At 39.3% G+C, this 72,089-nt stretch overlaps 1 protein-coding gene and 1 long non-coding RNA gene across 2 annotated transcripts; one reads left to right on the plus strand and one right to left on the minus strand.

The window, feature by feature from the left end:
- Positions 1-26,605: 26,605 nt before the first annotated feature.
- LOC127085086 (uncharacterized) lies at positions 26,606-37,042 on the minus strand. The gene is made up of 2 exons (XR_007788922.1): positions 36,854-37,042; positions 26,606-26,719 (listed from the first exon to the last, which is right to left on the minus strand). It is a non-coding gene; the product is annotated as an uncharacterized LOC127085086 (long non-coding RNA).
- Positions 37,043-66,014: 28,972 nt separating this feature from the next.
- LOC127078746 (ATP-dependent RNA helicase DEAH11, chloroplastic-like) lies at positions 66,015-70,707 on the plus strand. Its single transcript, XM_051019179.1, has 2 exons — positions 66,015-66,348; positions 70,256-70,707. Exons 1-2 carry the CDS (start codon positions 66,045-66,047, stop codon positions 70,705-70,707), a joined length of 756 nt encoding a protein of 251 aa, XP_050875136.1. The 5' UTR covers positions 66,015-66,044.
- Positions 70,708-72,089: the final 1,382 nt, after the last annotated feature.

Consider the following 72,089-nt stretch of genomic DNA (forward strand, 5'->3'; position numbering starts at 1 on the left):
AGTGTCTAATGAATATCTGGTCTGTGTTAGTGCTGTTGAGTTTCAATCATTATACGACCTTCAACCCCCTCCCTCGTTTGATGTATCCAAGATGGAAGAACGGAAGTTGCAAACTAAGACATTGACTGGTTTTGGCACTATTCTTCTCAAAAGATTTTGTGGGAAATCCAACAGTAATTTGCTTGGTCATGTTTCACGTATTAGGAAAGCTTGTTTGGATGAAAGAATCTTTGTTGAAGTGAAAGTTGACGAGAATCTCATCCAGTTATATGCCGCTTCACACGATATGAATACAGCTACTATGTTGGTGAGTGATGTTTTAGAATACGAGAAAAAGAGGTTACGCACAGAATGTATGGAAAAATGTTTGTATCACGGGTCTGGTTCTGCATCACCTATGGCTTTGTTTGGGTCTGGTGCTGAGATAAAGCATCTGGAACTCGAGAAGCATTCCCTGAGTGTTGATGTGTATCACTCAAACATAAATGCAATTGATGACAAGGAGCTCCTGATGTTTTTTGAAAAGAATACCTCAGGTTCTATATGTGCTGTGTACAAGTTCCAAGGAATGGGGAAGGATCCTCCAGATAGAGAAAAGTGGGGCAAGATAACATTTTTGTCCCCTGATGCTGCCAAAAGAGCCGTTGAGCTGGATGGAGACGAGTTTTGCGGCTCGAACTTGAAAATACTTCCTTCACAATCAGCTATGGGAGGGGATAAAACATTTTTATTTCCTGAAGTTAAAGCAAGAATTTTCTGGCCTCGCAGACTTAGCAGAGGATTTGGCATAGTTATATGTGATAAAAATGATGTCAATATAGAGTGGTATACACCATTATCACCATGAGAATAACTTATGACACTTTGCATAACTTTCTATATAGTATTCTCATAGCGGGTCAATCCGGTATAAATATTACTCTTAATATTCATACCTATGTTTAAGACTTGATAACTTTTTATCCATGATCCATGAGATGTGATCACCGGTCTACAAACATAATAGTCTCAATGCTTTAGTGTTATCCCACTTCACAATAAAGCTCGACTACGGATACTTTAAGAATAGTGTCCTTATGTTTAATGTGCTCTCATGATTAAGTCACACTTAATACATTAAACGGACTATCTATTCCAGGGACTTTATTAATCAACCATAATAAAGAAAATGCCTTTTATTATTAATAAATAATTCGATACAAGTACCAAAAGTATTGGCCTCTGGGGCTTACACCAACATCATGTTGCCCCCTGACACCCTTCCAGAGACCGTTTCCGACTTATTCATATACTAGAGTAGAGTCACTATGTGATCAGATCCGACTTGCTTACGTCTTGTAACAATGTTCTCCGAGAACCGACCTACTAACGATTTATGCAATCCGACTTGTTCGCCTTTTTATACTCGACCTAGAAAAGCTCGGTCTTTGAGAATTCTAAGATGTATAATAATATAAACATAATTATTGAAGATCAAAATATAATCGAAATACAATGTATTAAAAAGTTATATCTCAAAAATGATTTTTATAAAATACTATTTGAAAAATAGTTTCAAAATTAAATAATTTAAAAATATTTAATATCTAATTTTTTTAAATAAAATAATTAAATATCTAAAATAATATTTTTAGAATAATTATTAAAAGTAATTTTTTTATTTACAATTTTTTAAAAAAGTAAATAGTATAAAAATCATTTTTTAAAAGCAAAACAAAACAAAACAATCTGACCTTTAATTTCTCTTTTTCAAACTCTAAAGATTCAAAATCCTCTCCGATTAAAGAATATAGTATAATTTTATAGATAGATCATCATGAGATGAACACCCATACACTTAACTTCAGCCGCTACTTGGAATAAAGTTTCAAACCCAAAAACACAACTCTCAAAACCTCACCATGCCAATTCACTCATCCAATCACTCCCTTACATCATACACCACCGTCGTCGTCCTCCTCCTCCTCCTCTTCCTCCAAACTTCAACTCCGATAATCAAAGCCCTCGCCGAAAACTCCCATGTCATCAATTTCCAATCACCAAACCTCTATTCAGAATCCCTAGCGTGGGACCCTTTAAAACAACACTTCCTCGTCGGATCCCTCCGTCACCGCACCATCTCATCAATCTCCGACGCTGGCATAATCGAAACCCTAATCTCCGATACCTCTCTCCCCGAAAACGTCACCGTTGTAGGTATAACAGTCGATTCACGCAACAAGCGCGTCCTAGCTGTAATCCACGCCGACAAACCTCTTCCTCCTTTCAACGCTCTCGCCGCCTACGACCTAAAATACGGCAACCGCCTCTTCCTCTCCCCTCTCCCCACCGATGAAGAAGCCCTCGCAAACAATGTCGCTGTTGATTACAACGGCAACGCTTACGTCACGAACTCCATCGACAACTACATCTGGAAAGTCAACGTGAAAGGAGAAGCTTCAATCTTCTCAAAATCGTCGAGGTTCACCGAACATCCGGTGGACCGCGACACACCGTATAGTTACATCGGGCTCAACGGTATTGGTTACGTCAGCAGCAGGGATTATCTCTTGGTGGTGCAATCCAATACAGGTAAGGTTTTCAAGGTTGATGCGGACGACGGTACAGCCAGGCACGTACTTCTCAACGAGGATCTCACGCGTCCTGATGGCGTCGTTTTTAGAAGTGACAGTGTCGTTTTGGTGGTTTCACCGCAAGCGAATAAGTTGTGGCTTCTGAAGAGTAATAATGGATGGGGGGAGGGTGTGGTTTATGACAAAATTGACCTTGAGAGTGAAGGGTACCCTACTTGAGTTGTTTCGAGAGGGAGGGATAAGATGTATGTGTTGTATGGGTAATTTTTGGAGGGTCTTTTGGGGAATTCAGAGAGGGAGGGTTTTAGAATTGAGGAGATTATGTCACCAAAGGAGAGTGAGGGAGAGAATGTTTGGCTTTATGTGATGATTGGATTTGGCATGGTGTATTTTGTGTATTGGAGGTTTCAGATGGGTCAGCTTGTGAAGCATATGAACAAAAAGATCAATTGATTATTTCTAAGTTTATAGTTTCTATTTCATGGTTATAACTTTTTTTGTTTTGTTTTGTTGTTATTGTTAGGTTCATAGAATCATAGGAGTGACAATTGTATCATTTTGATGTTTTATACCAAACTCTTATTAAGAGCTTAAGGTGGTTTATAAATTCTAATGCTCTTTATGAACGGGACAAAGGATGATTTGCAGCAGTATAGTGAGATATCTTAATGTAATTTAAGAAACATAGGGATAAAAAGAGTAAGAATTGAGAAGAATAAATGAGACCTGTTATAGTATGGTGTTCTATTCCCCTGTTTTGATATGTAATACTCATGTTTTTTTATTGTTTTTTGTGCTGTAGTGGGATGGAGTCTATGATAAATGAGAATTTATATATTCTGCAGTATGGGGTTTCATCTCAAGGCTCTAAGAAACTACATTGATGAGGTGATAAGCAAAGATCTGATTGTCTCAAAGTGCAATTTTGCCATTCTGATGGTGACCTTTTTACACTTCTCTCTGTGTACAAAGAATGGGAGGCTCTGCCTCAAGAGAGGAGGAATAAGTGGTGTTGGGAAAATAGCATCAATGCTAAATCTATGAGGAGATGCCAAGACACAGTTTTCGAGTTAGAATCTTTTCTAGAGCGTGAACATGGCTTTGTTGTTCCAAGTTACTGGCGTTGGGATCCTCATACACCTTCTGTTCATGATAAGAATATGAAAAAGGTTATACTGGCCTCACTTTCTGAAAATGTAGCCATGTTTTCTGGACGCAATCAACTTGGTTATGAAGTAGCGCAAACTGGACAACATGTTCAACTGCATCCATCTTCTTCCTTGCTCGTGTTTGCTCAGAAGCCTAGTTGGGTGGTTTTCGGTGACCTTCTCTCAGTGTCTAATGAATATCTGGTCTGTGTTAGTGCTATTGAGTTTCAATCATTATACGACCTTCAACCCCCTCCCTCGTTTGATATATCCAAGATGGAAGAACGGAAGTTGCAAACTAAGACATTGACTGGTTTTGGCACTATTCTTCTCAAAAGATTTTGTGGGAAATCCAACAGTAATTTGCTTGGTCATGTTTCACGTATTAGGAAAGCTTGTTTGGATGAAAGAATCTTTGTTGAAGTGAAAGTTGACGAGAATCTCATCCAGTTATATGCCGCTTCACACGATATGAATACAGCTACTATGTTGGTGAGTGATGTTTTAGAATACGAGAAAAAGAGGTTACGCACAGAATGTATGGAAAAATGTTTGTATCACGGGTCTGGTTCTGCATCACCTATGGCTTTGTTTGGGTCTGGTGCTGAGATAAAGCATCTGGAACTCGAGAAGCATTCCCTGAGTGTTGATGTGTATCACTCAAACATAAATGCAATTGATGACAAGGAGCTCCTGATGTTTTTTGAAAAGAATACCTCAGGTTCTATATGTGTTGTGTACAAGTTCCAAGGAATGGGGAAGGATCCTCCAGATAGAGAAAAGTGGGGCAAGATAACATTTTTGTCCCCTGATGCTGCCAAAAGAGCCGTTGAGCTGGATGGAGACGAGTTTTGCGGCTCGAACTTGAAAATACTTCCTTCACAATCAGCTATGGGAGGGGATAAAACATTTTTATTTCCTGAAGTTAAAGCAAGAATTTTCTGGCCTCGCAGACTTAGCAGAGGATTTGGCATAGTTATATGTGATAAAAATGATGTCAATATAGAGTGGTATACACCATTATCACCATGAGAATAACTTATGACACTTTGCATAACTTTCTATATAGTATTCTCATAGCGGGTCAATCCGGTATAAATATTACTCTTAATATTCATACCTATGTTTAAGACTTGATAACTTTTTATCCATGATCCATGAGATGTGATCACCGGTCTACAAACATAATAGTCTCAATGCTTTAATGTTATCCCACTTCACAATAAAGCTCGACTACGGATACTTTAAGAATAGTGTCCTTATGTTTAATGTGCTCTCATGATTAAGTCACACTTAATACATTAAACAGGACTATCTATTCCAGGGACTTTATTAATCAACCATAATAAAGAAAATGCCTTTTATTATTAATAAATAATTCGATACAAGTACCAAAAGTATTGGCCTCTAGGGCTTACACCAACATCATGTTGCCCCCTGACACCCTTCCAGAGACCGTTTCCGACTTATTCATATACTAGAGTAGAGTCACTATGTGATCAGATCCGACTTGCTTACGTCTTGTAACAATGTTCTCCGAGAACCGACTGTCGCATCCGCGAAAAACAACCGGCGGGCTAAAACAAAACAACACAGAGCCGCCACCGTGCGTTATTTATCCCAAAGAGGGAAAGGAAACGCTCAGAGTAAACTTGGAAAAGCATGGTCTCGCGACCAAAGAGAAAAGGTACGGGAGTCGGTTATGCGAAGGGAAGGTATTAGCACCCCTACGCATCCGTACTACTCTACGGGATCCACGCTCAAAAGATAGATTAAGGTTGCTAAAACAAACATCACACACACACACACTGAAAACAACACAGGTGGAAAGAGGGGGAAGAGGGCTCGCTAGGACATCGCATCCTATGCCTACGTATCTCGTCTGGAACGAGAATCAGAGCTACCGTAGTTCGGCTCACGCACGCCGAAACAAACACACGCACAGACGCTGAGACATCAAACAAACACACAAACAGGCAAACATGGAACCCGAATGCCAATCGCTGGACTTACATCAGCTTCCGAACCCGAACAAACCCACACTGGAAACCAGATGCCACTTGATGGACTTATACCGGACTCCAAGCACACAACAAGAGGATACGGACTGCCAATGGCTGGGCTTACATCCGTCTCCTAAAACACACAAGAACAAACAAGCAACAAGCTACTAAGGAGTCGGGAACTCGAGCCTAGCAACTGTCAAGCAAACACACACAAAAAGGAAAAGGGTTTGAAAACAAAAAGGGTGAAAAACAAAAAGGGTGCCCGGAGAGATCTCGTGCGACCTCCTGCCTACGTACCTCATCTGGTATGAGGATCAGGGCAACGTAGTTCCCCTAAACAGGGGAGAAACTTTCTCCTAACCAGAGACTGGGAAATGACAAACTAAAAGGGAGACTGACTCGAGCCTAATAGTTATCATGTATTCCACAATGGTCCTAGGTTGAGTTTTCTATCTACTTGCACAACAGCAAGCTATCCTAACCAGGCAAAGCAAGCATGCAAGCATAATCAGAACAAAGCAAACATTCACAATTAGCACACACTATATACAGACAAGGTGGGCTCAATCAAGGGTTAAGTTGCAAAAGCAACACAACTGTGTCAGGGTGATGTTAGCTCTTAACCTTAACATTGAGAGTTAGGGTGAAGCAGATGAAATAGGAAGTGAGGGGTGTGCCTCACAGCTCTTATCCCTGGCCAGGGAGAGCTTCAGACAATGAAGTGTGGGTTCAGAAAGTGGGAACCCTTCTACACTTATGACACTGACTCAACTGTACAACTGTACAAGGATCTTGGGTTAATGTCCACAATGCATCAACACCAGTTGTGTGAGCAGAGGGACGACTCAACAGAATAGCAGGAGATGGATTGCACATCTCTTGTATCTGCCAATTGCCTTAATCAAGGTCTTTTCCTGCTTGGGGACAAAAATAAACAATCACAGGCATTGCCTCTTAAGGAGGACTTCAGACAGGTGCCTGGCCAAGTAACAGGCCAGGTCTTCCAGACTACATGGAGAAAAGAAATTCTACCTCAATTGGTTTATACAACCAAGCAACAGCACAAGCAAGTTCAAAAGAACTCAAGCAACTAATGTACCTGAAATCAATCTAGCATGATCAGTACACAGCTCAAACAGTTAAACAGACAATTACAAGTTAACAGTTAACTGTACACAAGCAATGCATTAAGCAAAGCATAAGCCAATGCTCAACACAAATGAATTAGAAACCACCTACAAAACAAAATTAATGTTAATCAACATCATCCAAATGAGCAACTTAAACCAAATGCATTAATTCCTCCATTTCATTTGCCTTTTGTCCTGAAACACAACTCAAACATGAGAAGCAAACCCCTAGACAAAGCCTAGGGTCAAAGAGGAAGCAAAAGTTCAAAACAGAACATGAAATCTATCAAAAATCAAGTTCAATCAAATTAGAATCATGTCCAATTGGTCTCATGTTCATATCATCAACCATTATCATTTCATGAAGCAATTAGGGCAAAGCATGTCATCTAGAAGCTCATTGGACCAAACAGAATGAATCAATTCAAACTCAATCCAAAACAATTCAATAAATCTCCAGAAAATTCATGGCTAAACAGCATTCAATACACAATCATCACACCAAATTTCAGGCCAATTGGATAATGGGAAGCAAGTCAATTAAATTCATCAAGTTAAGGCATGCTCAAACAAGTCCAAACAAGGCACAATATCATGCATCAACTTCAAGCAAGCATAAAACAATGTAGGAACATGATAAATGCACCAAACCAAAACCATGGCAAACTTCAATGTGTCTATAATCACTCCACAAAATTTCAGGTCCATCCAATACATATCCAGAATTTCACAAGACATTTAAGAACATGACTCACAAAAAGTCCACATTTGGTCAAACAGAAAGGAAATTCTCAATCAAATAGGAAACACATCCAAAAATTCCACAAAATTCACATGTGAACCTAACATCCAAGAGAGTCAACATGCAAAAATTCAGCTCATTTCAAGTTCATTTGGCATGGTTATGAAAATCCCTAAGTTGGACATGAAATGGTGTGACACAAATTGTCACACCTAGATTCAAATGATCATATCTCACAATCCAGAAACTCAAAAATCACAAACCACATATCAAAATTCTCCTTAAGGTGTCTAGAATATGCATACAAAGTTTCAAGAATTTCCAATTAAGCATCATCATTTTACAAGCCAAACACCAAGCAATGTGCAAGCAAACATATGTTCATACAAACCCTAGCCAAAACAGAAATCCACACATGCACAATTTTTGCAAAAATATCCATTAAATTGAAGAGACTACAAGGATCATGGAACAAAAAATTTCATTCAATTTGGACAATTATTTCATGAGTTATGAATTTTGGAAGCAAGGGAAAAAATAAAAAAATGAAATAAAGCATGTGAAATATGTAGCATATGGTTGAAATAAATGGCAAAGCAAAAAAGAGGAAACGCTTGGGCGAAGGATCGAAGGGAGGTCCATTTTAAAAATGCGCGTGCTAACACTCCCAGCATGAACAGTAGCGAAAATATGGATCTAGCAACACTTTCTGGAAAATTTTCACACGTTCTTCATGTTCATCATATGTTCATAGGTCCAAGAACAAATGTTCACCAAATCACACAAACCTTATATCAATGGAAAGGTCTTTCAATGCACATTCACAATATCACATCCATTAATCCTAATTCATCCTAATTTAAGAGAATCGAATCAAAACATATTTGAGCACAAAACTTCAAATCATCATAACAGTTGTGAATCGCGCGTTTTAGGCCTTGTAACATGAAAACAGAACTTCTATGATGATGTGGAAGATGAATGGAACAAGGTTTGTGTGTTGATTATGCACGATCTTGATGAAATCTCAACTTGCCATTATTGCACCTCACTTTAACAGTCCATGATTTGCTCGAATGTGGATGAATCCTTGCTTGCAAAAGCTTCTACAATGCTTGAAGGTGATGAATCAATGAAGATCTTGGCTAGGTTTGTGAAGAAATTGCAAAAAAGTAAAGATGAAAAGTTGAGAGAATTGTGCAATTTTGGATCTAGATCTGACATGAATGAATATTAATCTGATTTTCTGTTATGATTAGCAATATATAGCACAGCTTAATCCATTTTGTTAATCAAGTTTAGCCAAATATGAGTGATTAGTGAAAATGCACTTTTATGCTAAAATGGCCAATTAGCCAATTCACCCTCACTTATGCCAAACCAATGTAAAAGTGGATTTTCTTTGTTGCAGCAAGTTTCAAATAACATTGGTGAGCTATTGCAAAAGGAATCATGTGAAAACAAGGCTTATTTCTCAAAATGCACTTTTTCCCTCCAAATTCAAAATTGGTTCACTTAAAAAATGGACTTTTATGTGATGAGTTTTTATGAAATGTAATGATGGATTATGATAGTACATGTCAAATGGAGTTTGCTCAAAGAAACCTCACTCAATTTGGCCTTGTGAATCAAAAGTTATGCCACTTTGAAATTCAACTTTTTTGGACAATGATCAATCCATAACTTGCCAACCACACATGAGAAATTCATGTTCTTGGACTTTTTGGAAAGGTGAGAGCAAGATCTACAACGTTCATGTTGGACAAAATTTCATTTGAAGCATTTTTGGACATGTAATTTTGAGGAGAAAAACTTTCCATTTTTGGCAAATTTCAATTACAAGTCACTTTCTATTTTTGGAAAGTTTCCATCTGACTTTATTTTCTTCATTCTTGATGTTTGAAATGTCAAATGAAACTTGTTTAGACATGAATGAAGTGTCTCTAACTCTCTCCCACCTCCAAATCCCTCAATTCAGGCACAGTTGACCACAGTTGACTTTTGTTGACTGATAGATGAATTGGCTGTGCATTGATCAACTTGAGCCTCAAACTTCTGATGAAATGGCTCAATGATGAAACCCTAGCTTCCATAAGCTCAATATAATGATATGATGATCCTCATATCCATTGAAAACCTCATCTCCTTCACAAGCCCTGATTGGCCCAATGCAACTGATTAGGGTTGACCAGAGGTCAAAACCCTAATCTCAAGGCATCTGATCAATCTCTTGGTGATGGCAAAACCATGATGATGATGATGTGCCATTTCAACCAAGAGGAAGCTCATCCCCTTGAGAAATCAAGAAACCCTAATTTGAATCACACACCCTCAGATGATTAATGATCCAGTCAATGAAACCCTCAGCTTGAATATCAACCTCCTATCTTCTGACCAAGACTTAGGAGGATAACTTGCACAATGTTGCCACATGATATGCAATATGCAATGACTAATGTCCTAAAGATGATATGCAATATGTTAAGCTAGTCCCAAGAGAGGAGGGCAAATTTTGAGGTGTTACAGCTGCCCCTATTCAATCCACTGTGAACCTGTCGATATGAATAGCCTCGGCTTTCAGATGATCAGGATGAAGAGTGATTGAATACCAAGAACAGACGAACAATTTGCACTCCGATGGGAAAATAATTAACAATGCCTGTCAGGATCGGCAAAGAACAATCTTGAAGAAAAATCCGTCTGGTGCGATGAAAGCTCGGCCTGAACCCCGGAACAAGAACGTCGACCTGGATACCAAAATAAATGGTAACGCAGGGATAACCATGGCCTGAACACCACATCCACTGGGGATTATCATCTCTTTTTTTTTTTGCTTTTCTTGAACCCCGAAACTTTTTATCAAAAATCTCTTTTTTCATTTTCTTGAACCCCGAAATTTTCTTTGCGCCAATGATCCCGGATCACTGCATTTGAACCCCGACATCTTGTTTGCCAAAATAATGAACCTCGTTCTCCATTTGAACCCCAGTCGCCTAACGATAGCTTGTGATCGCCATTGTGAACCCCATTCTCTAGAAAACACCTCGTGTCTCCTTTTCTCCATTTGAACCTCGCTCTCCAGAAAATGCCTCAACATTTCCCTTTCTCCGATTGAACCCCGCTCTCCGCTTTCTTGTGATAATTCCGCTGGCAACGTCGGAAATAACACCAAACACCACTCTGAGGGCGACATATCAGAGGGTACACCTTCACAAAAGGAAGGTAACATGTGCATCTCTTCCTCAGAAGACACCCGTAACGACTTCCATTGGCCTCAGCCCAAGTCTAAGGTGACACATGAACAAAAGATAATCCTGAGGACCTCATCCCGGATATAATCTTCAACTCCAATCTCCATTTGGACCCCGTTCTCCAGAAAATGCCTCAACATTTCCCTTTCTCCGTTTGAACCCCGTTCTCCGCTTTCCTGTGATAATTCCGCTGGCAACGTCGGAAATAACACCAAACACCACTCTGAGGGCGACATATCAGAGGGTACACCTTCACAAACGGAAGGTAACATGTGCATCTCTTCCTTAGAAGACACCCATAACGACCTCTGTTGGCCTCAGCCAAAGTCTAAGGTGACACATGAACAGAAGATAATCCTGAGGACCTCATCCCGGATACAATCTTCAACTTCAATCTCCATTTGGACCCCGCTCTCCAGAAAATGCCTCAACATTTCCCTTTCTCCAATTGAACCCCGATTGTCGCGCTGATCGCGTAACGTCCTTTGATTTTATTTCCATCTCCGTCCGACGGAAAAGTCTCCTCCAGTATCGCACTACTGGGGAACACTGCTGATCTGACGTCATGATGCTAAACTCCTCAGAGTAACACCTTCAACCAGACACTGACTAATGACAGGGAAGAAACTCGACGTTTACTGGACATCGAACAATGATGTTTACCTGACACCAAAGAAAGCTCGACCAGACATTAACTGATGACTGGGAGGAAACTCGACGTTTACTGGACATCGAACAATGATGTTTACTTGACACCAAAGAAAACTCGACCAGACATTAACTGATGACTGGGAGGAAACTCGACGTTTACTGGACATCGAACAATGATGTTTACTTGACACCAAAGAAAACTCGACCAGACATTAACTGATGACTGGGAGGAAACTCGACGTTTACTGGACATCGAACAATGATGTTTACTTGACACCAAAGAAAACTCGACCAGACGTTAACTGATGACTGGGAGGAACCTCGACGTTTACTGGACATCGAACAATGATGTTTACTTGACACCAAAGAAAGCTCGACCAGACATTAACTGATGACCGGGAGGAACCTCGACGTTTACTGGACATCGAACAATGATGACATCCACATATGTCAAAACCAGGCAGACACTTGTCGGGGACTAACTGGGAAACACTGTTGCTCCAAAATCACGAGGCTGAACTCCTCGGAGTGACACCTTCACCATCCAGTGAAACCAAATCTCAAGCGGTAACCACGGCCCGAGTCGCGCTGATCGCGATCTTCATTTCCATCTCTGTCCGACGGAAAAGTTTCCTCCAGTATCGCACTATTGGGGAACACTGCTGACCTGACGTCATGATGCTAAACTCCTCAGAGTAACATCTTCCAACTTATGTCTCGCACGACAGGAATCTCCTCCAGTATCGCGCTACTGGGGAATACCGATGACCCAACGTCACGATGCCAAACTCCTCAGAGTATCAACTTCACTGACCGGCAAAACCCATTCTTGGATGGTAACCACAGCTTGGGGTTAACTTATGCTTGCAATGCTGATGTTGATCTTCCAACCAGCGAAACCACCTCTCATACGGTAACCACAGCTTGAGTAACACCTTCACCCACTGGCGAAACATAAATCTCAAACGCCGACCTCGGCTTGAGACTAGTTGATGCTTGCAATGATGATGCATGATGATTTTTAGCGCAATGCTCCATAATTATGGAAATGCTACGCAGTTTATTATGCAATATGCTATGATCTCCTAAATGATGCATGCATAAAAAAGCATCCCCCTCAAGGGACTCTTCTGGGGAGCTCGAGACACTCTGCTGAGAAACTCGCCATTGCTCCATCTCCACCCTGCTGGGAAAATAGCACTGCTGCTGGGAAGTAGGCAACCCTTGCTGAATAATCCCCTCTGCACCCGATCCGTTTGGGGACTTCACCGGGGAAAGAACCACCACGCACTCTGTGGGGAAACAACGGTTTTTGACTTGCTGGGGATATAAATCCCGACTCCGCTTGAGAAACCACCAACCACAGATACCTCCGCTGGGAAATAACAACCCTCAGGCCTGGCGACTGGGGAAGCATCGATCTGAAACCTGCTGGGGATAACCATCCTGACCCTGCTAGGGAAGCCACAGACCTTGAATCTGCTGGGGAGTTAGTCCTCACGAATCTGCTTGGGGAGGAGGAAATTCTGATACTGAACACCCGTCGACTCGTCGAACCTTGGTATTCATATCCCACTCCCATATCAGCTTTCCAATTTTGAGAACTCCCAGACTCGTCTGGACCTTTTCTGCTCCATCCTCTTGCATTCCCAACCGCTCCGCACTCGACGGAGAGCGAACTCCTGGGATTTACACAGACTTTTCAATCTTCAGATTTTGAAGAGTCTTCTTGATTAAAATCAAGGATCGTCGTACGTCCTTCGTCGCCTTCTTCACCATGCTTCTATTCATTCGTCCCTGATTGGACTCCGTGGGGATTGTTCCGTCAAAAGCTTCCACATCACAACCTGCAAGTGAGTGAAAATATCTAACAGTACCTGCAAAAGAGATCGTTAGATAAAACCGTGCCCCAGGCGTGTCAAGATTTCAACACTTGGGTCACTCCACCTTCCAAATAAGATTTCAAGCTTTCAATCTTATGAGCATGCATTGGAAGGGACCTGTATGTCTTAAAATGCAAAGATTCTTTATCACAAACAATTGGATGTTTTTGTAATCAAAGCGGTAATGAAAAACAAAAAACAAAAATTATTTGACTGAATATGCATTTTATTGATTGAAAAGTGTGGCTCAAATTGAGCAATACAAAGGAAGCAATTCCTGAAAAGAGGTGATTGCGCACAAAAGGAAAAATCTATCCTAATGGCAATTTGAAACCGCGATCTCATCGAGTTCCAACTCGGTTACACCCCATATATCCTCAGACTCTCCGTGCTTTCTGCCTTCTGAACAAGACGCTTCTGACTGATCCCTACCGGGGATTATCCATGATGCCTTAACCAAAGCAAACGATCATGCTAGACGCAGTTGTTCGCTTCAATCCCTCTTTTTCCTGGACCGCCCTTTCGGGTTTTCAGTCCACCGGGATACCCTTTTTTGCCCAAGTCGCCTTTTCAGGTTTTCGACTTGCCGGGTATACATTTTTCATTTTATCCCTAATTTTTGCCCGAACCTTTTCTTTCTGTTTTTGGTTCGCCGGGATGCCCATTTTTGCCTGGACTATTTTATTCTTTTCGTCCAGCGGGTCTCTTTATACGAAGTATTTTTTAACTGCGTCTGCATTCACAGGGGATGGAAAATCTCATCATCCGTGGTCGTCAGCAACAAGGCTCCACCAGAGAAGACCTTCTTGACCACGAATGGACCTTCATAATTGGGTGTCCATTTGCCCCTACGATCGTTTTGAGGAGGAAGGATCCTTTTCAGCACCATATCACCTACGTGATACACCCGAGGTCGTACCTTTCTGTCAAAAGCACGCTTCATTCGTTGCTGGTATAACTGCCCATGACAGATGGCTGCCAGCCTCTTTTCTTCAATCAGACTCAAATCCTCGTACCGGGTCCTTACCCATTCCGCCTCTTGCAATTTCACGTCCATCAGGACTCTCAAGGAGGGAATCTGAACCTCAACCGGTAACACGGCTTCCATTCCATATACCAAAGAGAACGGCGTTGCCCCAGTAGATGTACGCACCGACGCTCGATACCCAGTATACAAACTTCGTACTCAGCCATCATCGTTGGTGCATTCAAATGTTATCTGGGCAACAAAAGGAATGCGGGATCCTTTCGGCATAACCCAAGTAGCACTAATTCCTTCACATTAACCCCATCAGACATCAGAATCCGTTCGGATTCGGGGTCAGGCCCCTCTTCCGGGATCGGTTACTCTCAATCTTTCAATTAGAGCACCTCGAGATGTCCTCATCAGGGAACTCAAACTTCATCGGTTGATAATCCTCAATGGGTTGCGGAGCGATGTAATCAGACAATACACCCCTTGATTGCTTTCTAAGAGTATCACAAATCAGTCATCCTTCTTTTGCACTCTCAAAACCCGTCCGGTCAACGCTGGCTTCTTCTTCAAAAACCTACTTGATTGGATCCATCTTGGAAATCCACAAAGTGGTATGAACCAGCATATACCGTCTCAGTCGGCGAGCAGCCTATGCCAAAGTACATCAAGTTTTCTCGAACAGTGAATGTATTGTTTCACAGTCGGTAAACTTTTTGCCAAGGTAAATTGCATGCTCTTTTCGACAAGACTTGTCATGCTGACCCACTACACCTCGTAGACCCCTCGAAGGCCGTCAAGTACAGATTAACAATTGCTCCTCCCACAGGAGGTATCAGAATCAGAGGTTCCTGCAACTTATTCTTTTATTTTTCAATGCCCCTCGGCAATCATTATTTCACCTGACCGTTTGATCTTTTTTTTTGAATGGGTTCATACGTGGCTGTTAAGTGAGATATGAACCATGACATGTAGTTCAATCTACCTAATAGACCACGAACCTCTTCTTCTGTTTCCGGTTCAGGCATTTCTTGTTTTTTTTTTTTTTTTTTTGCAGGATCAACCTTGATTCCTCTTTTACAATGAACCCCCAACAGCTTACCGGCCCGCACTCTGATAGTGCCCTTATCTGAATTCAACCTCAGTTTGAATTGTCTCAACTGGTCCACTCAGCTTGGCCAGATCTACCAGATGCCCTTCTTCTGTTTTGGGACTTTGCTATCATGTCATCAACATAGCATTCGATTTCATGATGAATCATATCATGAAACAAAGTCACCATGGCTCTCTGATAAGTAGCACCGGCGTTTTGCTTCTCTGGAGGACGATTTTCTCTTCATGGTAGCTTGTGCACAACGACATCGGTATCCGACCTTGACATATTCTGACACGACCAGGCGAAGGTATCCACATGCTCTTTCAACAGGGCTACCATTCTGCTCTCGACTCGCCTCTGAAGCGGCCCCAACTTTCATTTCCTTTCTGACCTCGGCAGTATACCGGTTAACAAGCTTAACTCGCCCTTCGCGCAGCTGAATCACCTTCTCCTCTTATTTCAACAACCTGGCTAATTCCAGCAGATCACAATCTTCTTCGCCTTCTTCTTCGGCATGATAGATCGGTTTGTCGAAGTTATATGAGGTGTAACCAAATTGTTGTCAATGAGACCAGGAGGACTATTGTTTCAAAGTCGGAACGAGACAAAACACAAGGAAAGAAAATGAAAACAAACATTGCCATTTTTATTTGTTTTTAAAACTGTAAAAATAAATGAAAAACAGGGAGCACCGCTTTTAATGTGAAAAACATCCGTTTATTTATGATGCAAAATGTTGCAAAATGAAACACATGAGGTGGCCCTTACAATGAACCATTACGTGTCGGGAAACACGTATGGCTTTCATGCAAATAAAACTGAAAACAAGAAATATTACTCTTCTGAATGAGTGACGGTGCTGATCTGTTAGGCCCTCCAGCTTCCTGGTACGCACGATTTTATCCACGACTCCAGCTCGCGGTCACTGTCAATCTCTTCACCCACTGTACAGGCATGACCTGGATCTAGCATTCCAGCACTGACAAATGTGAACGGTGGACGGCGTCCTCTGTTTTGTCTAGACGATTCTTGATCTGGCTGATAGCCAACCCCGAACATATCCGCCTTCACCACAATGCCTATGATCTTTCCCCAGCCTGGGATCCCTCCATTTCTCACCACTTCCACTGCCTGCTTGTAAGAAGAAATGGACGGCTTTTTCTCTTTCTTAACACCAATGGCATTCTCCGTCCGGACAGCCTCAACTGCCAGACCGGGTGCTTTACATCTTGCATCGTCCATTTCTACTTTCATCATTCTCTGGATCGTTTCCCCAATCACAACACACCCCTTTGTGGCGATGGTTGCACAACATCATCAACACGAGGGAAAGCCCCACCCGTCATCAGAGGTTTTGGAACCACAGACATTGGCATTTTCAACTGATCCTTCTCAGTCACCTCTATCCCTTTCTTGTCCTTCGACATCATTTTTACTTTTACAGGACCATGCCTTGTCACGGGGTTAGCACTATCATCTGTCGTCGGTGCAAAGTTGATTGCCTTAGAATCCACCAAGTCCTGGACCACATGCTTAAAAGCTTTGCGATCCTCAATATGATGTCCGGGTGCCCCAGCATGGAACTCGCACCTGACATTCTCATCATAACTGGCAACTCTCTGATCCGGTTTCCCTGGAACCAATATCCTTGGTTGCACCAACCCAAGATCATTCAACCTTTTAAACAGAGAGGCGTAAGTCACGGGCGGCTTATTGAAATGACGATCTGTCATCCTTCTTCTCACTTGGCCCCCAGCTCTTTGTGTCCTTTGTTGAGGTGGCAGTTGTTGCAGTTGCACAGATTGATTACTAGTAGGGATCGTTACCGTATCAGCATATGGGTGGTAACGATCCTTACCGCGTTCTCTTTTGGCTTGCACACCACTTGCTTCAACCTCCTTCTTGAGCTGACCATTGTCAGGGGGCTTCCTTACCACGGCGCCAGAGGGGTTGTTTACTTCGGATAACGGAACCTTTCCCTGAACTTTCTCCTTGATCATCCAGCCTTCAATCCTTTCCAATCTCTCCGCCATGGCTTTCTGTTCCAAGGCAAGCCCTTGCACAACACTGAACAACTCCCTCATCATCTCTTTTAGTTCAAGAATGTCGGCGTTGGGTGGATCCATCAGTTCGGATTTGCTGAGTCTGGGAGGGTATCTGGGCGGAAAAGCTGTGCGCACCGGTTAGATACTGATACCTACAAAATAGCAAACAGGTTAACATGCATGAATGCAACGTCTATCCATATGAGGAAGATTCCGTCCTTTGATTCTGGTTTCATCGAGACGGATAATATTTTGACATCCACATTCTGACATTTAAGATGTCTCTCAACCAGATTCTCACTCCGTAATACTCCCCATATGGCTAGGCATAGGTTTGATGCAGGTGAATGCAAAATGTGGATGATGCTGATGCGTGAATGCAATGCACTGTGCCATCCTCCAAGTCATCTGATCAACTATTGCACTGAAGCCTGATCTCTGAACTGATCACAACCATCTGAGGTACTGAGCAATCATAAGTCCGACCCAAAGGTTCCGAAATAAACGGAAGTGAAAGATACATCACCATCATCATCAGACAAACTCTGAGCAGATAACCATAAAATCATCTGAATCGGCCCGGGGAATCCTGAAATAAACGGATCCCCACTGATAAATACCACGGACGGAACTCCGGCGTCTCGGAAATAAATCCATAAATCCGACTTATAAATATGACTCTGATCAACAGCTGAGCCATTAGTCACCAACACAGTCACCATCTGTACCTGTAATAAAGATCATCCCCTCCCCGCTCACGGGTGTCATCTAGGCCAGGGTAAGGTCAAGAGAAACGCAGCATAAATAACCTTTCACAGAATATCATCATATACACACCCGAAGTATGTAACGATAATATCCCATCAGGGTCTGAACTGCTCGTGATGTCAATGTTCCGCTAAGTGGCGCATACCACCCGCTTCCCATGAATCACTTATTCCTAGGTTTCCTAGATTTCACTCATAGCCTGGGTATTGGGCCTTTTACCTCGAGTAACTCCCACCCCATCAGAGAGACAACACAGCACAGCCAGATGAACAGATGAATATGAATGAATGCAAACATAAATGCAAACAATAAATGCAAACAATAAATGCAAACAATAAATAAATGAATGCAATAAATGAAACAGCAAAAGCAACCAAACCCTATCCTAGAGAGCGCTAGGACTGACTCGCTTAGGGAAGATGGACCAGCAAGAGGTCAACTTCAAGTCCCCAGCAGAGTCGCCAGCTGTCGCATCCGCGAAAAACAACCGGCGGGCTAAAACAAAACAACACAGAGCCGCCACCGTGCGTTATTTATCCCAAAGAGGGAAAGGAAACGCTCAGAGTAAACCTGGAAAAGCATGGTCTCGCGACCAAAGAGAAAGGGTACGGGAGTCGGTTATGCGAAGGGAAGGTATTAGCACCCCTACGCATCCGTAGTACTCTACGGGATCCACGCTCAAAAGATAGATTAAGGTTGCTAAAACAAACATCACACACACACACACACTGAAAACAACACAGGTGGAAAGAGAGGGAAGAGGGCTCGCTAGGACATCGCATCCTATGCCTACGTATCTCGTCTGGAACGAGAATCAGAGCTACCGTAGTTCGGCTCACGCACGCCGAAACAAACACACGCACAGACGCTGAGACATCAAACAAACACACAAACAGGCAAACATGGAACCCGAATGCCAATCGCTGGACTTACATCAGCTTCCGAACCCGAACAAACCCACACTGGAAACCAGATGCCACTTGATGGACTTATACCGGACTCCAAGCACACAACAAGAGGATACGGACTGCCAATGGCTGGGCTTACATCCGTCTCCTAAAACACACAAGAACAAACAAGCAACAAGCTACTAAGGAGTCGGGAACTCGAGCCTAGCAACTGTCAAGCAAACACACACAAAAAGGAAAAGGGTTTGAAAACAAAAAGGGTGAAAAACAAAAAGGGTGCCCGGAGAGATCTCGTGCGACCTCCTGCCTACGTACCTCATCTGGTATGAGGATCAGGGCAACGTAGTTCCCCTAAACAGGGGAGAAACTTTCTCCTAACCAGAGACTGGGAAATGACAAACTAAAAGGGAGACTGACTCGAGCCTAATAGTTATCATGTATTCCACAATGGTCCTAGGTTGAGTTTTCTATCTACTTGCACAACAGCAAGCTATCCTAACCAGGCAAAGCAAGCATGCAAGCATAATCAGAACAAAGCAAACATTCACAGTTAGCACACACTATATACAGACAAGGTGGGCTCAATCAAGGGTTAAGTTGCAAAAGCAACACAACTGTGTCAGGGTGATGTTAGCTCTTAACCTTAACATTGAGAGTTAGGGTGAAGCAGATGAAATAGGAAGTGAGGGGTGTGCCTCACAGCTCTTATCCCTGGCCAGGGAGAGCTTCAGACAATGAAGTGTGGGTTCAGAAAGTGGGAACCCTTCTACACTTATGACACTGACTCAACTGTACAACTGTACAAGGATCTTGGGTTAATGTCCACAATGCATCAACACCAGTTGTGTGAGCAGAGGGACGACTCAACAGAATAGCAGGAGATGGATTGCACATCTCTTGTATCTGCCAATTGCCTTAATCAAGGTCTTTTCCTGCTTGGGGACAAAAATAAACAATCACAGGCATTGCCTCTTAAGGAGGACTTCAGACAGGTGCCTGGCCAAGTAACAGGCCAGGTCTTCCAGACTACATGGAGAAAAGAAATTCTACCTCAATTGGTTTATACAACCAAGCAACAGCACAAGCAAGTTCAAAAGAACTCAAGCAACTAATGTACCTGAAATCAATCTAGCATGATCAGTACACAACTCAAACAGTTAAACAGACAATTACAAGTTAACAGTTAACTGTACACAAGCAATGCATTAAGCAAAGCATAAGCCAATGCTCAACACAAATGAATTAGAAACCACCTACAAAACAAAATTAATGTTAATCAACATCATCCAAATGAGCAACTTAAACCAAATGCATTAATTCCTCCATTTCATTTGCCTTTTGTCCTGAAACACAACTCAAACATGAGAAGCAAACCCCTAGGACAAAGCCTAGGGTCAAAGAGGAAGCAAAAGTTCAAAACAGAACATGAAATCTATCAAAAATCAAGTTCAATCAAATTAGAATCATGTCCAATTGGTCTCATGTTCATATCATCAACCATTATCATTTCATGAAGCAATTAGGGCAAAGCATGTCATCTAGAAGCTCATTGGACCAAACAGAATGAATCAATTCAAACTCAATCCAAAACAATTCAATAAATCTCCAGAAAATTCATGGCTAAACAGCATTCAATACACAATCATCACACCAAATTTCAGGCCAATTGGATAATGGGAAGCAAGTCAATTAAATTCATCAAGTTAAGGCATGCTCAAACAAGTCCAAACAAGGCACAATATCATGCATCAACTTCAAGCAAGCATAAAACAATGTAGGAACATGATAAATGCACCAAACCAAAACCATGGCAAACTTCAATGTGTCTATAATCACTCCACAAAATTTCAGGTCCATCCAATACATATCCAGAATTTCACAAGACATTTAAGAACATGACTCACAAAAAGTCCACATTTGGTCAAACAGAAAGGAAATTCTCAATCAAATAGGAAACACATCCAAAAATTCCACAAAATTCACATGTGAACCTAACATCCAAGAGAGTCAACATGCAAAAATTCAGCTCATTTCAAGTTCATTTGGCATGGTTATGAAAATCCCTAAGTTGGACATGAAATGGTGTGACACAAATTGTCACACCTAGATTCAAATGATCATATCTCACAATCCAGAAACTCAAAAATCACAAACCACATATCAAAATGCTCCTTAAGGTGTCTAGAATATGCATACAAAATTTCAAGAATTTCCAATTAAGCATCATCATTTTACAAGCCAAACACCAAGCAATGTGCAAGCAAACATATGTTCATACAAACCCTAGCCAAAACAGAAATCCACACATGCACAATTTTTGCAAAAATATCCATTAAATTGAAGAGACTACAAGGATCATGGAACAAAAAATTTCATTCAATTTGGACAATTATTTCATGAGTTATGAATTTTGGAAGCAAGGGAAAAAATAAAAAAATGAAATAAAGCATGTGAAATATGTAGCATATGGTTGAAATAAATGGCAAAGCAAAAAAGAGGAAACGCTTGGGCGAAGGATCGAAGGGAGGTCCATTTTAAAAACGCGCGCGCTAACACTCCCAGCATGAACAGTAGCGAAAATATGGATCTAGCAACACTTTCTGGAAAATTTTCACACGTTCTTCATGTTCATCATATGTTCATAGGTCCAAGAACAAATGTTCACCAAATCACACAAACCTTATATCAATGGAAAGGTCTTTCAATGCACATTCACAATATCACATCCATTAATCCTAATTCATCCTAATTTAAGAGAATCGAATCAAAACATATTTGAGCACAAAACTTCAAATCATCATAACTTCCTTGTTTCTCAACCAAATTTAGTGGTTCAAAGTGCAGAATGATCTACTAAGAAAGATCTACAAGAAGCATCAAACAATTTCAAGAATCATTAAGGTCGAAATCTGACCTTCAAGATGATGACAGTTGTGAATCGCGCGTTTTAGGCCTTGTAACATGAAAACAGAACTTCTATGATGATGTGGAAGATGAATGGAACAAGGTTTGTGTGTTGATTATGCACGATCTTGATGAAATCTCAACTTGCCATTATTGCACCTCACTTTAACAGTCCATGATTTGCTCGAATGTGGATGAATCCTTGCTTGCAAAAGCTTCTACAATGCTTGAAGGTGATGAATCAATGAAGATCTTGGCTAGGTTTGTGAAGAAATTGCAAAAAAGTAAAGATGAAAAGTTGAGAGAATTGTGCAATTTTGGATCTAGATCTGAGATGAATGAATGTTAATCTGATTTTCTGTTATGATTAGCAATATATAGCACAGCTTAATCCATTTTGTTAATCAAGTTTAGCCAAATATGAGTGATTAGTGAAAATGCACTTTTATGCTAAAATGGCCAATTAGCCAATTCACCCTCACTTATGCCAAACCAATGTAACAGTGGATTTTCTTTGTTGCAGCAAGTTTCAAATAACATTGGTGAGCTATTGCAAAAGGAATCATGTGAAAACAAGGCTTATTTCTCAAAATGCACTTTTTCCCTCCAAATTCAAAATTGGTTCACTTAAAAAATGGACTTTTTATGTGATGAGTTTTCATGAAATGTAATGATGGATTATGATAGTACATGTCAAATGGAGTTTGCTCAAAGAAACCTCACTCAATTTGGCCTTGTGAATCAAAAGTTATGCCACTTTGAAATTCAACTTTTTTGGACAATGATCAATCCATAACTTGCCAACCACACATGAGAAATTCATGTTCTTGGACTTTTTGGAAAGGTGAGAGCAAGATCTACAACGTTCATGTTGGACAAAATTTCATTTGAAGCATTTTTGGACATGTAATTTTGAGGAGAAAAACTTTCCATTTTTGGCAAATTTCAATTACAAGTCACTTTCTATTTTTGGAAAGTTTCCATCTGACTTTATTTTCTTCATTCTTGATGTTTGAAATGTCAAATGAAACTTGTTTAGACATGAATGAAGTGTCTCTAACTCTCTCCCACCTCCAAATCCCTCAATTCAGGCACAGTTGACCACAGTTGACTTTTGTTGACTGATAGATGAATTGGCTGTGCATTGATCAACTTGAGCCTCAAACTTCTGATGAAATGGCTCAATGATGAAACCCTAGCTTCCATAAGCTCAATATAATGATATGATGATCCTCATATCCATTGAAAACCTCATCTCCTTCACAAGCCCTGATTGGCCCAATGCAACTGATTAGGGTTGACCAGAGGTCAAAACCCTAATCTCAAGGCATCTGATCAATCTCTTGGTGATGGCAAAACCATGATGATGATGATGTGCCATTTCAACCAAGAGGAAGCTCATCCCCTTGAGAAATCAAGAAACCCTAATTTGAATCACACACCCTCAGATGATTAATGATCCAGTCAATGAAACCCTCAGCTTGAATATCAACCTCCTATCTTCTGACCAAGACTTAGGAGGATAACTTGCACAATGTTGCCACATGATATGCAATATGCAATGACTAATGTCCTAAAGATGATATGCAATATGTTAAGCTAGTCCCAAGAGAGGAGGGCAAATTTTGAGGTGTTACACCGACCTACTAACGATTTATGCAATCCGACTTGTTCGCCTTTTTATACTCGACCTAGAAAAGCTCGGTCTTTGAGAATTCTAAGATGTATAATAATATAAACATAATTATTGAAGATCAAAATATAATCGAAATACAATGTATTAAAAAGTTATATCTCAAAAATGATTTTTATAAAATACTATTTGAAAAATAGTTTCAAAATTAAATAATTTAAAAATATTTAATATCTAATTTTTTTAAATAAAATAATTAAATATCTAAAATAATATTTTAGAATAATTATTAAAAGTAATTTTTTATTAATTTTTTATTTACAATTTTTTTAAAAAGTAAATAATATAAAATCATTTTTTAAAAGCAAAACAAAACAAAACAATCTGACCTTTAATTTCTCTTTTTCAAACTCTAAAGATTCAAAATCCTCTCCGATTAAAGAATATAGTATAATTTTATAGATAGATCATCATGAGATGAAGACCCATACACTTAACTTCAGCCGCTACTTGGAATAAAGTTTCAAACCCAAAAACACAGCTCTCAAAACCTCACCATGCCAATTCACTCATCCAATCACTCCCTTACTTCATACACCACCGTCGTCGTCCTCCTCCTCCTCTTCCTCCAAACTTCAACTCCGATAATCAAAGCCCTCGCCGAAAACTCCCACGTCACCAATTTCCAATCACCAAACCTCTATCCAGAATCCCTAGCGTGGGACCCTTTAAAACAACACTTCCTCGTCGGATCCCTCCGTCACCGCACCATCTCATCAATCTCCGACGCTGGCATAATCGAAACCCTAATCTCCGATACCTCTCTCCCCGAAAACGTCACCGTTGTAGGTATAACAGTCGATACACGCAACAACCGCGTCCTCGCTGTAATCCACGCCGTCAAACCTCTTCCTCCTTTCAACGCTCTCGCCGCCTACGACCTAAAATCCGGCAACCGCCTCTTCCTCTCCCCTCTCCCCACCGATGAAGAAGCCCTCGCAAACAATGTCGATGTTGATTACAACGGCAACGCTTACGTCACGAACTCCATCGGCAACTACATCTGGAAAGTCAACGTGAAAGGAGAAGCTTCAATCTTCTCAAAATCGCCGAGGTTCACCGAACATCCGGTGGACCGCGACACACCGTATAGTTACATCGGGCTCAACGGTATTGCTTACGTCAGCAGCGGGGATTATCTCTTGGTGGTTCAATCCAATACAGGTAAGGTTTTCAAGGTTGATGCGGACGACGGTACAGCCAGGCACGTACTTCTCAACGAGGATCTCACGCGTCCTGATGGCGTCGTTTTTAGAAGGGACGGTGTCGTTTTGGTGGTTTCACCGCAAGCGAATAAGTTGTGGCTTCTGAAGAGTAATAATGGATGGAGGGAGGGTGTGGTTTATGACAAAATTGACCTTGAGAGTGAAGGGTACCCTACTTCGGTTGTTTCGAGAGGGAGGGATAAGATGTATGTGTTGTATGGGTAATTTTTGGAGGGTCTTTTGGGGAATTCAGAGAGGGAAGGTTTTAGAATTGAGGAGGTTTCAGATGGGTCAGCTTGTGAAGCATATGAACAAAAAGATCAATTGATTATTTCTAAGTTTATAGTTTCTATTTCATGGTTATAACTTTTTTTGTTTTTGTTTAGTTGTTATTGTTAGGTTCATAGAATCATAGGCGTGACAATTGTATCATTTTGATGTTTTATACCAAACTCTTATTAAGAGCTTAAGGTGGTTTATAAATTCTAATGCTCTTTATGAACGGGACAAAGGATGATTTACAGCAGTATAGTGAGATATCTTCATGTAATTTAAGAAACATAGGGATAAAAAGAGTAAGAATTGAGAAGAATAAATGAGACCTGTTATAGTATGGTGTTCTATTCCCCTGTTTTGATATGTAATACTCATGTTTTTTTTATTGTTTTTTGTGCTGTAGTGGGATGGAGTCTATGATAAATGAGAATTTATATATTCTGCAGTATGGGGTTTTCATCTCAAGGCTCTAAGAAACTACATTGATGAGGTGATAAGCAAAGATATGATTGTCTCAAAGTGCAATTTTGCCATTCTGATGGTGACCTTTTTAAACTTCTCTACGTGTACAAAGAATGGGAGACTCTGCCTCAAGAGAGGAGGAATAAGTGGTGTTGGGAAAATAGCATCAATGCTAAATCTACGAGGAGATGCCAAGACACAGTTTTCGAGTTAGAATCTTTTCTAGAGCGTGAACATGGCTTTGTTGTTCCAAGTTACTGGCGTTGGGATCCTCATACATCTTCTGTTCATGATAAGAATATGAAAAAGGTTATACTGGCCTCACTTTCTGAAAATGTAGCCATGTTTTCTGGACGCAATCAACTTGGTTATGAAATTGCGCAAACTGGACAACATGTTCAACTGCATCCATCTTCTTCCTTGCTCGTGTTTGCTCAGAAGCCTAGTTGGGTGGTTTTCGGTGACCTTCTCTCAGTGTCTAATGAATATCTGGTCTGTGTTAGTGCTGTTGAGTTTCAATCATTATACGACCTTCAACCCCCTCCCTCGTTTGATGTATCCAAGATGGAAGAACGGAAGTTGCAAACTAAGACATTGACTGGTTTTGGCACTATTCTTCTCAAAAGATTTTGTGTGAAATCCAACAGTAATTTGCTTGGTCATGTTTCACGTATTAGGAAAGCTTGTTTGGATGAAAGAATCTTTGTTGAAGTGAAAGTTGACGAGAATCTCATCCAGTTATATGCCGCTTCACACGATATGAATACAGCTACTATGTTGGTGAGTGATGTTTTAGAATACGAGAAAAAAAGGTTACGCACAGAATGTATGGAAAAATGTTTGTATCACGGGTCTGGTTCTGCACTCACCTATGGCTTTGTTTGGGTCTGGTGCTGAGATAAAGCATCTGGAACTCGAGAAGCATTCCCTGAGTGTTGATGTGTATCACTCAAACATAAATGCAATTGATGACAAGGAGCTCCTGATGTTTTTTGAAAAGAATACCTCAGGTTCTATATGTGCTGTGTACAAGTTCCAAGGAATGGGGAAGGATCCTCCAGATAGAGAAAAGTGGGGCAAGATAACATTTTTGTCCCCTGATGCTGCCAAAAGAGCCGTTGAGCTGGATGGAGACGAGATTTGCGACTCGAACTTGAAAATACTTCCTTCACAATCAGCTATGGGAGGGGATAAAACATTTTATTTCCTGAAGTTAAAGCAAGAATTTTTGGCCTCGCAGACTTAGCAGAGGATTTGGCATAGTTATATGTGATAAAAATGATGTCAATATAGAGTGGTATACACCATTATCACCATGAGAATAACTTATGACACTTTGCATAACTTTCTATATAGTATTCTCATAGCGGGTCAATCCGGTATAAATATTACTCTTAATATTCATACCTATGTTTAAGACTTGATAACTTTTTATCCATGATCCATGAGATGTGATCACCAGTCTACAAACATAATAGTCTCAATGCTTTAATGTTATCCCACTTCACAATGAAGCTCGACTACGGATACTTTAAGAATAGTGTCCTTATGTTTAATGTGCTCTCATGATTAAGTCACACTTAATACATTAAATGGATGATCTATTCCAGGGACTTTATTAATCAACCATAATAAAGAAAATGCCTTTTATTATTATTAATAATTCGATACAAGTACCAAAAGTATTGGCCTCTAGGGCTTACACCAACATCATGTTGCCCCCTGACACCCTTCCAAAGACCGTTTCCGACTTATTCATATACTAGAGTAGAGTCACTATGTGATCAGATCCGACTTGCTTACGTCTTAAACAATGTTCTCCGAGAACCGACCTACTAACGATTTATGCAATCCGACTTGTTCGCCTTTTTATACTCGACCTAGAAAAGCTCGGTCTTTGAGAATTCTAAGATGTATATAATATAAACATAATTATTGAAGATCAAAATATAATCGAAATACAATGTATTAAAAAGTTATATCTCAAAAATGATTTTTATAAAATACTATTTGAAAAATAGTTTCAAAATTAAATAATTTAAAAATATTTAATATCTAATTTTTTAAATAAAATAATTAAATATCTAAAATAATATTTTTAGAATAATTATTAAAAGAATTTTTTATTAATTTTTTTATTTACAATTTTTTTAAAAAAGTAATAATATAAAATCATTTTTTAAAAGCAAAACAAAACAAAACAATCTGACCTTTAATTTCTCTTTTTCAAACTCTAAAGATTCAAAATCCTCTCCGATTAAAGAATATAGTATAATTTTATAGATAGATCATCATGAGATGAAGACCCATACACTTAACTTCAGCCGCTACTTGGAATAAAGTTTCAAACCCAAAAACACAGCTCTCAAAACCTCACCATGCCAATTCACTCATCCAATCACTCCCTTACTTCATACACCACCGTCGTCGTCCTCCTCTCTCTTCCTCCAAACTTCAACTCCGATAATCAAAGCCCTCGCCGAAAACTCCCACGTCACCAATTTCCAATCACCAAACCTCTATCCAGAATCCCTAGCGTGGGACCCTTTAAAACAACACTTCCTCGTCGGATCCCTCCGTCACCGCACCATCTCATCAATCTCCGACGCTGGCATAATCGAAACCCTAATCTCTGATACCTCTCTCCCCGAAAAATGTAGCCATGTTTTTCTGCTGGACGCAATCAACTTGGTTATGAAATTGCGCAAACGGACAACATGTTCAACTCGCATCCATCTTCTTCTCCTGCTCGTGTTTGCTCAGAAGCCTAGTTGGGTGGTTTTCAGTGACCTTCTCTCAGTGTCTAATGAATATCTGGTCTGTGTTAGTGCTGTTGAGTTTCAATCATTATACGACCTTCAACCCCCTCCCTCGTTTGATGTATCCAGATGGAAGAACGGAATTGCAAACTTAGACTTGACTGGTTTTGGCACTATTCTTCTCAAAAGATTTGTGTGAAATCCAACAGTAATTTGCTTGGTCATGTTTCACGTATTAGGAAGCTTGTTTGGATGAAAGAATCTTTGTTGAAGTGAAAGTTGACGAGAATCTCCTCCAGTTATATGCCGCTTCACACGATATGAATACAGCTACTATGTTGGTGAGTGATGTTTTAGAATACGAGAAAAAAAGGTTACGCACAGAATGTATGGAAAAATGTTTGTATCACGGGTCTGGTTCTGCATCACCTATGGCTTTGTTTGGGTCGGTGCTGAGATAAAGCATCTGGACTCGAGAAGCATTCCCTGAGTGTTGATGTGTATCACTCAAACATAAATGCAATTGATGACAAGGAGCTCCTGATGTTTTTTGAAAAGAATACCTCAGGTTGTATATGTGCTGTGTAAAAGTTCCAAGGAATGGGGAAGGATCCTCCAGATAGAGAAAAGTGGGGCAAGATAACATTTTTGTCCCCTGATGCTGCCAAAAGAGCCGTTGAGCTGGATGGAGACGAGATTTGCGACTCGAACTTGAAAATACTTCCTTCACAATCAGCTATGGGAGGGGATAAAACATTTTTATTTCCTGAAGTTAAAGCAAGAGTTTTTTGGCCTCGCAGACTTAGCAGAGGATTTGGCATAGTTATATGTGATAAAAATGATGTCAATATAGAGTGGTATACACCATTATCACCATGAGAATAACTTATGACACTTTGCATAACATTCTATATAGTATTCTCATAGCGGGTCAATCCGGTATAAATATTACTCTTAATATTCATACCTATGTTTAAGACTTGATAACTTTTTATCCATGATCCATGAGATGTGATCACCAGTCTACAAACATAATAGTCTCAATGCTTTAATGTTATCCCACTTCACAATGAAGCTCGACTACGGATACTTTAAGAATAGTGTCCTTATGTTTAATGTGCTCTCATGATTAAGTCACACTTAATACATTAAATGGATGATCTATTCCAGGGACTTTATTAATCAACCATAATAAAGAAAATGCCCTTTTTTATTATAAATAATTCGATACAAGTACCAAAAGTATTGGCCTCTAGGCTTACACCAACATCATGTTGCCCCTGACACCCTTCCAAGACCGTTTCCGACTTATTCATATCCTAGAGTAGAGTCACTATGTGATCAGATCCGACTTGCTTACGTCTTATAACAATGTTCTCCGAGAAACGACCTACTAACGATTTATGCAATCCGACTTGTTCGCCTTTTATACTCGACCTAGAAAAGCTCGGTCTTTGAGAATTCTAAGATGTATAATAATATAAACTAATTAATGAAGATCAAAATATAATCGAAATACAATGTATTAAAAAGTTATATCTCAAAATGATTTTTATAAAATACTATTTGAAAAATAGTTTCAAATTAAATAATTTAAAATATTTAATATCTAATTTTTTTAAATAAAATATTAAATATCTAAAATAATATTTTTAGAATAATTATTAAAGAAATTTTTTATTAATTTTTTTATTTACAATTTTTTAAAAAAGTAAATAATATAAAAATCATTTTTTAAAAGCAAAACAAAACAAACAATTTGACCTTTAATTTCTCTTTTTCAAACTCAAAGATTCAAATCTCTCCGATTAAAGAATATAGTATAATTTTATAGATAGATCATCATGAGATGAAGACCCATACACTTAACTTCAGCCGCTACTTGGAATAAAGTTTTCAACCCAAAAACACGCTCTCAAAACCTCACCATGCCAATTCACTCATCCAATCACTCCCTTACTTCATACACCACCGTCGTCGTCCTCCTCCTCCTCTTCCTCCAAACTTCAACTCCGATAATCAAAGCCCTCGCCGAAAACTCCCACGTCACCAATTTCCAATCACCAAACCTCTATCCAGAATCCCTAGCGTGGGACCCTTTAAAAACAACACTTCCTCGTCGGATCCCTCCGTCACCGCACCATCTCATCAATCTCCGACGCTGGCATAATCGAAACCCTATCTCCGATACCTCTCTCCCCGAAAACGTAACGTTGTAGGTAAATAGTCGATACACGCAACAAACCGCGTCCTCGCTGTAATCCACGCCGTCAAACCTCTTCCTCCTTTCAACGCTCTCCCGCGCCGCCTACGACCTAAAATCCGAGCAACCGCCTCTCCTTCCTCTCCCCTCTCCCCACCGATGAAGAAGCCCTCGCAAACGACGTCGATGTGATTACAACGGCAACGCTTACGTCACGAACTCCATCGGCAACTACATTTGGAAAGTCAACGTGAAAGGAGAAGCTTCAATCTTCTCAAAATCGCCGAGGTTCACCGAACATCCGGTGGACCGCGACACACCGTATAGTTACATCGGGCTCAACGGTATTGCTTACGGTCAGCAGCGGGGATTATCCTTTGTGGTGCAATCCAATACATGTAAGGTTTCAAGGTTGATGCGGACGACGGTACAGCCAGGCAAGTACTTCTCAACGAGGATCTCACGCGTCCTGATGGCGTCGTTTTTAGAAGTGACGGTGTCGTTTTGGTGGTTTCACCGCAAGCGAATAAGTTGTGGCTTCTGAAGAGTAATAATGGATGGGGGAGGGTGTGGTTTATGACAAAATTGACCTTGAGAGTGAAGGGTACCCTACTTCGGTTGTTTCGAGAGGGAGGGATAAGATGTATGTGTTGTATGGGTATTTTTTGGAGGGTCTTTTGGGGAATTCAGAGAGGGAGGGTTTTAGAATTGAGGAGATTATGTCACCAAAGGAGAGTGAGGGAGTGAATGTTTGGCTTTATGTGATGATTGGATTTGGCATGGTGTATTTTGTGTATTGGAGGTTTCAGATGGGTCAGCTTGTGAAGCATATGAACAAAAAGATCAATTGATTATTTCTAAGTTTATAGTTTCTATTTCATGGTTATAACTTTTTTTGTTTTGTTTTGTTGTTATTGTTAGGTTCATAGAATCATAGGAGTGACAATTGTATCATTTGATGTTTTATACCAAACTCTTATTAAGAGTTAAGGTGGTTTATAATTCTAATGCTCTTTATGAACGGGACAAAGGATGATTTGCAGCAGTATAGTGAGATATCTTAATGTAATTTAAGAAACATAGGGATAAAAAGAGTAAGAATTGAGAAGAATAAATGAGACATGTTATAGTATGGTGTTATATTCCCCTAATTTGATATGTAATACTCATGTTTTTTTATTGTTTATTGTGCTGTAGTGGGATGGAGTCTATGATAAATGAGAATTTATAAATTCTGCAGTATGGGGTTTTCATCTCAAGGCTCTAAGAAACTACATTGATGAGGTGATAGGCAAAGATCTGATTGTCTTAAAGTGCAATTTTGTTATTCTGATGGTGACCTTTTTACACTTCTCTCTCTGTACAAAGAATGGGAGGCCCTGCCTCAAGAGAGGAGGAATAAGTGGTGTTGAGAAAATAGCATCAATGCTAAATCTATGAGGAGATGCCAAGACACAGTTTTCGAGTTAGAATCTTTTCTAGAGCGTGAACATGGCTTTGTTATTCCAAGTTACTGGCGTTGGGATCCTCATACACCATCTGTTCATGATAAGAAGAATAAAAAGGTTATACTACTGGCCTCACTTTCTGAAAATGTAGCCATGTTTTCTAGACGCAATCAACTTGGTTATGAAGTAACGCAAACTTGACAACATGTTCAACTGCATCCATCTTCTTCCTTGCTCGTGTTTGCTCAAAAGCCTAGTTGGGTGGTTTTCGGTGACTTTCTCTCAGTGTCTAATGAATATCTGGTCTGTGTTAGTGCTGTTGAGTTTCAATCATTATACGTCCTTTAACCCCCTCCCTTGTTTGATGTATCCAAGATGGAAGAACGGAAGTTGCAAACTAAGATAATGACTGGTTTTGGCACTATTCTTATCAAAAGATTTTGTGTGAAATCCAACAGTAATTTGCTTGGTCATGTTTCACGTATTAGGAAAGCTTCTTTGGATGAAAGAATCTTTGTTGAAGTGAAAGTTGACGAGAATCTCATCCAGTTATATGCCGCTTCACACGATATGAACACAGCTACTATGTTGGTGAGTGATGTTTTAGAATACGAGAAAAAGAGGTTATGCACAGAATGTATGGAAAAATGTTTGTATCACGGGTCTGGTTCTGCATCACCTATGGCTTTGTTTGGGTCTGGTGCTGAGATAAAGCATCTGGAACTCGAGAAGCATTCCCTGAGTGTTGATGTGTATCACTCAAACATAAATGCAATTGATGACAAGGAGCTCTTGATGTTTTTTGAAAAGAAAACCTCAGGTTCTATATGTGCTGTGTACAAGTTCCAAGGAATGGGGAAGGATCCTCCAGATAGAGAAAAGTTGGGGCAAGATAACATTTTTGTCCCCTGATGCTGCCAAAAGAGCCGTTGAGCTGGATGGAGACGAGTTTTGCGGCTCGAACTTGAAAATACTTCCTTCACAATCAGCTATGGGAGGGGATAAAACTTTTTATTTCCTGAAGTTAAGGCAAGAATTTTTTGGCCTCGCAGACTTAGCAGAGGATTTGGCATAGTTATATGTGATAAAAATGATGTCAATATAGAGTGGTATACACCATTATCACCATGAGAATAACTTATGACACTTTGCATAACTTTCTATATAGTATTCTCATAGCGGGTCAATCCGGTATAAATATTACTCTTAATATTCATACCTATGTTTAAGACTTGATAACTTTTTATCCATGATACATGAGATGTGATCACCAGTCTACAAACATAATAGTCTCAATGCTTTAATGTTATCCCACTTCACAATAAAGCTCGACTACGAATACTTTAAAAATAGTGTCCTTATGTTTAATGTGCTCTCATGATTAAGTCACACTTAATACATTAAACGGACTATCTATTCCAGGGACTTTATTAATCAACCATAATAAAGAAAATGCCTTTTATATTATTAATAATTCGATACAAGTACCAAAAGTATTGGCCTCTAGGGCTTACACCAACATCATGTTGCCCCCTGACACCCTTCCAGAGACCGTTTCCGACTTATTCATATACTAGAGTAGAGTCACTATGTGATTAGATCCGACTTGCTTACGTCTTGTAACAATGTTCTCTGAGAATCGACCTACTAACGATTTATGCAATCCGACTTGTTCGCCTTTTTATACTCGACCTAGAAAAGCTCGGTCTTTGAGAATTCTAAGATGTATAATAATATAAACATAATTATTGAAGATCAAAATATAATCGAAATACAATGTATTAAAAAGTTATATCTCAAAAATGATTTTTATAAAATACAATTTGAAAAATAGTTTCTAAATTAAATAATTTAAAAATATTTAATATCTAATTTTTTTAAATAAAATAATTAAATACCTAAAATAATATTTTTAGAATAATTATTAAAAGTAATTTTTTGTTAATTTTTTTTATTTACAATTTTTTTTAAAAAAATAAATAGTATAAAAATCATTTTTTAAACGCAAAACAAAACAAAACAATCTGACCTTTAATTCTCTTTTTCAAACTCTAAAGATTCAAATCCTCTCCGATTAAAGAATATAGTATAATTTTATAGATAGATCATCATGAGATGAAGACCCACTTAACTTAACTTCAGCCGCTACTTGGAATAAAGTTTCAAACCCAAAAACACAGCTCTCAAAACCTCACCATGCCAATTCACTCATCCAATCACTCCCTTACTTCATACACCACCGTCGTCGTCATCGTCCTCCTCTTCCTCCAAACTTCAACTCCAATAATCAAAGCCCTCGCCGAAAACTCCCACGTCATCAATTTCCAATCACCAAACCTCTATCCAGAATCCCTAGCGTGGGACCCTTTAAAACAACACTTCCTCGTCGGATCCCTCCGTCACCGCACCATCTCATCAATCTCCGACGCTGGCATAATCGAAACCCTAATCTCTGATACCTCTCTCCCCGAAAACGTCACTGTTGTAGGTATAACAGTCGATTCACGCAACAACCGCGTCCTCGCTGTAATCCACGCCGTCAAACCTCTTCCTCCTTTCAACGCTCTCGCCACCTACGACCTAAAATCCGGCAACCGCCTCTTCCTCTCCCCTCTCCCCACCGATGAAGAAGCCCTCACAAACAACGTCGCTGTTGATTACAACGGCAACGCTTACGTCACAAACTCCATCGGCAACTACATCTGGAAAGTCAACGTGAAAGGAGAAGCTTCAATCTTCTCAAAATCGCCGAGGTTCACCGAACATCCGGTGGACCGCGACACACCGTATAGTTACATCGGGCTCAACGGTATTGCTTACGTCAACAGCGGGGATTATCTCTTGGTGGTGCAATCCAATACAGGTAAGGCTTTCAAGGTTGATGCGGACGACGGTACAGCCAGGCACGTACTTCTCAACGAGGATCTCACGCGTCCTGATGGCGTCGTTTTTAGAAGTGACAATGTCGTTTTGGTGGTTTCACAATGAAGAGAATAAGTTGTGGCTTCTGAAGAGTAATAATGGATGGGGGAGGTGTGGTTTATGACAAAATTGACCTTGAGAGTGAAGGGTACCCTACTTCGGTTGTTTCGAGAGGGAGGGATAAGATGTATGTGTTGTATGGGTATTTTTTGGAGGGTCTTTTGGGGAATTCAGAGAGGGAGGGTTTTAGAATTGAGGAGATTATGTCACCAAAGGAGTGTGAGGGAGAGAATGTTTGGCTTTATGTGATGATTGGATTTGGCATGGTGTATTTTGTGTATTGGAGGTTTCAGATGGGTCAGCTTGTGAAGCATATGAACAAAAAGATCAATTGATTATTTCTAAGTTTATAGTTTCTATTTCATGGTTATAACTTTTTTGTTTTGTTTTTTTGTTATTGTTAGGTTCATAGAATCATAGGAGTGACAATTGTATCATTTTGATGTTTTATACCAAACTCTTATTAAGAGCTTAAGGTGGTTTATAAATTCTAATGCTCTTTATGAATGGTACACAGGATGATTTGCAGCAGTATAGTGAGATATCTTAATGTAATTTAAGAAACATAGGGATAAAAAGAGTAAGAATTGAGAAGAATAAATGAGACATGTTATAGTATGGTGTTATATTCCCCTGTTTTGATATGTAATACTCATGTTTTTTTTATTGTTTTTTGTGCTGTAGTGGGATGGAGTCTATGATAAATGAGAATTTATAAATTCTGCAGTTATGGGTTTTCATCTCAAGCCTCTAAGAAACTATATTGATGAGGTGATAAGCAAAGATCTGATTGTCTCAAAGTGCAATTTTGTCATTCTGATGGTGACCTTTTTACACTTCTCTCTGTGTACAAAGAATGGGAGGCTCTGCCTCAAGAGAGGAGGAATAAGTGGTGTTGGGAAAATAGCATCAATGCTAAATCTATGAGGAGATGCCAAGACACAGTTTTCGAGTTAGAATCTTTTCTAGAGCGTGAACATGGCTTTGTTGTTCCAAGTTACTGGCGTTGGGATCCTCATACACCTTCTGTTCATGATAAGAATATGAAAAAGGTTATACTGGCCTCACTTTCTGAAAATGTAGCCATGTTTTCTGGACGCAATCAACATGGTTATGAAGTAGCGCAAACTGGACAACATGTTCAATTGCATCCATATTCTTCCTTGCTCGTGTTTGCTCAAAAGCCTAGTTGGGTGGTTTTCGGTTACCTTCTCTCAGTGTCTAATGAATATCTGGTCTGTGTTAGTGCTGTTGAGTTTCAATCATTATACGATCTTCAACCCCCTCCCTCGTTTGATGTATCCAAGATGGAAGAACGGAAGTTGCAAACTAACACATTGACTGGTTTTGGCACTATTCTTCTCAAAAGATTTTGTGGGAAATCCAACAGTAATTTGCTTGGTCATGTTTCACGTATTAGGAAAGCTTGTTTGGATGAAAGAATCTTTGTTGAAGTGAAAGTTGACGAGAATCTCATCTAATTATATGTCGCTTCACACGATATGAATACAGCTACTATGTTGGTGAATGATGTTTTAGAATAGGAGAAAAAGAGGTTACGCACAAAATGTATGGAAAAATGTTTGTATCACGGGTCTGGTTCTGCATCACCTATGGCTTTGTTTGGGTCTGGTGCTGAGATAAAGCATCTGGAACTCGAGAAGCATTCCCTGAGTGTTGATGTGTATCACTCAAACATAAATGCAATTGATGACACGGAGCTCCTGATGTTTTTTGAAAAGAATACCTCAGGTTCTATATGTGCTGTGTACAAGTTCCAAGGAATGGGGAAGGATCCTCCAGATAGAGAAAAGTGGGGCAAGATAACATTTTTGTCCCCTGATGCTGCCAAAAGAGCCGTTGAGCTGGATGGAGACGAGTTTTGCGGCTCGAACTTGAAAATACTTCCTTCACAATCAGCTATGGGAGGGGATAAAACATTTTTATTTCCTGAAGTTAAAGCAAGAATTTTCTGGCCTCGCAGACTTAGCAGAGGATTCGGCATAGTTATATGTGATAAAATTGATGTCAATATAAAGTGGTATACACCATTATCACCATGAGAATAACTTATGACACTTTGCATAACTTTCTATATAGTATTCTCATAGCGGGTCAATCCGGTATAAATATTACTCTTAATATTCATACCTATGTTTAAGACTTGATAACTTTTTATCCATGATCCATGAGATGTGATCACCAGTCTACAAACATAATAGTCTTAATGCTTTAATGTTATCCCACTTCACAATAAAGCTCGACTACGGATACTTTAAGAATAGTGTCCTTATGTTTAATGTGCTCTCATGATTAAGTCACACTTAATACATTAAACGGACTATCTATTCCAGGGAATTTATTAGTCAACCATAATAAAGAAAATGTCTTTTATTATTAATAAATAATTCGATACAAGTACCAAAAGTATTGGCCTCTAGGGCTTACACCAACATCATGTTGCCCCCTGACACCCTTTCAGAGATCGTTTCCGACTTATTTATATACTAGAGTAGAGTCACTATGTGATCAGATCCGACTTGCTTACGTCTTGTAACAATATTCTCTGAGAATCGACCTACTAACGATTTATGCAATCCGACTTGTTCGCCTTTTTTATACTCGACCTAGAAAAGCTCGGTCTTTGAGAATTCTAAGATGTATAATAATATAAACATAATTATTGAAGATCAAAATATAATCGAAATACAATGTATTAAAAAGTTATATCTCAAAAATGATTTTTATAAAATACTATTTGAAAAATAGTTTCAAAATTAAATAATTTAAAAATATTTAATATCTAATTTTTTTAAATAAAATAATTAAATATCTAAAATAATATTTTTAGAATAATTATTAAAAGTAATTTTTTATTATTTTTTTTATTTATAATTTTTTTAAAAAAATAAATAGTATAAAAATCATTTTTTTAAAAGCAAAACAAAACAAAACAATCTGACCTTTAATTTCTCTTTTTCAAACTCTAAAGATTCAAAATCCTCTCCGATTAAAGAATATAGTATAATTTTATAGATAGATCATCATGAGATGAAGACCCATACACTTAACTTCAGCCGCTACTTGGAATAAAGTTTCAAACCCAAAAACACAACTCTCAAAACCTCACCATGCCAATTCACTCATCCAATCACTCCCTTACTTCAGACACCACCGTCGTCGTCGTCCTCCTCCTCTTCCTTCAAACTTCAACTCCGATAATCAAAGCCATCGCCGAAAACTCCCACGTCATCAATTTCCAATCACCAAACCTCTATCCAGAATCCCTAGCGTGGGACCCTTTAAACAACACTTCCTCGTCGAATCCCTCCGTCACCGCACCACCTCATCAATCTCCGACGCTGGCATAATCGAAACCCTAATCTCCGATACCTCTCTCCCCGAAAACGTCACCGTTGTAGGTATAACAATCGATTCACGCAACAACCGCATCCTCGCTGTAATCCACGCCGTCAAACCACTTCCTCCTTTCAACGCTCTCGCCGCCTACGACCTAAAATCCGGCAACCGCCTCTTCCTCTCCCCTCTCCCCATCGATGAAGAAGCCCTCGCAAACGACGTCGCTGTTGATTACAACGGCAACGCTTACGTCACAAACTCCATCGGCAACTACATCTGGAAAGTCAACGTGAAAGGAGAAGCTTCAATATTCTCAAAATCGCCGAGGTTCACCGAACATCCGGTGGACCGCGACACACCGTATAGTTACATCGGGCTCAACGGTATTGCTTACGTTAGCAGCGAGGATTATCTCTTGGTGGTGCAATCCAATACAGGTAAGGTTTTCAAGGTTGATGCGGACGATGGTACAGCCAAGCACGTACTTCTCAACGAGGATCTCACGCGTCCTGATGGCGTCGTTTTTAGAAGTGACGGTGTCATTTTGGTGGTTTCACCGCAAGCGAATAAGTTGTGGCTTCTGAAGAGTAATAATGGATGGGGGGAGGGTGTGGTTTATGACAAAATTGACCTTGAGAGTGAAGGGTACCCTACTTCGGTTGTTTTGAGAGGGAGGGATAAGATGTATGTGTTGTATGGGTATTTTTTGGAGGGTCTTTTGGGGAATTCAGAGAGGGAGGGTTTTAGAATTGAGGAGATTATGTCACCAAAGGAGAGTGAGGGAGAGAATGTTTGGCTTTATGTGATGATTGGATTTGGCATGGTGTATTTTGTGTATTGGAGGTTTCAGATGGGTCAGCTTGTGAAGCATATGAACAAAAAGATCAATTGATTATTTCTAAGTTTATAGTTTCTATTTCATGGTTATAACTTTTTTTTTTTGTTTTGTTGTTATTGTTAGGTTCATAGAATCATAGGAGTGACAATTGTATCATTTTGATGTTTTATACCAAACTCTTATTAAGAGCTTAAGGTGGTTTATAAATTCTAATGCTCTTTATGAACGGGACAAAGGATGATTTGCAACAGTATAGTGAGATATCTTAATGTAATTTAAGAAACATAGGGATAAAAAGGGTAAGAATTGAGAAGAATAAATGAGACATGTTATAGTATGGTGTTCTATTCCCCTGTTTTGATATGTAATACTCATGTTTTTTATTGTTTTTTGTGCTATAGTGGGATGGAGTCTATGATAAATGAGAATTTATAAATTCTGCAATATGGGGTTTTCATCTCAAGGCTCTAAGAAACTACATTGATGAGGTGATAAGCAAAGATCTGATTGTCTCAAAGTGCAATTTTGCCATTCTGATGGTGACCTTTTTACACTTCTCTCTGTGTACAAAGAGTGGGAGGCTCTGCCTCAAGAGAGGAGGAATAAGTGGTGTTGGGAAAATAGCATCAATGCTAAATCTATGAGGAGATGCCAAGACACAGTTTTCGAGTTAGAATCTTTTCTAGAGCGTGAACATGGCTTTGTTGTTCCAAGTTACTGGCGTTGGGATCCTCATACACCTTCTGTTCATGATAAGAATATGAAAAAGGTTATACTGGCCTCACTTTCTGAAAATGTAGCCATGTTTTTTGGACGCAATCAACTTGGTTATGAAGTAGCGCAAACTGGACAACATGTTCAACTGCATCCATCTTCTTCCTTGCTCGTGTTTTCTCAGAAGCCTAGTTGGGTGGTTTTCGGTGACCTTCTCTCAGTGTCTAATGAATATCTGGTATGTGTTAGTGCTGTTGAGTTTCAATCATTATACGTCCTTTAACCCCCTCCCTCGTTTGATGTATCCAAGATGGAAGAATGGAAGTTGCAAACTAAGACATTGACTGGTTTTGGCACTATTCTTCTCAAAAGATTTTGTGGGAAATTCAACAGTAATTTGCTTGGTCATGTTTCACGTATTAGGAAAGCTTGTTTAGATGAAAGAATCTTTGTTGAAGTGAAAGTTGACGAGAATCTCATCAAGTTATATGCCGCTTCACACGATATGAATACAGCTACTATGTTGGTGAGTGATGTTTTAGAATACGAGAAAAAGAGGTTACACACAGAATGTATGGAAAAATGTTTGTATCACGGGTCTGGTTCTGCATCACCTATGGCTTTGTTTGGGTCTGGTGCTGAGATAAAGCATCTGGAACTTGAGAAGCATTCCCTGAGTGTTGATGTGTATCACTCAAACATAAATGCAATTGATGACAAGGAGCTCCTGATGTTTTTTGAAAAGAATACCTCAGGTTCTATATGTGCTGTGTATAAGTTCCAAGGAATGGGGAAGGATCCTCCAGATAGAGAAAAGTGGGGCAAGATAACATTTTTGTCCCCTGATGCTGCCAAAAGAGCCGTTGAGCTGGATGGAGACGAGTTTTGCGGCTCGAACTTGAAAATACTTCCTTCACAATCAGCTATGGGAGGGGATAAAACATTTTTATTTCCTGAAGTTAAAGCAAGAATTTTCTGGCCTCGCAGACTTAGCAGAGGATTTGGCATAGTTATATGTGATAAAAATGATGTCAATATAGAGTGGTATACACCATTATCACCATGAGAATAACTTATGACACTTTGCATAACTTTCTTAATAGTATTTTCATAGAGGGTCAATCCGGTATAATTATTACTCTTAATATTCATACCTATGTTTAAGACTTGATAACTTTTTATCCATGATCCATGAGATGTGATCACCAGTCTACAAACATAATAGTCTCAATGCTTTAATGTTATCCCACTTCACAATAAAGCTCGACTACGGATACTTTAAGAATAGTGTCCTTATGTTTAATGTGCTCTCATGATTAAGTCACACTTAAATACATTAAACGGACTATCTATTCCAGGGATTTTATTAATCAACCATAATAAAGAAAATGCCTTTTATTATTAATAAATAATTCGATACAAGTACCAAAAGTATTGGCCTCTAGGGCTTACACCAACATCATGTTGCCCCCTGACACCCTTCCAGAGACCGTTTCCGACTTATTCATATACTAGAGTAGAGTCACTATGTGATCAAATCCGACTTGCTTACGTCTTGTAACAATGTTCTCCGAGAACCGACCTACTAACGATTTATGCAATCCGACTTGTTCGCCTTTTTATACTCGACCTAGAAAAGCTCGGTCTTTGAGAATTCAAAGATGTATAATAATATAACATAATTATTGAAGATCAATATATAATCGAAATACAATGTATTAAAAATTATATCTGAAAAATGATTTTTATAAAATACTATTTGAAAAATAGTTTCAAAATTGAATAATTTAAAAATATTTAATATCTAATTTTTTATAAAATAATTAAATATCTAAAATAATATTTTAGAATAATTATTAAAAGTAATTTTTTATTAATTTTTTTTATTTACAATTTTTTAAAAAAAATAAATAATATAAAAATCATTTTTTAAAAGCAAAACAAAACAAAACAATCTGACCTTTAATTTCTCTTTTTCAAACTCTAAAGATTCAAAATCCTCTCCGATTAAAGAATATTGTATAATTTTATAGATAGATCATCATGAGATGAAGACGCATACACTTAACTTCAGCCGCTACTTGGAATAAAGTTTCAAACCCATAAATACAGCTCTCAAAACATCACCATGCCAATTCACTCATCCAATCACCCCTTACTTCATACACCACCACCGTCGTCGTCCTCCTCCTCTTCCTCCAAACTTCAACTCCGATCATCAAAGCCCTCGCCGAAAACTCCCACGTCAATATGTTATATTGTAGGTTGTTTAGTTTTTTGTTTCTGCTTTTTCTCAGGCTATTCTTCAGGGATTCAACAGCTGAGAGAAAATCCAGGAAATCAACAACCAAGCTACAATTAATGAACCTAACATGTGGAATTTAGGGGAACTCGCGTGACCTTAAATTCAGGAGAATACAAGTGCAAAGGCCCAAGTACTGCAATATAAAGGGAAGTCGTTCCTTCATTCAGAACTGGGGATTTTGAGGCGTGAAGATTTAGTGTGTCCCTCATACTTCACTGCTGTATTTTTGTGAGTCTTGTATTAGACGTATCTTGTAAACCAAGCTATTATCACGTAGATGATTGCTTTGGTATAGGGTGTTCATTGAGTTGTAAGTGTTGTGTCACTCTAAGCTTTTAAGCGTAAGTGTTGTGTATCTTGATTAAAGCTGTTAAGCACAATCAAGAATTATTTGAAGTGTGACTTCAAAATTGTCTTTAATATTGATTAAAGGTAGTAATCACTGAGGTGATTGAGGGGGAGTGAGTAGGAACTCTGATCTTAGTGTAAGATTGAAATTGCATTGGGTAGGGATTAAGTGAAGAGTTGTAAACGGGTGAGTTTAGCTTTGAATTAATACTACTGATAGTGGATTTCCTCCCTGGCTTGGTAGCCCCCAGACGTAGGTCATGTTGGACTGAACTGGGTAAACAATTACTTGTGTTATTTACTGCACTTACTTTTAAGTTCTGCATAATTCTTGTCTGTGCAGAATTGGATGTCATAACAACCCGTGTGACATCGAAAGTATGATAACTAGAATTTCAATTGGCATCAGAGCAGGCACCCTGACTGTTAATTTCTGGGTGAGATCTGGGGAAGTTACTTTCTAGTACCATGGACAAGGATATAGGACACTCAAATAGACCACCCATGTTGGATGGCTCTAACTATGATGACTGGAAGCCTCGTATGATAGCCTTCTTAAGGTCTCTAGATAGAAAAGTATGGAGAGCTGTCAACAAAGGATGGGAACATCCAACGAAGACAGGTGAAGATGGAGGCAGTGTGCAAATTCCTGAAGAAGAATGGGACAAGGAACAAGAGGCATTAGCCCTTGGAAATTCTAAGGCCTTGAATGCATTGTTCAATGGAATCAGTAAGAACATCTTCAGGCTGGTACACCACTGTGAGCTAGCTAAGGAAGTTTGGGATACCCTCAAGATAACTCATGAAGGTACTTCCAAGGTGAAGATGTCCAAACTTCAGATGCTGACCACCAAGTTTGAAAATCTGAGGATGAAAGAGGATGAGACTATTCATGACTTTCACATGAATATTCTTGAAATTGCAAACACCTCTGATGGATTAGGTGAGAAAATGGCTGAAGAGAAACTTGTAAGAAAGATTCTCAGGTCCTTGCCTAAGAGATTTACTATGAAGGTCACAACCATAGAGGAGGCTCAGGACATCTGCAATATGAAGGTGGATGAGCTCATTGGTTCTCTCCAAACCTTTGAAATGGGCTTGTGTGAGAATGCAGAAAAGAAAAACAAAAGCGTAGCTTTTGTATCTAATGCTGAAGAGGAGTCAGAAGCAGGATATACTAGAGGTGATGAAAGCATATCAGAAGCCTTAGCCATGCTTGGGAGACAGTTCAACAAGTTCGTGAAGAAGATTGATCAAAGAGGTAGACCTAATGTCAAGAACATCTCGTCTGACATCAAGAAAAGATCAACTTCTGAAGAAAAGTTCAACCAAGGCAAGGGAATCCAGTGTCATGGTTGTGAAGGGTATGGACACGTCAGAGCTGAATGCCCTACTTACCTCAAGATGCAAAAGAAGGGGCTAGCTATCACATGGTCTGAAGGAGATTCTGAAAGTGAATCTGAAGGAGAATCTGCTAAACATGTCACTGCACTAACCAGTGTTTGTGCCTCTGATGATGACTCAAGTGCAGATGAACTGACCTTTGATGAACTTGCTGCAGCTTATAAGAAGCTGTGTGTCACCAGTGCAGAAGTGCGGGTACAGGGAGAAAAGCAGAAGAAATTCATCAAGGAGCTGGAAGATGAGAGATAGAAGCATCTGACGGCCATAGAGGGTCTAAATGATGAGATAACCCTGCTGACCTCCAAGCTGAATCAGATGACTAAATCCATCAGAATGATGAATAAAGGAACTGACACCTTGGAAGAGATCCTAAAGGTGGGACAGAAGTCTGGAACCACATCTGGTTTAGGCTTTGGGAAAAGATCCTCAGCTGAACGCAAACGCCCAAAGGCTAAAGTTCAGAAATTCAAGCGGAGGTCACATCCAATGTCTCAACATCGGGGAGCCAGGATGAATAATCATCAGAAGAGGAAATTCCAGAGATGGAGCTGTCACCACTGTGGAAGGCTTGAGCATATATAAGCCTTCTGCTACAGGCTTCAGGGCTACCCGAACCAAGTCCCCCATGTCAGGCCTAAGCATAAGACATATAGGCACCATGTCCCCAACAAGAAGAGACAATGGTATGCTAGGTTAGCTCACACAGCTCTAAGGGCTTCTACCAACGAAGACTGGTACTTTGACAGTGGATGCTAAAGACATATGACTGGGATGGAAAATCTATTGGTAGATATTCAACCTCACACTACCAGCTATGTGACCTTTGGTGATGGTGCTAAAGGAAAAATAAAAGGTGCGGGTAAGCTGGACTGCTCTGGAGTTCCAAAACTGAATAATGTGTTGTTAGTAAGAGGACTAACTGCAAACCTCATCAGCATAAGCCAGCTGTGTGATCAAGGGTTCTATGTTCAGTTTACTAAGGAGCTATGTATTGTGACGAATGGTGACAATCAGGAAGTTATGAGAGGATCCAGGTCCAAAGATAACTACTATCTGTGGGAACCTAAAGTCTCAAACTTCTCCACAATCTGCTCTCCAGCCAAGGAAGAACAGGAGGTGAAGCTGTGGCATAGACGCCTTGGACATCTCCACTTACGGGGAATGAAGAAGATCATATCCAAGGAAGCAGTCAGAGGAATTCCAAAGCTGCTTATTGATGAAGGAAGAGTCTGTGGAGAATGCCAGGTGGGCAAGCAAACCAAGATGTCACATCCGAAGCTGGGACATCCTATAACTTCTAGAGTTCTGGAACTGTTGCACATGGACTTAATGGGACCTATGCAGGTTGAAAGTCTGGGTGGAAAGAGATATGCATACGTGGTGGTTGATGATCATTCCAGATACACGTGGATAAGCTTTATCAGAGAGAAGTTAGATACATTTGATGTCTTCAAAGACCTGTGCATCAGACTCCAAAGGGAAAAGGACAGTTGTGTTGTCCGAATTAGGAGTGATCATGGTACGGAATTCAAAAATTCCAAGTTTGATGAGTTTTGCTCGTCTGAAAGAATAAGTCATGAGTTCTCCTCCCCTATAACTCCCCAGCAGAATGGAATAGTTGAAAGGAAAAATAGAACTATTCAAGAATCTGCCAAAGCTATGATTCATGCAAAGAAGCTCCCTATGCACTTTTGGGCTGAAGCTATGAATACCGCGTGCTATGTTCACAACAGAGTCACCTTGAGAAAAGGAACCTCCTCCACTCTGTATGAAATATGGAAAGGCAGAAAACCCACTGTGAAGTACTTTCATATCTTTGGAAGTAAATGTTACATTCTCACAGATCGTGAACAGAGAAGGAAACTGGATCCCAAAAGTGATGAGGGTATATTTCTAGGATACTCCACTAACAGCAGAGCTTACAGAGTATTCAACTACAGGACCAATGTCCTGATGGAATCCATAAATGTTATTGTGGATGATAAAGAGGAAGGAATCGATGTCATAGAGGATGTTGAAACATTCCTTGACAGTTCAACAGACATTCCAGTCAAGTCTGAAGAAGTACAGGAACCTCCTCCTGAATGTGAAGTAGATGCAACCACCAAAATGCCATCTATCAGAATTCAGAAAGACCATCCTAAGGATCTTATCATAGGGGATCCCAATAGTGGTGTGACTACCAGGTCAAGGGGAATAAGCTCAAATTCCTGTTTTGTATCCAAGGTTGAACCAAAGAATGTGAAAGAAGCCCTGACTGACGAATACTGGATCAATGCCATGCAAGAGGAACTTGAGCAGTTTAAAAGGAATGAAGTATGGGAGCTAGTTCCAAGACCTGAAGGGACCAATATCATTGGTACCAAGTGGATCTACAAAAACAAGTCTGATGAGAAAGGAGTAATTACTAGGAATAAAGCAAGACTAGTAGCTCAAGGATATACCCAAGTTGAAGGGGTTGATTTTGATGAGACGTTTGCCCCTGTTACCAGGCTTGAGTCCATCAGATTGCTGTTAGGTGTAGCATGTATTCTGAAGTTTAAACTGTTCCAAATGGATGTGAAGAGTGCATTCTTGAATGGCTACTTGAATGAAGAAGTCTATGTGGAACAACCTAAAGGGTTCTGTGATCCTAACCAACCTAAGCACGTGTACAAGTTGAAGAAAGCCTTGTATGGGTTGAAGCAAGCTCCTAGAGCATGGTATGAGAGGTTGACTGAATTTCTAACCTCATATGGATACAGAAAAGGTGGGATAGATAAAACCTTGTTTGTGAAAGATGAAGAAGGGAAAATCATGATTGCTCAAATCTGTGTGGATGATATAGTCTTTGGTGGAATGTCAGAACAAATGGTAAAACATTTTGTTCACCAAATGCAATCTGAGTTTGAAATGAGTCTGGTTGGGGAGCTGACTTACTTTCTTGGAATGCAAGTCAACCAAATGGAGAACTCTATGTTTCTCTCTCAAAGCAAGTATGCCAAAAACATAGTCAAGAAGTTTGGTATGGATAATGCTAGGCACAAGAGAACTCCTGCTCCTACTCATCTAAAGTTAACCAAAGATGATGGAGGGGCTAGTGTTGATCAATGTCTGTATAGAAGCATGATAGGCAGTCTACTATACCTAACTACAAGTAGACCTGACATCTCTTATGCAGTTGGAGTGTGTGCTAGATACCAAGCAGAGCCTAAAGTGAGCCACTTGAATCAAGTCAAAAGGATTCTCAAGTACATCAATGGGACTTGTGACTATGGGATGCTGTACTCACATGGGTCTGAGCCTGTCCTATCTGGGTACTGTGATGCTGACTGGGCTGGGAGTGCTGATGACAGAAAAAGCACATCAGGGGGTTGTTTCTTCTTGGGAGACAATCTCATATCTTGGTTCAGCAAGAAGCAGAATTGTGTATCCCTGTCCACTACTGAGGCTGAATACATAGCTGCTGGAAGCAGTTGTTCCCAACTGGTTTGGATGAAACAGATGCTCACTGAGTACAATGTCACTCAAAATGTCATGACATTGTTCTGTGACAATCTCAGTGCCATTAATATTTCCAAGAATCCCATCCAACACAGTAGGACCAAACATATTGACATTAGACATCATTTCATCAGAGATCTGGTGGAAGACAAGGTGATTACCTTGGTACATGTAGCCACTGAACTTCAACTGGCTGACATATTTACAAAGGCTCTGGATGCTACTCAGTTTGAAAACCTAAGGGGCAAACTGGGAATATGTCTCTCTGAGAACTTATAGCAACCAATGATGTTTGGAATGTATTGTTTAATATCTCTGCCTATTAAACAATTCGAATTATGCTCTGATTGGTCACCAGATCATAGCTATGCCACTTACAACAAGTGTGGCAACAAGAGGATAAGGAGATATCCTAACGTGAGGCGATCTATGCACCTGCAGGAGTTCAAGGACGTTGTTCATGCAGGAGTGGTTCTGGATGTCAGAAACAAAGTCATGGCATCTGACATGGCTGTACCTACTGTAAAGCAAAAGTGGGTGATTACTTGATCAAAGTTGTGAAGCAAGATCAAGTGGGTGCTAACTTGGTTGAAACTGACAGAAAACCAAGTCTGTAATTCTGTCATTTGTGTGTTATTCTGTTCTTTTTCTGTGGTCTGTTGCTTTGGCAACATTTTTGACAAAAAGGGGGAGTAAAGGTGATACCCCAAGACAACAGATATTCATGACAGATTCAAGATTCCCTCCCCTGCAGCTGATGTGTGATGAAGTTTCATTTAACTTCTGTTTGTGTGTGAAGTTTTTATTTAACTTCCATCTGTGTGAGTGTGTTGTCACTCTGAGTGTATTAGCTAGGTCTATTTCCTGCTAGATGTGTGATTTCCGCTGCTATGAACTCTGTTATGGGGATTAAAGTGTTTTAGCCAAAAATTTGCCAAAGGGGGAGTTTGTAGGTGTTTAATTGGCTGCATTGTATGGTAAAACACTAGCTGGATTCTAATGTCTTGACTGATGTCATGACATGTTGTGAAGGCGTTTGTGTAACTGCATTGTAGGTTAGAATATCTAACTGTACTCTGATGTCTTGACTAATGTCATGACATACTTGAGTAGCTTAATGCAGGATTAGCTAATACAGGATTTATTGAATGTCAAATTGGATGTGGTGACATTCATCCCTGTCAGCAGATACTGAGGAATAGAACAGTTGGTGTTCTGTTAGAGCTCAGTATTCATTTCCAGTCTGGTTATCAAGGAAGTACCAGACCTGGCATAAGGCCTACTATCTGAATGTCAAACTGGATGTTATGACATTCATCATGGACAGCATATACTGAACAATAGACAGAGTGGAGTTCTGCTACACTTCAGTATGTTTCTCAGTCTGTTCTTCAAAAGGTTAACAGAACTGACTTAAGGCTAAATGTGTAAATGTCAAATTGGATACTTTGACATGTATTAATGTAAGCTGCTACTGTAGAATGGACAGTTTGGTCCTGTACAGTTCAGCAAATTTGTACAGTCTGTTTTCAGGAAAAACAGACTTAGCATATGGTCCTTGATGTCAAGCTAAATGTTGTGACATTCAATCCTGACAGCATATGCTATATTGTAGGTTGTTTAGTTTTCTGTTTCAGCTTTTTCTCAGGCTATTCTTCAGGGATTCAACAGCTGAGAGAAAATCCAAGAAATCAACAACCAAGCTACAATTAATGAACCTAACAAATAGCCTATTTGTTAGTAACCTAGATGTGGAATTTAGGGGAACTCGCGTGACCTTAAATTCAGGAGAATACAAGTGCAAAGGCCCAAGTACTGCAATATAAAAGGAAGTCGTTCCTTCATTCAGAACTGGGGATTTTGAGGCGTGAAGATTTAGTGTGTCCATCATACTTCACTGCTGTATTTTTGTGAGTCTTGTATTAGACATATCTTGTAAACCAAGCTATTATCACGTAGATGATTGCTTTGGTATAGGGTGTTCATTGAGTTGTAAGTGTTGTGTCACTCTAAGCTTTTAAGCGTGAGTGCTGTGTATCTTCATTAAAGCTGTTAAGCACAATCAAGAATTGTTTGAAGTGTGACTTCAAAATTGTCTTTAATATTGATTAAAGGTAGTAATCACTGAGGTGATTGAGGGGGAGTGATTGGAACTCTGATCTTAGTGTAAGATTGAAATTGCATTGGGTAGGGATTAAGTGAAGAGTTGTAAACGGGTGAGTTTAGCTTTGAATTAATACTACTGATAGTGGATTTCCTCCCTGGCTTGGTAGCCCCCAGACGTAGGTCATGTTGGACTGAACTGGGTAAACAATTACTTGTGTTATTTACTGCACTTACTTTTAAGTTCTGCATAATTCTTGTCTGTGCAGAATTGGATGTCATAACAACCTGTGTGACATCGAAAGTCTGATAACTAGAATTTCAATTTTGATGTTTTATACATAACTCTTATTAAGAGCTTAAGGTGGTTTATAAATTCTAATGCTCTTTATGAACGGGACAAAGGATGATTTGCAGCAGTATAGTGAGATATCTTAATGTAATTTAAGAAACATAGGGATAAAAAGAGCAAGAATTGAGAAGAATAAATGAGACCTGTTATAGTATGGTGTTCTATTCCCCTGTTTTGATATGTAATACTCATGTTTTTTTTATTGTTTTTTGTGCTGTAGTGGGATGGAGTCTATGATAAATGAGAATTTATAAATTCTGCAGGATGGGGTTTTCATCTCAAGGCTCTAAGAAACTACATTGAAGAGGTGATAAGCAAAGATCTGATTGTCTCAAAGTGCAATTTTGCCATTCTGATGGTGACCTTTTTACACTTCTCTATGTGTACAACGAATGGGAGGCTCTGCCTCAAGAGAGGGGGAATAAGTGGTGTTGGGAAAATAGCATCAATGCTAAATCTATGAGGAGATGCCAAAACACAGTTTTCGAGTTAGAATCTTTTCTAGAGCGTGAACATGGCTTTGTTGTTCCAAGTTACTGGCGTTGGGATCCTCACACACCTTCTGTTCATGATAAGAATATGAAAAAGGTTATACTGGCCTCACTTTCTGAAAATGTAGCCATGTTTTGTGGACGCAATCAACTTGGTTATGAAGTAGCGCAAACTGGACAACATGTTCAACTGCATCCATCTTCTTCCTTGCTCGTGTTTGCTTAGAAGCCTAGTTGGGTGGTTTTCGGTGAGCTTCTCTCAGTGTCTAATGAATATCTGGTCTGTGTTAGTGCTGTTGAGTTTCAATCATTATACGACCTTCAACCCCCTCCCTCGTTTGATGTATCCAGGATGGAAGAACGGAAGTTGCAAACTAAGACATTGACTGGTTTTGGCGCTATTCTTCTCAAAAGATTTTGTGGGAAATCCAACAGTAATTTGCTTGGTCATGTTTCACGTATTAGAAAAGCTTGTTTGGATGAAAGAATCTTTGTTGAAGTGAAAGTTGACGAGAATCTCATCCAGTTATAAGCCGCTTCACACGATATGAATACAGCTACTATGTTGGTGAGTGATGTTTTAGAATACGAGAAAAAGAGGTTACGCACAGAATGTATGGAAAAATGTTTGTATCACGGGTCTGGTTCTGCATCACCTATGGCTTTGTTTGGGTCTGGTGCTGAGATAAAGCATCTGGAACTCGAGAAGCATTCCCTGAGTGTTGATGTGTATCACTCAAACATAAATGCAATTGATGACAAGGAGCTCCTGATGTTTTTTGAAAAGAATACCTCAGGTTCTATATGTGCTGTGTACAAGTTCCAAGGAAGGGGGAAGGATCCTCCAGATAGAGAAAAGTGGGGCAAGATAACATTTTTGTCCCTTGATGCTGCCAAAAGAGCCGTTGAGCTGGATGGAGACGAGTTTTGCGGCTCGAACTTGAAAATACTTCCTTCACAATCAGCTATGGGAGGGGATAAAACATTTTTATTTCCTGAAGTTAAAGCAAGGATTTTTTGGCCTCGCAGACTTAGCAGAGGATTTGGCATAGTTATATGTGATAAAAATGATGTCAATATAGAGTGGTATACACCATTATCACCATGAGAATAACTTATGACACTTTGCATAACTTTCTATATAGTATTCTCATAGAGTAGAGTCACTATGTGATTAGATCCGACTTGCTTACGTCTTGTAACAATGTTCTCCGAGAACCGACCTACTAACGATTTATGCAATCCGACTTGTTCGCCTTTTTATACTCGACCTAGAAAAGCTCGGTCTTTGAGAATTCTAAGATGTATAATAATATAAACATAATTATTGAAGATCAAAATATAATCGAAATACAATGTATTAAAAAGTTATATCTCAAAAATGATTTTTATAAAATACTATTTGAAAAATAGTTTCAAAATTAAATAATTTAAAAATATTTAATATCTAATTTTTTTAAATAAAATAATTAAATATCTAAAATAATATTTTTAGAATAATTATTAAAAGTAATTTTTATTAATTTTTTTTTTTACAATTTTTTTAAAAAATAAATAATATAAAAATCATTTTTTAAAAGCAAAACAATCTGACCTTTAATTTCTCTTTTTCAAACTCTAAAGATTCAAAATCCTCTCCGATTAAAGAATATAGTATAATTTTATAGATAGATCATCATGAGATGAAGACCCATACACTTAACTTCAGCCGCTACTTGGAATAAAGTTTCAAACCCAAAAACACAGCTCTCAAAAGCTCACCATGCCAATTCACTCATCCAATCACTCCCTTACTTCATACACCATCGTCGTCGTCGTCCTCCTCCTCTTCCTCCAAAGTTCAACTCCGATAATCAAAGCCCTCGCCGAAAACTCCCACGTCATCAATTTCCAATCACCAAACCTCTATCTAGAATCCCTAGCGTGGACCCTTTAAAACAACACTTCCTCGTCGGATCCCTCTGTCACCGCACCATCTCATCAACCTCCGACGATGGCATAACCGAAACCCTTATCTCCGATACCTCTCTCCCCGAAAACGTCATCATTGTAGGTATAACAGTCGATTCACGCAACAACTGCGTCCTCGCTGTAATCCACGCCGTCAAACCTCTTCCTCCTTTCAACGCTCTCGCCGCCTACGGCCTAAAATCCGGCAACCGCCTCTTCCTCTCCCCTCTCCCCACCGATGAATAAGCCCTCACAAACGACGTCGCTGTTGATTACAACGGCAACGCTTACGTCACGAACTCCATCGGCAACTACATCTGGAAAGTCAACGTGAAAGGAGAAGCTTCAATCTTCTCAAAATTGCCGAGGTTCACCGAACATCCGGTGGACCGCGACACACCGTATAGTTACATCGGGCTCAACGGTATTGCTTACGTCAGCGACGGGGATTATCTCTTGGTGGTGCAATCCAATACAGGTAAGGTTTTCAAGGTTGATGCGGACGACGGTACAGCCAGGCACGTACTTCTCAACGAGGATCTCACGCATCCTGATGGCGTCGTTTTTAGAAGTGACAGTGTCGTTTTGGTGGTTTCACCGCAAGCGAATAAGTTGTGGCTTCTGAAGAGTAATAATGGATGGGGGGAGGGTGTGGTTTATGACAAAATTGACCTTGAGAGTGAAGGGTACCCTACTTCGGTTGTTTCGAGAGGGAGGGATAAGATATATGTGTTGTATGGGTATTTTTTGAGGGTCTTTTGGGGAATTCAGAGAGGGAGGGTTTTAGAATTGAGGAGATTATGTCACCAAAGGAGAGTGAGGGAGAGAATGTTTGGCTTTATGTGATGATTGGATTTGGCATGGTGTATTTTGTGTATTGGAGGTTTCAGATGGGTCAGCTTGTGAAGCATATGAACAAAAAGATCATATGATTATTTCTAAGTTTATAGTTTCTATTTCATGGTTATAACTTTTTTTATTTTGTTTTGTTGTTATTGTTAGGTTCATAGAATCATAGGAGTGACAATTGTATCATTTTGATGTTTTATACCAAACTCTTATTAAGAGCTTAAGGTGGTTTATAAATTCTAATGCTCTTTATGAACGGGACAAAGGATGATTTGCAGCAGTATAGTGAGATATCTTAATGTAATTTAAGAAACATAGGGATAAAAAGAGTAAGAATTGAGAAGAATAAATGAGACCTGTTATAGTATGGTGTTCTATTCCCCTGTTTTGATATGTAATACTCATGTTTTTTTTATTGTTTTTTATGCTGTAGTGGGATGGAGTCTATGATAAATGAGAATTTATAAATTCTACAGTATGGGGTTTTCATCTCAAGGCTCTAAGAAACTACATTGATGAGGTGATAAGCAAAGATCTGATTGTCTCAAAGTGCAATTTTTCCATTCTGATGGTGACCTTTTTACACTTCTCTCTGTGTACAAAGAATGGGAGGCTCTGCCTCAAGAGAGGAGGAATAAGTGGTGTTGGGAAAATAGCATCAATGCTAAATCTATGAGGAGATGCCAAGACACAGTTTTCGAGTTAGAATCATTTCTAGAGCGTGAACATGGCTTTGTTGTTCCAAGTTACCGGCGTTGGGATCCTCATACACCTTATGTTCATGATAAGAATATGAAAAAGGTTATACTGGCCTCACCTTCTGAAAATGTAGCCATGTTTTGTGGACGCAATCAACTTGGTTATGAAGTAGCGCAAACTGGACAACATGTTCAACTGCATCCATCTTCTTCCTTGCTCGTGTTTGCTCAAAAGCCTAGTTGGGTGGTTTTCGGTGACCTTCTCTCAGTGTCTAATGAATATCTGGTCTGTGTTAGTGTTGTTGAGTTTCAATCATTATACGACCTTCAACCCCCTCCCTCGTTTGATGTATCCAAGATGGAAGAACGGAAGTTGCAAACTAAGACATTGACTGGTTTTGGCACTATTCTTCTCAAAAGATTTTGTGGGAAATCCAACAGTAATTTGCTTGGTCATGTTTCACGTATTAGGAAAGCTTGTTTGGATGAAAGAATCTTTGTTGAAGTGAAAGTTGACGAGAATCTCATCCAGTTATATGCCGCTTCACACGATATGAATACAACTACTATGTTGGTGAGTGATGTTTTAGAATACAGGAAAAAGAGGTTACGCACAGAATGTATGGAAAAATGTTTGTATCACGGGTCTGGTTCTGCATCACCTATGGCTTTGTTTGGGTCTGGTGCTGAGATAAAGCATCTGGAACTCGAGAAGCATTCCCTGAGTGTTGATGTGTATCACTCAAACATAAATGCAATTGATGACAATGAGCTCCTGATGTTTTTTGAAAAGAATACCTCAGGTTCTATATGTGCTGTGTACAAGTTCCAAGGAATGGGGAAGGATCCTCCAGATAGAGAAAAGTGGGGCAAGATAACATTTTTGTCCCCTGATGCTGCCAAAAGAGCCGTTGAGCTGGATGGAGACGAGTTTTGTGGCTCGAACTTGAAAATACTTCCTTCACAATCAGCTATGGGAGGGGATAAAACATTTTTATTTCCTGAAGTTAAAGCAATAATTTTCTGGCCTCGCAGACTTAGCAGAGGATTTGGCATAGTTATATGTGATAAAAATGATGTCAATATAGAGTGGTATACACCATTATCACCATGAGAATAACTTATGACACTTTGCATAACTTTCTATATAGTATTCTCATAGCGGGTCAATCCGGTATAAATATTACTCTTAATATTCATACCTATGTTTAAGACTTGATAACTTTTTATCCATGATCCATGAGATGTGATCACCAGTCTACAAACATAATAGTCTCAATGCTTTAATGTTATCCCACTTCACAATAAAGCTCGACTACAGATACTTTAAGAATAATGTCCTTATGTTTAATGTGCTCTCATGATTAAGTCACACTTAATACATTAAACGGACTATCTATTCCAGGGACTTTATTAATCAACCATAATAAAGAAAATGCCTTTTATTATTAGTAAATAATTCGATACAAGTACCAAAAGTATTGGCCTCTAGGGCTTACACCAACATCATGTTGCCCCCTGACACCCTTCCAGAGACCGTTTCCGACTTATTCATATACTAGAGTAGAGTCACTATGTGATTAGATCCGACTTGCTTACGTCTTGTAACAATGTTCTCCGAGAACCGACCTACTAACGATTTATGCAATCCGACTTGTTCGCCTTTTTATACTCGACCTAGAAAAGCTCGGTCTTTGAGAATTCTAAGATGTATAATAATATAAACATAATTATTGAAGATCAAATATAATCGAAATACAATGTATTAAAAAGTTATATCTCAAAAATGATTTTTAAAAATACTATTTGAAAAATAGTTTCAAAATTAAATAATTTAAAAATATTTAATATCTAATTTTTTTAAATAAAATAATTAAATATCTAAAATAATATTTTTAGAATAATTATTAAAAGTAATTTTTTATTAATTTTTTTTATTTACAATTTTTTTAAAAAATAAATAGTATAAAAATCATTTTTTAAAAGCAAAACAATCTGACCTTTAATTTCTCTTTTTCGAACTCTAAAGATTCAAAATCTTCTCCGATTAAAGAATATAGTATAATTTTATAGATAGATCATCATGAGATGAAGACCCATACACTTAACTTCAGCCGCTACTTGGAATAAAGTTTCAAACCCAAAAACACAGCTCTCAAAACCTCACCATGCCAATTCACTCATCCAATCACTCCCTTACTTCATACACCATCGTCGTCCTCCTCCTCCTCTTCCTCCAAAGTTCAACTCCGATAATCAAAGCCCTCGCCGAAAACTCCCACGTCATCAATTTCCAATCACCAAACCTCTATCCAGAATCCCTAGCGTGGACCCTTTAAAACAACACTTCCTCGTCGGATCCCTCTGTCACCGCACCATCTCATCAACCTCCGACGCTGGCATAACCGAAACCCTTATCTCCGATACCTCTCTCCCCGAAAACGTCATCGTTGTAGGTATAACAGTCGATTCACGCAACAACTGCGTCCTCGCTGTAATCCACGCCGTCAAACCTCTTCCTCCTTTCAACGCTCTCGCCGCCTACGGCCTAAAATCCGGCAACCGCCTCTTCCTCTCCCCTCTCCCCACCGATGAATAAGCCCTCACAAACGACGTCGCTGTTGATTACAACGGCAACGCTTACGTCACGAACTCCATCGGCAACTACATCTGGAAAGTCAACGTGAAAGGAGAAGCTTCAATCTTCTCAAAATTGCCGAGGTTCACCGAACATCCGGTGGACCGCGACACACCGTATAGTTACATCGGGCTCAACGGTATTGCTTACGTCAGCGACGGGGATTATCTCTTGGTGGTGCAATCCAATACAGGTAAGGTTTTCAAGGTTGATGCGGACGACAGTACAGCCAGGCACGTACTTCTCAACGAGGATCTCACGCATCCTGATGGCGTCGTTTTTAGAAGTGACAGTGTCGTTTTGGTGGTTTCACCGCAAGCGAATAAGTTGTGGCTTCTGAAGAGTAATAATGGATGGGGGGAGGGTGTGGTTTATGACAAAATTGACCTTGAGAGTGAAGGGTACCCTACTTCGGTTGTTTCGAGAGGGAGGGATAAGATGTATGTGTTGTATGGGTATTTTTTGAGGGTCTTTTGGGGAATTCAGAGAGGGAGGGTTTTAGAATTGAGGAGATTATGTCACCAAAGGAGAGTGAGGGAGAGAATGTTTGGCTTTATGTGATGATTGGATTTGGCATGGTGTATTTTGTGTATTGGAGGTTTCAGATGGGTCAGCTTGTGAAGCATATGAACAAAAAGATCATATGATTATTTCTAAGTTTATAGTTTCTATTTCATGGTTATAACTTTTTTTATTTTGTTTTGTTGTTATTGTTAGGTTCATAGAATCATAGGAGTGACAATTGTATCATTTTGATGTTTTATACCAACTCTTATTAAGAGCTTAAGGTGGTTTATAAATTCTAATGCTCTTTATGAACGGGACAAAGGATGATTTGCAGCAGTATAGTGAGATATCCTAATGTAATTTAAGAAACATAGGGATAAAAAGAGTAAGAATTGAGAAGAATAAATGAGACCTGTTATAGTATGGTGTTCTATTCCCCTGTTTTGATAAGTAATACTCATGTTTTTTTATTGTTTTTTATGCTGTAGTGGGATGGAGTCTATGATAAATGAGAATTTATAAATTCTGCAGTATGGGTTTTCATCTCAAGGCTCTAAGAAACTACATTGATGAGGTGATAAGCAAAGATCTGATTGTCTCAAAGTGCAATTTTTCCATTCTGATGGTGACCTTTTTACACTTCTCTCTGTGTACAAAGAATGGGAGGCTCTGCCTCAAGAGAGGAGGAATAAGTGGTGTTGGGAAAATAGCATCAATGCTAAATCTATGAGGAGATGCCAAGACACAGTTTTCGAGTTAGAATCATTTCTAGAGCGTGAACATGGCTTTGTTGTTCCAAGTTACCGGCGTTGGGATCCTCATACACCTTATGTTCATGATAAGAATATGAAAAAGGTTATACTGGCCTCACCTCTGAAAATGTAGCCATGTTTTGTGACGCAATCAACTTGGTTATGAAGTAGCGCAAACTGGACAACATGTTCAACTGCATCCATCTTCTTCCTTGCTCGTGTTTGCTCAAAAGCCTAGTTGGGTGGTTTTCGGTGACCTTCTCTCAGTGTCTAATGAATATCTGGTCTGTGTTAGTGTTGTTGAGTTTCAATCATTATACGACCTTCAACCCCCTCCCTCGTTTGATGTATCCAAGATGGAAGAACGGAAGTTGCAAACTAAGACATTGACTGGTTTTGGCACTATTCTTCTCAAAAGATTTTGTGGGAAATCCAACAGTAATTTGCTTGGTCATGTTTCACGTATTAGGAAAGCTTGTTTGGATGAAAGAATCTTTGTTGAAGTGAAAGTTGACGAGAATCTCATCCAGTTATATGCCGCTTCACACGATATGAATACAACTACTATGTTGGTGAGTGATGTTTTAGAATACGGGAAAAAGAGGTTACGCACAGAATGTATGGAAAAATGTTTGTATCACGGGTCTGGTTCTGCATCACCTATGGCTTTGTTTGGGTCTGGTGCTGAGATAAAGCATCTGGAACTCGAGAAGCATTCCCTGAGTGTTGATGTGTATCACTCAAACATAAATGCAATTGATGACAATGAGCTCCTGATGTTTTTGAAAAGAATACCTCAGGTTCTATATGTGGTGTACAAGTTCCAAGGAATGGGGAAGGATCCTCCAGATAGAGAAAAGTGGGGCAAGATAACATTTTTGTCCCCTGATGCTGCCAAAAGAGCCGTTGAGCTGGATGGAGACGAGTTTTGCGGCTCGAACTTGAAAATACTTCCTTCACAATCAGCTATGGGAGGGGATAAAACATTTTATTTCCTGAAGTTAAAGCAAGAATTTTCTGGCCTCGCAGACTTAGCAGAGGATTTGGCATAGTTATATGTGATAAAAATGATGTCAATATAGAGTGGTATACACCATTATCACCATGAGAATAACTTATGACACTTTGCATAACTTTCTATATAGTATTCTCATAGCGGGTCAATCCGGTATAAATATTACTCTTAATATTCATACCTATGTTTAAGACTTGATAACTTTTTATCCATGATCCATGAGATGTGATCACCAGTCTACAAACATAATAGTCTCAATGCTTTAATGTTATCCCACTTCACAATAAAGCTCGACTACGGATACTTTAAGAATAATGTCCTTATGTTTAATGTGCTCTCATGATTAAGTCACACTTAATACATTAAACGGACTATCTATTCCAGGGACTTTATTAATCAACCATAATAAAGAAAATGCCTTTTATTATTAGTAAATAATTCGATACAAGTACCAAAAGTATTGGCCTCTAGGGCTTACACCAACATCATGTTGCCCCCTGACACCCTTCCAGAGACCGTTTCCGACTTATTCATATACTAGAGTAGAGTCACTATGTGATTAGATCCGACTTGCTTACGTCTTGTAACAATGTTCTCCGAGAACCGACCTACTAACGATTTATGCAATCCGACTTGTTCGCCTTTTTATACTCGACCTAGAAAAGCTCGGTCTTTGAGAATTCTAAGATGTATAATAATATAAACATAATTATTGAAGATCAAAATATAATCGAAATACAATGTATTAAAAAGTTATATCTCAAAAATGATTTTTATAAAATACTATTTGAAAAATAGTTTCAAAATTAAATAATTTAAAATATTTAATATCTAATTTTTTTAAATAAAATAATTAAATATCTAAAATAATATTTTTAGAATAATTATTAAAAGTAATTTTTTATTAATTTTTTTATTTACAATTTTTTTAAAAAATAAATAGTATAAAAATCATTTTTTAAAAGCAAAACAATCTGACCTTTAATTTCTCTTTTTCAAACTCTAAAGATTCAAAATCCTCTCCGATTAAAGAATATAGTATAATTTTATAGATAGATCATCATGAGATGAAGACCCATACACTTAACTTCAGCCGCTACTTGGAATAAAGTTTCAAACCCAAAAACACAGCTCTCAAAACCTCACCATGCCAATTCACTCATCCAATCACTCCCTTACTTCATACACCATCGTCGTCGTCCTCCTCCTCCTCTTCCTCCAAAGTTCAACTCCGATAATCAAAGCCCTCGCCGAAAACTCCCACGTCATCAATTTCCAATCACCAAACCTCTATCCAGAATCCCTAGCGTGGACCCTTTAAAACAACACTTCCTCGTCGGATCCCTCTGTCACCGCACCATCTCATCAACCTCCGACGCTGGCATAACCGAAACCCTTATCTCCGATACCTCTCTCCCCGAAAACGTCATCGTTGTAGGTATAACAGTCGATTCACGCAACAACCGCGTCCTCGCTGTAATCCACGCCGTCAAACCTCTTCCTCCTTTCAACGCTCTCGCCGCCTACGGCCTAAAATCCGGCAACCGCCTCTTCCTCTCCCCTCTCCCCACCGATGAATAAGCCCTCACAAACGACGTCGCTGTTGATTACAACGGCACGCTTACGTCACGAACTCCATCGGCAACTACATCTGGAAAGTCAACGTGAAAGGAGAAGCTTCAATCTTCTCAAAATCGCCGAGGTTCACCGAACATCCGGTGGACCGCGACACACCGTATAGTTACATCGGGCTCAACGGTATTGCTTACGTCAGCGACGGGGATTATCTCTTGGTGGTGCAATCCAATACAGGTAAGGTTTTCAAGGTTGATGCGGACGACGGTACAGCCAGGCACGTACTTCTCAACGAGGATCTCACGCATCCTGATGGCGTCGTTTTTAGAAGTGACAGTGTCGTTTTGGTGGTTTCACCGCAAGCGAATAAGTTGTGGCTTCTGAAGAGTAATAATGGATGGGGGAGGGTGTGGTTTATGATAAAATTGACCTTGAGAGTGAAGGGTACCCTACTTCGGTTGTTTCGAGAGGGAGGGATAAGATGTATGTGTTGTATGGGTATTTTTTGAGGGTCTTTTGGGGAATTCAGAGAGGGAGGGTTTTAGAATTGAGGAGATTATGTCACCAAAGGAGAGTGAGGGAGAGAATGTTTGGCTTTATGTGATGATTGGATTTGGCATGGTGTATTTTGTGTATTGGAGGTTTCAGATGGGTCAGCTTGTGAAGCATATGAACAAAAAGATCATATGATTATTTCTAAGTTTATAGTTTCTATTTCATGGTTATAACTTTTTTTGTTTTGTTTTGTTGTTATTGTTAGGTTCATAGAATCATAGGAGTGACAATTGTATCATTTTGATGTTTTATACCAAACTCTTATTAAGAGCTTAAGGTGGTTTATAAATTCTAATGCTCTTTATGAACGGGACAAAGGATGATTTGCAGCAGTATAGTGAGATATCTTAATGTAATTTAAGAAACATAGGGATAAAAAGAGTAAGAATTGAGAAGAATAAATGAGACCTGTTATAGTATGGTGTTCTATTCCCCTGTTTTGATAAGTAATACTCATGTTTTTTTATTGTTTTTTATGCTGTAGTGGGATGGAGTCTATGATAAATGAGAATTTATAAATTCTGCAGTATGGGGTTTTCATCTCAAGGCTCTAAGAAACTACATTGATGAGGTGATAAGCAAAGATCTGATTGTCTCAAAGTGCAATTTTTCCATTCTGATGGTGACCTTTTTACACTTCTCTCTGTGTACAAAGAATGGGAGGCTCTGCCTCAAGAGAGGAGGAATAAGTGGTGTTGGGAAAATAGCATCAATGCTAAATCTATGAGGAGATGCCAAGACACAGTTTTCGAGTTAGAATCATTTCTAGAGCGTGAACATGGCTTTGTTGTTCCAAGTTACCGGCGTTGGGATCCTCATACACCTTCTGTTCATGATAAGAATATGAAAAAGGTTATACTGGCCTCACTTTCTGAAAATGTAGCCATGTTTTGTGGACGCAATCAACTTGGTTATGAAGTAGCGCAAACTGGACAACATGTTCAACTGCATCCATCTTCTTCCTTGCTCGTGTTTGCTCAAAAGCCTAGTTGGGTGGTTTTCGGTGACCTTCTCTCAGTGTCTAATGAATATCTGGTCTGTGTTAGTGCTGTTGAGTTTCAATCATTATACGACCTTCAACCCCCTCCCTCGTTTGATGTATCCAAGATGGAAGAACGGAAGTTGCAAACTAAGACATTGACTGGTTTTGGCACTATTCTTCTCAAAAGATTTTGTGGGAAATCCAACAGTAATTTGCTTGGTCATGTTTCACGTATTAGGAAAGCTTGTTTGGATGAAAGAATCTTTGTTGAAGTGAAAGTTGACGAGAATCTCATCCAGTTATATGCCGCTTCACACGATATGAATACAACTACTATATTGGTGAGTGATGTTTTAGAATACGGGAAAAAGAGGTTACGCACAGAATGTATGGAAAAATGTTTGTATCACGGGTCTGGTTCTGCATCACCTATGGCTTTGTTTGGGTCTGGTGCTGAGATAAAGCATCTGGAACTCGAGAAGCATTCCCTGAGTGTTGATGTGTATCACTCAAACATAAATGCAATTGATGACAATGAGCTCCAGATGTTTTTTGAAAAGAATACCTCAGGTTCTATATGTGATGTGTACAAGTTCCAAGGAATGGGGAAGGATCCTCCAGATAGAGAAAAGTGGGGCAAGATAACATTTTTGTCCCCTGATGCTGCCAAAAGAGCCGTTGAGCTGGATGGAGACGAGTTTTGCGGCTCGAACTTGAAAATACTTCCTTCACAATCAGCTATGGGAGGGGATAAAACATTTTTATTTCCTGAAGTTAAAGCAAGAATTTTCTGGCCTCGCAGACTTAGCAGAGGATTTGGCATAGTTATATGTGATAAAAATGATGTCAATATAGAGTGGTATACACCATTATCACCATGAGAATAACTTATGACACTTTGCATAACTTTCTATATAGTATTCTCATAGCGGGTCAATCCGGTATAAATATTACTCTTAATATTCATACCTATGTTTAAGACTTGATAACTTTTTATCCATGATCCATGAGATGTGATCACCAGTCTACAAACATAATAGTCTCAATGCTTTAATGTTATCCCACTTCACAATAAAGCTCGACTACGGATACTTTAAGAATAATGTCCTTATGTTTAATGTGCTCTCATGATTAAGTCACACTTAATACATTAAACGGACTATCTATTCCAGGGACTTTATTAATCAACCATAATAAAGAAAATGCCTTTTATTATTAGTAAATAATTCGATACAAGTACCAAAAGTATTGGCCTCTAGGGCTTACACCAACATCATGTTGCCCCCTGACACCCTTCCAGAGACCGTTTCCGACTTATTCATATACTAGAGTAGAGTCACTATGTGATTAGATCCGACTTGCTTACGTCTTGTAACAATGTTCTCCGAGAACCGACCTACTAACGATTTATGCAATCCGACTTGTTCGCCTTTTTATACTCGACCTAGAAAAGCTCGGTCTTTGAGAATTCTAAGATGTATAATAATATAAACATAATTATTGAAGATCAAAATATAATCGAAATACAATGTATTAAAAAGTTATATCTAAAAATGATTTTTATAAAATACTATTTGAAATAGTTTCAAAATTAAATAATTTAAAATATTTAATATCTAATTTTTTTAAATAAAATAATTAAATATCTAAAATAATATTTTTAGAATAATTATTAAAAGTAATTTTTTATTAATTTTTTTTATTTACAATTTTTTTAAAAATAAATAGTATAAAAATCATTTTTTAAAAGCAAAACAATCTGACCTTTAATTTCTCTTTTTCAAACTCTAAAGATTCAAAATCCTCTCCGATTAAAGAATATAGTATAATTTTATAGATAGATCATCATGAGATGAAGACCCATACACTTAACTTCAGCCGCTACTTGGAATAAAGTTTCAAACCCAAAAACACAGCTCTCAAAACCTCACCATGCCAATTCACTCATCCAATCACTCCCTTACTTCATACACCATCGTCGTCGTCCTCCTCCTCCTCTTCCTCCAAAGTTCAACTCCGATAATCAAAGCCCTCGCCGAAAACTCCCACGTCATCAATTTCCAATCACCAAACCTCTATCCAGAATCCCTAGCGTGGACCCTTTAAAACAACACTTCCTCGTCGGATCCCTCTGTCACCGCACCATCTCATCAACCTCCGACGCTGGCATAACCGAAACCCTTATCTCCGATACCTCTCTCCCCGAAAACGTCATCGTTGTAGGTATAACAGTCGATTCACGCAACAACCGCGTCCTCGCTGTAATCCACGCCGTCAAACCTCTTCCTCCTTTCAACGCTCTCGCCGCCTACGGCCTAAAATCCGGCAACCGCCTCTTCCTCTCCCCTCTCCCCACCGATGAATAAGCCCTCACAAACGACGTCGCTGTTGATTACAACGGCAACGCTTACGTCACGAACTCCATCGGCAACTACATCTGGAAAGTCAACGTGAAAGGAGAAGCTTCAATCTTCTCAAAATCGCCGAGGTTCACCGAACATCCGGTGGACCGCGACACACCGTATAGTTACATCGGGCTCAACGGTATTGCTTACGTCAGCGACGGGGATTATCTCTTGGTGGTGCAATCCAATACAGGTAAGGTTTTCAAGGTTGATGCGGACGACGGTACAGCCAGGCACGTACTTCTCAACGAGGATCTCACGCATCCTGATGGCGTCGTTTTTAGAAGTGACAGTGTCGTTTTGGTGGTTTCACCGCAAGCGAATAAGTTGTGGCTTCTGAAGAGTAATAATGGATGGGGGAGGGTGTGGTTTATGATAAAATTGACCTTGAGAGTGAAGGGTACCCTACTTCGGTTGTTTCGAGAGGGAGGGATAAGATGTATGTGTTGTATGGGTATTTTTTGAGGGTCTTTTGGGGAATTCAGAGAGGGAGGGTTTTAGAATTGAGGAGATTATGTCACCAAAGGAGAGTGAGGGAGAGAATGTTTGGCTTTATGTGATGATTGGATTTGGCATGGTGTATTTTGTGTATTGGAGGTTTCAGATGGGTCAGCTTGTGAAGCATATGAACAAAAAGATCAATTGATTATTTCTAAGTTTATAGTTTCTATTTCATGGTTATAACTTTTTTTGTTTGTTTTGTTGTTATTGTTAGGTTCATAGAATCATAGGAGTGACAATTGTATCATTTTGATGTTTTATACCAAACTCTTATTAAGAGCTTAAGGTGGTTTATAAATTCTAATGCTCTTTATGAACGGGACAAAGGATGATTTGCACAGTATAGTGAGATATCTTAATGTAATTTAAGAAACATAGGGATAAAAAGAGTAAGAATTGAGAAGAATAAATGAGACCTGTTATAGTATGGTGTTCTATTCCCCTGTTTTGATATGTAATACTCATGTTTTTTTTATTTTTTTGTGCTGTAGTGGGATGGAGTCTATGATAAATGAGAATTTATAAATTCTGCAGTATGGGGTTTTCATCTCAAGGCTCTAAGAAACTACATTGATGAGGTGATAAGCAAAGATCTGATTGTCTCAAAGTGCAATTTTTCCATTCTGATGGTGACCTTTTTACACTTCTCTCTGTGTACAAAGAATGGGAGGCTCTGCCTCAAGAGAGGAGGAATAAGTGGTGTTGGGAAAATAGCATCAATGCTAAATCTATGAGGAGATGCCAAGACACAGTTTTCGAGTTAGAATCATTTCTAGAGCGTGAACATGGCTTTGTTGTTCCAAGTTACCGGCGTTGGGATCCTCATACACCTTCTGTTCATGATAAGAATATGAAAAAGGTTATACTGGCCTCACTTTCTGAAAATGTAGCCATGTTTTGTGGACGCAATCAACTTGGTTATGAAGTAGCGCAAACTGGACAACATGTTCAACTGCATCCATCTTCTTCCTTGCTCGTGTTTGCTCAAAAGCCTAGTTGGGTGGTTTTCGGTGACCTTCTCTCAGTGTCTAATGAATATCTGGTCTGTGTTAGTGCTGTTGAGTTTCAATCATTATACGACCTTCAACCCCTCCCTCGTTTGATGTATCCAAGATGGAAGAACGGAAGTTGCAAACTAAGACATTGACTGGTTTTGGCACTATTCTTCTCAAAAGATTTTGTGGGAAATCCAACAGTAATTTGCTTGGTCATGTTTCACGTATTAGGAAAGCTTGTTTGGATGAAAGAATCTTTGTTGAAGTGAAAGTTGACGAGAATCTCATCCAGTTATATGCCGCTTCACACGATATGAATACAACTACTATGTTGGTGAGTGATGTTTTAGAATACGGGAAAAAGAGGTTACGCACAGAATGTATGGAAAAATGTTTGTATCACGGGTCTGGTTCTGCATCACCTATGGCTTTGTTTGGGTCTGGTGCTGAGATAAAGCATCTGGAACTCGAGAAGCATTCCCTGAGTGTTGATGTGTATCACTCAAACATAAATGCAATTGATGACAATGGTCCTGATGTTTTTTAAAAAGAATACCTCAGGTTCTATATGTGTTGTGTACAAGTTCCAAGGAATGGGGAAGGATCCTCCAGATAGAGAAAAGTGGGGCAAGATAACATTTTTGTCCCCTGATGCTGCCAAAAGAGCCGTTGAGCTGAATGGAGACGAGTTTTGCGGCTCGAACTTGAAAATACTTCCTTCACAATCAGCTATGGGAGGGGATAAAACATTTTTATTTCCTGAAGTTAAAGCAAGAATTTTGTGGCCTCGCAGACTTAGCAGAGGATTTGGCATAGTTATATGTGATAAAAATGATGTCAATATAGAGTGGTATACACCATTATCACCATGAGAATAATTTATGACACTTTGCATAACTTTCTATATAGTATTCTCATAGCGGGTCAATCCGGTATAAATATTACTCTTAATATTCATACCTATGTTTAAGACTTGATAACTTTTTATCCATGATCCATGAGATGTGATCACCAGTCTACAAACATAATAGTCTCAATGCTTTAATGTTATCCCACTTCACAATAAAGCTCGACTACGATACTTTAAGAATATGTCCTTATGTTTAATGTGCTCTCATGATTAAGTCACACTTAATACATTAAACGGACTATCTATTCCAGGGACTTTATTAATCAACCATAATAAAGAAAATGCCTTTTATTATTAATAAATAATTCGATACAAGTACCAAAAGTATTGGCCTCTAGGGCTTACATCAACATCATGTTGCACCCTGACACCCTTCCAGAGACCGTTTCCGACTTATTCATATACTATAGTAGAGTCACTATGTGATCAGATCCAACTTGCTTACGTCTTGTAACAATGTTCTCCGAGAACCGACCTACTAACGATTTATGCAATCCGACTTGTTCGCCTTTTTATACTCGACCTAGAAAAGCTCGGTGTTTGAGAATTCTAAGATGTATAATAATATAAACATAATTATTGAAGATCAAAATATAATCGATATACAATGTATTAAAAAGTTATATCTCAAAAATGATTTTTATAAAATACTATTTGAAAAATAGTTTCAAAATTAAATAATTTAAAAATATTTAATATCTAATTTTTTTAAATAAAATAATTAAATATCTAAAATAATATTTTTAGAATAATTATTAAAAGTAATTTTTATTAATTTTTTTTATTTACAATTTTTTTTTAATAAATAATATAAAAATCATTTTTTAAAAGCAAAACAAAACAAAACAATCTGACCTTTAATTTCTCTTTTTCAAACTCTAAAGATTCAAAATCCTCTCCGATTAAAGAATATAGTATAATTTTATAGATAGATCATCATGAGATGAAGACCCATACACTTAACTTCAGCCGCTACTTGGAATAAAGTTTCAAACCCAAAAACACAGCTCTCAAAACCTCACCATGCCAATTCACTCATCCAATCACCCCTTACTTCATACACCACCGTCGTCATCGTCGTCCTGCTCTTCCTCCAAACTTCAACTCCGATAATCAAAGCCCTCGCCGAAAACTCTCACGTCATCAATTTCCAATCACCAAACCTCTATCCAGAATCCCTAGCGTGGGACCCTTTAAAACGACATTTCCTCGTCGGATCCCTCCGTCACCGCACCATCTCATCAATCTCCGACGCTGGCATAATCGAAACCCTAATCTCCGATACCTCTCTCCCCGAAAACGTCACTGTTATAGGTATAACAATCGATTCATGCAACAACTGCGTCCTCGCTGTAATCCACGCCGTTAAACCTCTTCCTCTTTTCAACGCTCTCGCCGCCTACGACCTAAAATCCGGCAACCGCCTCTTGCTCTCCCCTCTCCCCACCGATGAAGAAGCCCTTGCAAACGACGTCGCTGTTGATTACAACGGCAACGCTTACGTCACGAACTCCATCGGCAACTACATCTGGAAAGTCAACGTGAAAGGAGAAGCTTCAATCTTCTCAAAATCGCCGAGGTTCACCGAACATCCGGTGGACCGCGACACACCGTATAGTTACATCGGGCTCAACGGTATTGCTCACGTCAGCAGCGAGGATTGTCTCTTGGTGGTGCAATCCAATACAGGTAAGGTTTTCAAGGTTGTTGCGGACGACGGTACAGCCAGGCACGTACTTCTCAACGAGGATCTCACGCGTCCTGATGGTGTCGTTTTTAGAAGTGACGGTGTCGTTTTGGTTGTTTCACCGCAAGCGAATAAGTTGTGGCTTCTGAAGAGTAATAATGGATGGGGGGAGGGTGTGGTTTATGACAAAATTGACCTTGAGAGTGAAGGGTACCCTACTTCGGTTCTTTCGAGAGGGAGGGATAAGATGTATGTGTTTTATGGGTATTTTTTGGAGGGTCTTTTGGGGAATTCAGAGAGGGAGGGTTTTAGAATTGAGGAGATTATGTCACCAAAGGAGAGTGAGGGAGAGAATGTTTGGCTTTATGTGATGATTGAATTTGGCATGGTGTATTTTGTGTATTGGAGGTTTCAGATGGGTCAGCTTGTGAAGCATATGAACAAAAAGATCAATTGATTATTTCTAAGTTTATAGTTTCTATTTCATGGTTATAACTTTTTTTGTTTTGTTTTGTTGTTATTGTTAGGTTCATAGAATCATAGGAGTGACAATTGTATCATTTTGATGTTTTATACCAAACTCTTATTAAGAGCTTAAGGTGGTTTATAAATTCTAATGCTCTTTATGAACGGGACAAAGGATGATTTGCAGTAGTATAGTGAGATATCTTAATGTAATTTAAGAAACATAGGGATAAAAAGAGTAAGAATTGAGAAGAATAAATGAGACATGTTATAGTATGGTGTTTTATTCCCCTGTTTTGATATGTAATACTCATGTTTTTTTTATTGTTTTTTGTGCTGTAGTGGGATGGAGTCTTTAATAAATGAGAATTTATAAATTCTACAGTATGGGGTTTTCATCTCAAGGCTCTAAGAAACTACATTGATGAGATGATAAGCAAAGATCTGATTGTCTCAAAGTGCAATTTTGCCATTCTGGTGGTGACCTTTTTACACTTCTCTCTGAGTACAAAGAATGGGAGGCTCTGCCTCAAGAGAGGAGGAATAAGTGGTGTTAGGAAAATAGCATCAATGCTAAATCTATGAGGAGATGCCAAGACACAGTTTTCAAGTTAGAATCTTTTCTAGAGCGTGAACATGGCTTTGTTGTTCCAAGTTACTGGCGTTGGGATCCTCATACACCTTCTGTTCATGATAAGAATATGAAAAAGGTTATACTTGCCTCACTTTCTGAAAATGTAGCCATGTTTTCTGGACGCAATCAACTTGGTTATGAAGTAGCGCAAACTGGACAACATGTTCAACTGCATCCATCTTCTTCCTTGCTCGTGTTTGCTCAAAATCCTAGTTGGGTGGTTTTCGGTGACCTTCTCTCAGTGTCTAATGAATATCTGGTCTGTGTTAGTGTTGTTGAGTTTCAATCATTATACGACCTTCAACCCCTCCCTCGTTTGATGTATCCAAGATGGAAGAACGGAAGTTGCAAACTAAGACATTGACTGGTTTTGGCACTATTCTTCTCAAAAGATTTTGTGGGAAATCCAACAGTAATTTGCTTGGTCATGTTTCACGTATTAGGAAAGCTTGTTTGGATGAAAGAATCTTTGTTGAAGTGAAAGTTGACGAGAATCTCATCCAGTTATATGCCGCTTCACACGATATGAATACAGCTACTATGTTGGTGAGTGATGTTTTAGAATACGAGAAAAAGAGGTTACGCACAGAATGTATGGAAAATGTTTGTATCACGGGTCTGGTTTTGCATCACCTATGGCTTTGTTTGGGTCTGGTGCTGAGATAAAGCATCTGGAACTCGAGAAGCATTCCCTGAGTGTTGATGTGTATCACTCAAACATAAATGCAATTGATGACAAGGAGCTCCTGATGTTTTTTGAAAAGAATACCTCAGGTTCTATATGTGCTGTGTACAAGTTCCAAGGAATGGGGAAGGATCCTCCAGATAGAGAAAAGTGGGGCAAGATAACATTTTTGTCCCCTGATGCTGCCAAAAGAGCCGTTGAGCTGGATGGAGACGAGTTTTGCGGCTCGAACTTGAAAATACTTCCTTCACAATCAGCTATGGGAGGGGATAAAACATTTTTATTTCCTGAAGTTAAAGCAAGAATTTTCTGGCCTCGCAGACTTAGCAGAGGATTTGGCATAGTTATATGTGATAAAAATGATGTCAATATAGAGTGGTATACACCATTATCACCATGAGAATTACTTATGGCACTTTGCATAACTTTCTATATAGTATTCTCATAGCGGGTCAATCCGGTATAAATATTACTCTTAATATTCATACCTATGTTTAAGACTTGATAACTTTTTATCCATGATCCATGAGATGTGATCACCAGTCTACAAATGTAATAGTCTCAATGCTTTAATGTTATCCCACTTCATAATAAAGCTCGACTACGGATACTTTAAGAATAGTGTCCTTATGTTTAATGTGCTCTCATGATTAAGTCACACTTAATACATTAAACGGACTATCTATTCCAGGGACTTTATTAATCAACCATAATAAAGAAAATGCCTTTTATTATTAATAAATAATTCGATACAAGTACCAAAAGTATTGGCCTCTAGGGCTTACACCAACATCATGTTGCCCCCTGACACCCTTCCAGAGACCGTTTCCGACTTATTCATATACTAGAGTAGAGTCACTATGTGATCAGATCCGACTTGCTTACGTCTTGTAACAATGTTCTCCGAGAACCGACGGTCGCATCCGCGAAAAACAACCGGTGGGAAAAAGCAAACAAACAGAGCCGCCACTGTGCGTTATTTATCCCAAAGGAGGGAAAGGAAACGCTCGAAGTAAACCTGGAAAGGAAATGGTCTTACGACCGGAGATGCAAGGATCGGGAGTCGGTTACGCAAGGGGAAGGTATTAGCACCCCTCACGTCCGTCGTACTCGACGGGATCCACGCTCAGAAGAATAGGATAAGGTTGCTGATAAACTGCTCAAAGAATGCACACACACTGGAATAATAAAACAGGCGGAAGAAGATGGAGGAAGGAGACTCGGCAGGATATCGCATCCTGGGCCTACGTAGTTTGTCAGAAACAAACATCAGAGTCGACGTAGTTCGGGGAAAATGGGAACGGGCTCGCTAGGATATCGCATCCTATGCCTACGTATCTCATCTGGAATGAGAATTAGAGCTACCGTAGTTCGGCTAACGCACGCCGCAACAAACACCATACCAAGACGCTGAGACGTCAAAGCAAACACGCAAATGGAAACAGACTGCCAATGGCTGGTCTTACGTCCGACTCCAAACAACAAACACAAACAAGGAAACCGAATGCCAATCGCTGGACTTACATCAGACTCCAAGCACACAAACACCCACAGGAAACCGACCGCCAATCGCTGGACTTACGCCAGACTCCACACAAACAAACACAGGAAACCGACTGCCAATCGCTGGACTTACGTCAGACTCCACACAAACAAACACAGGAAACCGACTACCAATCGCTGGACTTACGTCAGACTCGAAGCAAACAAGAGGTTAACCAGACGCTGAGTCGTCAAAAACAACAAAAAAGGTGAACAAACAAGCTAACAGGGAGTCTGGTA

This window comes from Lathyrus oleraceus, chromosome 5, assembly GCF_024323335.1.
Source record: "Lathyrus oleraceus cultivar Zhongwan6 chromosome 5, CAAS_Psat_ZW6_1.0, whole genome shotgun sequence".
In the NCBI taxonomy this organism is placed as follows: domain Eukaryota; kingdom Viridiplantae; phylum Streptophyta; class Magnoliopsida; order Fabales; family Fabaceae; genus Lathyrus; species Lathyrus oleraceus.

Excerpts from the sequence above, each read along its gene's own strand:
- LOC127078746 (XM_051019179.1), top strand. The coding sequence starts at position 66,045 with ATGGAAGAACGGAAGTTGCAAACTAAGACATTGACTGGTTTTGGCACT. Across the intron at positions 66,349-70,255 it reads CGGGTCTGGTTCTGCATCAC|CTATGGCTTTGTTTGGGTCT; the intron begins CTATGGCTTTGT and ends GTTTTGCATCAC.